This window comes from Mytilus edulis, chromosome 14, assembly GCF_963676685.1.
Source record: "Mytilus edulis chromosome 14, xbMytEdul2.2, whole genome shotgun sequence".
Lineage (NCBI taxonomy): Eukaryota > Metazoa > Mollusca > Bivalvia > Mytilida > Mytilidae > Mytilus > Mytilus edulis.
In genome coordinates, this window is record NC_092357.1 from 782,486 (window position 1) to 854,574 (window position 72,089).

Sequence of the window (72,089 nt, forward strand, 5' to 3'; positions counted from 1 at the left end):
GATTAATTTGTTTAACCTCATCCTTTTTGTTAGTAAATGCTTGTGATTTGTTCCACGTCTTTCTAATTCGTGTTGGTTTACTCCTTGGTTATCTTTAAAGAGCATGGGCTGTATTTATATTACCTCATCCTTTTTGTTGTTGGAAGGTTCTTGTGATTTGTTCCGCTTCTTTCTAATTCGGTTTACTCCCTGGTTATCCTTATAGAACATCGGCTGAATTTGTATTACCTCAACCTTTTTGTTAGTAGGTTCTTGTGATTTGTTTCGCGTCTTTCTAATTCTTTTTGGTGTACTCCCTGGGTATCTTTATATAACATGGGCTGTATTTGTATGACCTCATCCTTTTTGTTCCGCAGCTTTCTTATTCGTGTTGGTTTACTCCCTGGTTATCTTTATAGAACATGGGCTGTATTATATTACCTCATCCTTTTTGTTGGCAGTTGTTGGTGATTTGTTCCGCTCCTTTGTAATTTGTATTGGGTTACTCTCTGGTTATATTGATAAACATGGCTGTATTTGTGTAACCTCACCCTTTTTGTTGGTATGTGTTGGTGATTTGTGACGTGTCTTTCAAATCTGTTTTAGTTTACTCCCTGTTTATCTTTATATAACTTAGGTTGTATTTGTATTAGCTCCTCCTTTTTGATAGTAGGTGTTAGTGATTTGTTCCGCATCCTTTTAATTACTGTTTACTCCTCGGTTATCTTAAGCTTTATAGAACATGGGCTGGCTTATGTTACATAATCCTTTTTGTAGGTAGTTGTTGGTGATTTGTTCAGAGTCTTTCTAACTCTTGTTGATTTACTCCTTGGTTATTTTTAGAACATGTATTTGTAATACCTCATCCTTTTGTTAGTAGGTGCCTGTGATTTGTTCCGCATCTTTCTATATATTGTTGATTTATTCATTGGTAATATTTATAGAACATGGGATGTATTTGTATTAACTCAACCCTTTTGTTGGCAGGTGCTTGTGAATTGTTCTGCGTCTTTCTAATTCTTGTTGATTTACTCCTTGATTGTCTTAATAGAACATATGCTGTATTTGTATTACTTCACCTTCTTGTTTTTTGGTTTTAGTGATTTATTTTGCGTCTTTGCAATTCTAATTCGGTTTACTCTCTGGTCATTTTTATAGAACATGGACTGTATTTGTATTACCTCAACCTTTTGGTTAGCAGGTGCTTGTGATTTGTTCCACGTCTTTGTATTTTGTTACGGTTTACTCCCTAGTTATTTTTATATAAAATGGGCTGTATTTTTATTACCTCATCCGTTTTGTTAGTAGGTGCTTGTGATTTTTTCCGCTTCCTTCTAATGCTTATTGATTTAGTCCTTGGTCATCTTTATGGAACAAGGGCTGTATTTGTATAACCTGGTCCTTTATGCTAGTAGGTGCTTGTGATTTGCTTTGGGTTCTTTTAATTCCTGTTATTTACTCCTTGATTATCTTTATGAAACATGGGCTGTATTTGTATTACCTCACCTTTTTGTTGGTAGGTTTTAGTGATTTGTTCCGCGTCCTTCTAATTCTTGTTGATTTATTTATGTGTTATCTCTATAGAATATGGTCTATATTTGTATTACCTAATCCTTTTTGTTGTTTAAATGTATGCGGCTATATAAAGAATATACACTGGTTCAAAGTTAACTCATATCATCAGTAGACCTGTTTTCGGCAGACATCAAACACCGTCCAGGACCAAGTCCGCTTTTCAAATTAACTAGATTGTGGTCCTAGGACTATTCAGAGCAGTCCTCAATTCTGTCACAGGTTAACTTTAACAGTCAAAAAAGAGGGGCAAAAAATACAAGACGGACAGTCAAACTCAAAGCTTGAAAATAAATTGACAACGCCATGACTAAAAAATAAGAAGACAAACAGACTAATAATAGTACAGAAGACACAACATAGAAAACGAAGACTAAGCAACAAGAACCCCACCACAACCTGGTGTGATCTCATGTGTTCTGGTAGGGGAAGCAGATCCTACTCCACATGTAACACCCGTCGTGTTGCTTATGTTATTCACGTTATTACAAATCCATTTAATAGTCTAAATCGGTGGGTCACATTCGTAAAAAAGGGTAGGGTATTCTAGTTACGATATAAGAAACATATCCGATATCATCCGTGAAACGGTTATTCCATAACGGTCAACAAAATCGTGATGGCGTCCGTAACATTTACGAAGTGATGACGTCACCTCCACTATTTGGAATTATTGTTTAAAAAGCTTTGTCATGAGCAGCAAACCTTTATCAAGGAAATCATGATGGGCAATACAAGCCCAGGAATATCATCTCCATTGGGAGATATAAACTCCGTTTGCAGGCGCTGCTGGATTGTTGCTACATAGAAATGTAAAGTTCACAATATGGAAGCTGCAATCATCTCTTTTGTCGTAAAGTTTTGTTTTCAACTGGCCCTCATTGTCAATTTCTAGATGTAGGTAAAGCTATAAGGCAGACTTAACTGTATGTGTGGTATCCTTTTTCTCTAGTTTGATTGGACAGACTCGTTCAACATAGTCATTAAATTTTGTATTATTTAATGAGAGAACATCATCTATATGAGGAACGTGAAGTCAAAGGATATTGCCAATTTCTTATCTTTTTTTCAAAGACATTCTTGTATGAAGTCAGCCTCATAATAATAAAGAAACAAATCGGCAAGAAGAGTGGTACAATAGGTTCCGATTGGAATTCCGACAGTCTGTTGAAAAACACGTCCTCCAAACGTAATTTGTTGTCAATCAAGAAATCAAGCATTTTGATAATGTCATTTTCGTGGTTTCCAGAAAATTGCCCATGTTCTAAATGGTCAGCAACCTTATCTTTTTTAAAAGCCTTACAAACAGATGAGCACATTTCAACAGGAAGAGCTGCGCAGTGCACATCAGTTTCGCTATGAACCAAAGAAGCCCAAGCATCATCTTTTTTTATGGCGATGTCTCGGAAAGGTACATATTACCCTGTCAATAGTTCCTGTGTACGTTCAAGGTCAACAGATACGTTTTTCAAGATAAGTGACCAAAGTTTGGTATCGTTGGTTCAAAGATGTGGGTAGATTTGTTCTCTAGAACTATCAATAGAGGAGTAGTTATAAGTTTGTTGAATATACCAAGTGAACGAAATCCTGTAATTATTTCTTGGACTTTGATGGATTTCAGAACAACTCTCAACAAACCATTTAACTTTGATACATGTCCTACAGACTTGACTTCTGTCAAAAATTTATGACTGTAATCTCGTAAATGAAAAGCTGTTCCACCATTATGAAAAACGATATTAAAACGGTTTCTGTGAAATGGTTTGATATCTACAGTTTTTATATCATTACGATTCATATAAGTTTTGAATTCAAGAAATGTGCCGCATTTTTCATGAAAGCCTTGCAAATGCATCTTAAAGCTCTAAGAATGTCGTCCTCACCTGCTTTTTCATGACTAAAATCGCTATCAAAATCTTCAATATTTTTGGTTTGCATGAACACTTTGTTAATGATGACATCTGCAATATTTTAAGCTGTTAGATGTATACCGCAGAAAAAGTTGTACATACGCGATAGAATATCTTTTACAACACCAGGCAAAGCATCGTACTTTTCTACATGTTCCTTCAAAAGATTCTCTCGGTAGTCCTTTAAAAGCTGGTTAAAAACTATCTCTGTATCAGCTCTATCAGACATTGTACATTTAATGTTTTTTTGTATATTAAATGATGTGGATGTTTGTAAGTTCTGGTCGACTAGACACTTAATCTTGGTTTTAATGTCATTAAGAATATACAGTTATTTAATTGTGTCTGGGCAGCTTTATTTGACATCTGTTTTAGACCTTGTAGAGGAGTCTTATTCTCAACCGTTGTAATGAAAGAAGAAAATGTTTGTTCAAACTGTCAAGTTTAGTCGGTGTACAATGTCTGATTAGCAGCTTTTGTACAAATTTCGGCAGACTGTATTTGAGATATTGCTAAACACATCATATTACAATTAGAAACAGAATCCTTTTTAGGATATCGGTCATCTTTTGATTTAAATCCGCACATGCATAAAACATTTCTAATTGCGGGTCCAACTTTCTCAAATGAAAGTCCACAGTTAAAAAGGTCCATAACACACTGATATGCCTGACTGTTAAAAGTGTATTGACCATTTTTGGATTCAGTAGTAAGATCAATTGTACGGTCATTTAAATCTGTAAGATAATCAACCTGTTCTGCTTGCTCATTTACTATTTTTGAATATTTTTTAATTTCGTCTTCATTAACCTTTATTTTTTTCTGAGTTCTTGAATCTGTTTCTTGAGTGCTGATTGCTGTTAGCTTTTCGTGACGGGTTTTGTTGACAATATCTTCCCAATATTTTATCTTTCCATTCCGCCTTTTTTCTCCATTCTGCATATAGTTTTAACTGTTTTAATATGCATTTTTTTAAGCAGCAACCTTTTTTCTAAGGATTTAATATTTGTTTTTAGAACTTGTATATTCTTTTTCGCGTCTCTTTTCTTAGTAGATTCATGGTTAATTTTGTTTGCATTGATAGACTATTTCATTATTTTCTCTAGATTTTGTATTATCTTTTCTAGGCTGATATTTTCTATTCTCTGTTTTTGTTACTTTGCTCTGTATTGTTACTTTATTGAAGGCATTTTCTAATTTCGTTTTCTTATTTACATTACTATTTTCTGTTGATTCGTTGCTGTCATTTATTTCATTTGGATAGTTACCGTAAGTTTTATGGAGGAACTCATTTTTTCTGGTGTGGTAAGTCCCGTTTCTTGTTTTGGACATGTTCAATTTTTCTTTGTAAAGTTTACGCAAACCAAAGTTAAGCTTTCGAATATTGTTATCCAAAAGGTCGTCTTTAATTGACAAAAGTTGAAATGACCATGCAAGGAGATAGCGAAGTGACGCTCCATGCTGTCTGCGTAACTGAGCCTGTTCAAACAAAACCCCATTTGTAAATAAGTTGATTTCAATTTGACTAAAATTTATTTCATTCAGTGTTAACGCTTCATGTTTTTCAGTATTACATCCAATGTTCTTAAGCATCCCATATTTTTCTTTCATTTTATTTTCGGCTCTCTGAAATAAATATTTACATATTCTATAAGCATACTTTGTAGATCTATATAGCTTTTATAATTTGTTATTTTTCAATGAAGTATTTCAAATAAAAAAAGTTTCTGGTTTGCTTTTTTTTTATTTTACATATCGTTTTCATTTTACGTTTGCATCAGGATGACGTTAATAGCGAAAACGTTAACCTTTTTAGAGTGACATTCGGTACTTCAAACAAAAATCGCTTTTATCTTTTAAAATTTTATTGCTGTTAAAGACCGGTTTCTAAAAGAAAAACTTTCACACCATCGAATGAACTAAGTATAAGCTACGGAAAGATCAGGGAATATAGCATTGTGTTCGTAATTCTGTAAAAATAGAAAATTTCCGTTAGTTAATGGTTGATTTGATGCTTTATACCTACCTAAAAATCTTAATGAGCTGAAGGACTTTCCTTCTAGTTATCTCTGGTGTATTTCTAATTGCTTGGCTTGAAGCGAGAACAGATGAAATATGTCTAGTGGTGCTAAAAACGATCGTCTTTCCCGAACGTCGCGATAATCGGAATTCCAATGGGGACTAACTGTGCACCACTGATTGCGAACCTGTTTTTGTATTGCTCTGAGTTACAATTTATGAAAAAAATCAGCAAAGACCCATCGAAACAACATCTGATACAAAAATTTTATAATACTAACAATGACCACTACCCTTTCCTCAATCTTGATATCTATATCATTAACGGAAGCTTAATACTAAAAATTATGATAAAAGAGATGATTTTTTCATTTCCTATTATTAATTATCCATTTTTAGATGGTGACGTTCCCTTGTCACCTTCTTACGGTGTTTATATATCTCAACTTGTACGATTCGCTCGTGTATGTAACAACGTTTAAGATTTTAACGAGAGAAATTTCTGTATTACTGAAAAAAATGTTACACCAGGGTTTTCGATATCACAAACTAGTCAAAACATTTACTAAATGTTATCATTGGTACAAGGACAGCATTCGTAAATATAGCTCAACATGCAGACTTCTTATACGTTAGGGTATTTCACATCCAATCGTTTATGGTAATATTCTTTATAAAGCACAAAAATGTCAGTTTTCACCTCAGAAACTTACTAAACCTTTCAATAGACTTATTAAGAAGGGACTAAGTTACGATACTGTTGTAAGGTCATTGAAGAATGCATATTTTGGCTTTAATATTGAACTAAACACATTTATTTCAAAAACCAGTTGTTGGCATGACAGGGGTTATGTTCTTCTGATATATGCCATGATGGTATGATACTAAACCCCTAACGGGAGGGATTATGTCTGATATTCATATGATGAAGACATAATCTTTCAATCATTTTAATTGAAGTCTGGAGCTTGCATGTCAGTTAACTGATAGTAGTCTTTTGTTATTTATGTTTTATTGTCATCTTGTTTATTTTCTTTCGTTACATCTTCTGACATCAGACTCGGGTTTCTCTTGAAGATGTTGAAATGAATGTTTTTGTGCGTATTGTTATGTGTTTACTTTTCTACATTGGCTAGAGGTATAGAGGGAGGAGGGAGGGTTGAGATCTCATAAACAAGTTTAACCCCGCCGTTAGTTCCTTGTGTTTAATTTGGAGTTAAGTATGACGTTCAATATTACTGAACTAGTATATATATTTGTTAAGGGGCTAGCTAAGGGACGCCTCCGGGTGCAGAAATTTCATACTGCATTAAAGACCTATTGGTGACCTTCTGCTGTTGTCTGTTCTATGGTCGGGTTACTGTCTCGTTGACACATTCCCCATTTCCATTCTCAATGCTAGTGTGTGTTTCACTAATGAAAGACTGAATTAGTACCTAGGTATAAACTTGCAATATGAACCTAACCCCGTGAGCTTGTAAAAGGTTTGGCTGGAGTTGATTACCCTTAATTCATAAAAATGATCTTTTTAGTCTGAGATGCATGATTTTTTTATTAGTTGTTAGTGGCTTTGAACTAGCTGTCAGATAACTGCGAGTACTCTCATATCTGTTCATTGTGTCTTTTTGTGTCGGGGTGTATAAGTACCAGACCACGTCCACTTGTATTTTTGTCCATCTGATGAGTTAAGCCTTTTTTTTTTATCGGGGCCTTTTAGAGCTGACTATGCGGTATGGGCTTTACTCATTATTGAAGGCCGAACGGTGACCTATAGTTGTTAATGTCTGTGTCATTTTTGTATGTTGTGGATAGTTGTCTCATTGGCAATCATACCACATCTTCTTTTTTTATATTTTACATAACAAGTGTGCAAAAGAGAGGCGATACATACCAAAGTGGTTTATGTACACAAGTCGAACAAAAATTGTTAGTTGTTAGTGGCTTTGAACTAGCTGTCAGATAACTGCGAGTACTCTCATATCTGTTCGTTGTGTCTTTTTGTGTCGGGGTGTATAAGTACCAGACCACGTCCACTTGTATTTTTGTCCATCTGATGAGTTAAGCCTTTTTCAACTGATTTTTATAGTTCGTTCTTATGATGTGATGTTATGGGGAGGGTTGGGATCCCGCTTACATGTTTAACCCCGCCACATTATTTATGTATGTGCCTGTCCCAAGTAAGGAGCCTGTAATTCAGTTTGTTTATGTGTTACATATTTGTTTTTCGTTCATTTTTTTTTATATAAATAAGGCCGTTAGTTTTCTCGATTTGATTGTTTTACATTGTCTTATCGGGCCTTTTAGAGCTGCCTATGCGGTATGGGCTTTGCTCATTATTGAAGGCCGAACGGTGTCCTATAGTTGTTAATGTCTGTGTCATTTTGGTATGTTGTAGATAGTTGTCTCATTGGCAATCATACCACATCTTCTTTTTTTATATTTTACATAACAAGTGTGCAAAAGAGAGGCGATACATACCAAAGTGGTTTATGTACACAAGTCGAACAAAAATTGGCAATATCACTGCAAAAAAAAAAAAAAAATACGACGAAAAAACAACAATTCATAAACACGAACCTCACCATAAAGTAAAGGGGGATCACAGGTACTCCGGCAGGTTACCAAGATACTGCCCAGCATGTGGCACCCGTCGTGTTGCTCATGTTAGTACAAATTATTGCTTAGTTAATTCGATAATTCCTATCCAAGACAGATTGAATTGTATAAAACACATGACAGTAATATTGGAACATAATGACTACCAAAATGCTGTCCACATCAATGTAGAGTGCCAGCAGGATGTTTCTTTTTTTTATTCGACTTGTTGTATCGTAAAACAATTTCAGTAGTTTTTATTCCAAGGGTTGACTTGTAAGACAACATCATTTGTCCGCATTAACTAACATGTTTTATATTTCTTATTATGTAAATGTTATAGTCGCATAATAAATGAGTAATATTTCTATGTCAGGATTGATTGTGTAATACAAAACACAACAATATTGCAACACCAAAACTACAATTTTTTGTCCCCATCAATTTAGAGTTCTAGCCTGTCCTCTTTTTATCTAAATTATTGAATCATTAAACACATTCAGTAGTTTTAATTCGTAAGGTTGACTCGTAGAACATATTTATAAGACCAAACTGATCCACCAAAACTGATCATATTGGTACGTTATTCATATATAAATATGAAAAGTTCTCTTCTTGGAATAGTTAACTGTTAGTTTATCATGCCGATTGCTTAATTTTGTTTGTAGCTTGACATGTTCAGAACGAGTATTTTTTCACACTGATATCATTTATCATTGGTAAGGAATAGTACATGTATGTGTCAATTGACGAGATGATACATGATTATAACAATCCCCTCTATCAACTTGCGTTTGTAGGATACAAATACAAGCGAGTAATGCTGAGGATAACTTCATATCAACCTTCTTATAAAAAAAACTTTTCCTTTCTTTTATGATACTGCATGCATATCTGTTTACTAACGAAACATGTACACGCGGCCGTAAAGTGCTTTTGATATTGTCATTTGATAAGGGACTTTCCGTTTTGAATTTTCCTCCGAGTTCAGTATTATTTTATCTTACTTTTAGTTTATATAATATTTAGTCTGTACCCAACAGTTATACTATTTTATAACATAACCTTTATACTAGAAAGAAAAATTTCAGCTGCATACAACGTTTTCGCAACATAACCTTAACGCTCGGTATGTAATGTCAATCACGTCTTTGTCGTGCAGTACATATCATTGTTAAGGATGACGACCATGGCACCGGCTTTGCAGATGAATGATAATATGTCAAACGCATTTTTAAATAGCACGGAACTTGTATCGAGTCTAGGTCATCAAAAGCAAAAGGATAATAAACACGACGATCAATTTGATTTAACCAATGAAACATGTGAAATTCATAAAGATAACCAAGCAACAAGTTGACTCACAAGGCCAAAAAAAAAATAGAATTCGGTAAAGAACCAAAACGGAACGGACGAAAAAGAGACGTAAAACGCATATAGCTTTGAATAGGATATGGCTGATCCTATACATTGCGTTACCTATATTATGATTGTTTTGGCATTAGGGATTATATGTGTTAATAGCTTTGTTAATAATTTTGAACTTGTTGCCTTTTGTTGGCTGTTGTTCGTGTGATTCTTTGTCAATTGAGTTCTCCAATTTATTTATATTGTAGTCCTGTGGTGTTGAGTTGTCATTTTAATGTTATATTTCACATGGCTATAAAAGAGGGAGGTTTGGCATGCCACAAAATCAGGTTCAACCCACAATTTTTTCCTTTAAAAATATCCTGTACCAAGTCAGGAATATGGCCATTGTTATATTCGAGTTCGTTACTGTGTCTGTTACATTTTAACGTTGAGTCGTTTGTTTTCTCTTATTTTTGAGTGTAAATTCACATTGCGATAAGACGTGTCACGATACTTGTCTATCCCAAATTCGTGTATTTGGTTTTGATGTAATATTTGTTATTCTCGTGGGATTTTGTCTGATGCTTAGTCCGTTTCTGTGTGTGTTATATTGTAGTGTTGTGTCGTTGTTCTCCTCTTATATTTAATGCGTTTCCCTCAGTTTTAGTTTGGTACCCCGATTTTGTTTTTTGTCCATGGATTTATGAGTTTAAACAGCGGTATACTACTGTTGCCTTCATTTGTAGTCTATGTGTTTTTACAACAGTAAAATATATCTCCAGTTACCGTGTTGCTTATTTTTGGCAGATTCGGACTTGATTACCACTGTTATCATGACAGTGCTAAACTTTTTTTTGTTTACTTTAAAAAGTAATGTTGATGTTTATCCAAACTAGCTGAACTTTATGTTATAAAATGCCGTATAATCTTTTTATATCTGTGAATGTAGCACACACAGGTGGACGGGCATTTCATTAGTTTAATCGGTGGTGTTTTTGATCAGTGAGCAAATACGAAATGATGTGTTTCCGAATGTGTTTGGAAACTTTCAAATCGATGTATTTCGACAAGTGGGTAAATAATATACTGTTATGCAACATAATTCGATATAATGCATCTTGCATATAAAGTGTTCCTAATAAAGGATTTTTCGAAGTGACCAGTTAATCTTGTTTGATAGCGATGTTTATTCGGCAAATATTTGTGTTTGCTTTATCAAACATTTATCTACATATTGATGATGATATGATAGTCTTGGTTCACATAAAAAAAAACCATAAGTCAATGTTTCTGTGAATCTTGTCCTGAAATCATAGTAGAGAGTAAATGTTCAAGAATAAGGAATATTTTGTACTTAACATGTAAACTTAAATCTGTTATAAAAGTACTTTGCTGACTGAATGTATGTTAACAGTGTTTTAGTACATGTTAGATGTGTCGTCCACCATTAAGGATAATTCAACATTGTAAATAATTAGCATCAACGGACAAGGCATTTCTGAAAGACTAAATTACGATACAAACACTCAATAATCCGCGATGGTCGAATTTAAACATGGTAAAACTACACCAATTCAAAAGATGCACCTAAAATCTACAACATGTTCCCTATTTGGATAAACATAAAGTGCTACTGGTTAGTAAACCGTTGCTTTTTACAGTTTCTAAACATGTTAATTAAAGTATCATAGTTATTAAAACCATTACATAACTTCTTATTACTTGACATCTGAAACCAGCTTAAAATGATAAATGTTCAAAGGAAAATAAAGTTAACCTCTCATTTACCCTTCTTCATACTTATTATTTGTAAGTACAGAGTTATTATGTCAGTATTTCTTCCTTTCACAAATCGTATTATTCCCTTATGAAAACAACGTGTTATAGGTTATCACAAGTATGTAACAAGTGTCGCAGTAACAATTCAGTCTTTATTTCATCAATTATGACATCATCGATTGTGACGTATCACCGGTAGTTATTCTAACATAAGCACCTAGTTACAAATACGATTAAATGCTTGCCTTTACGGCTCATCGGATAAACAAATTTCGATGAGGTTTTGTTTTTGTAATTCATTGCTTTTGGACATTTTTTTGATTAAAAACAGTTATTAGCCACTGCAAAAAAATTAATTGCAAAAACAGGGGAACATTGTTAGATACTGTAGATTTATTAATATTTGTTGGATACCAATTTTTGTGGATGTCATGGGAACACGAATTTAAATTTTCTCCGAATTGGAAATTTTTAATTGGCTTGTATGCAGACTTTGGCAAAAGCACGAAACATCCCACAGCCACACGCCCATAAAACACATCACAAAAACATTTGTTAAATAAGCTAAAGGAAAACAAGTTTGATATCAAACCTGCGTATGGTTTGTACGTTAAAAGCAAGCAGCACTATAAAATTGCATAAGGTAGTGATGGAAAGCGTAACTGATTTCAGTCCATAAATAGACGAATGATTAACAGTATATTGTCGGAAATATTCAATAACACATTATGCCTCAATTGATGATGACATTATGTATTTGTTCGATGTTTAATTATCCATGACGTTTAGTAACTTTTCAATTAATTACAATTACCCCATGGAATCGAATAACTGTTTGATATAATATTAGACGTGTGTGTCGTGGCTCATAGGCAAAATTTAGAATTATCTTATCAATAATGAATATAATTGTGATAACTATTATTCAAACACATTACATAACTGTCATCTTCCAAGGAGATATTTATAAATATTTATAAAAATTGAAAAATTTATAAGCAAACACAAATTGTCACAATTAACATTTATACACACGAAGAAAGCGGTTCATATTGAAAGTACATATATATAGTATTTATAGCAGACGAAATCAAAGTATCGATAGCAGTTGAAGAAATCAATAGCAGGATTTCTTATATTTGTTTTCCTTTTCGTGAACATAAGATTTTTTTTTTATCATTTTTCAATATCAATATCGCAACTCCAAATAAATTCTAAAATCACAGTTAGATGTATAGTAATCAAAACTACGCATTTACATTATGTCAATGCAGTTTGTCAATCAGGTTGGTCAGCAAACAACTTCTCAAATTAATATAAACAATGCCATGTCAAAAATAAATTTTATTGATTGATTAAAAAAGGATAGAAATCGTGAGGATCAACTAAACCCCAGTTGGTAAAACCAATTGTTCATACCTCGGAAAATGTAGTAAACCTGAAGCCTTTAAATAGATTATCATTGTCTTCTCAATTTCCCTGTATTGTCAGTATGTGTAACAAGCCGTCACACATTCGGCAGAATAAGAGTGTTCTATCAAAATTTTTGATTTTTCAACCCTGTATACCACCATTCCCTATGTGAAATTGAAAAATCGCCTGAAAGAAATAATCCAAAGTGCCTTAACATAAAAATGGTAGCATACGCTATAAATTTATTACTTTTGGATTTCATAAGGCATATTTCGTTAATAGTGACAAACAAAAAGGTAAAACATGCTGTACAGAGGAACAAGTGGTCAGTATGCTGAAGTTTCTTATCGACAACATATTTGTTGAGTTTGGAGGTAGATTATTTCAACAAATTGTCGGCATTTCATATGGGAACAACCTGTGAGCCTCTTCTTGCCGACCTCTTCTTATTTTCATATGAATCGGAGTTCCTCCAGACACTTATCAAAAACAAGAGGATCAAAGAAGCCAGATTATTTAATTTCACTTTCAGATATATTGATGATGTTCTTTCCATAAACAATCCGAACTTTTCTGAATGGGTTCCATTAATATATCCCTCAGAACTAGAAATTAAAGGAACAACAGACACGGCTTCCTCCGTCTCTTTTTTTGACTTATATTTCGAATTTGACTTACACAGTCATCTTAGTACCAGAATCTATGACAAATGATACGTTTTTAATTTAGAAATTATTTATTTCCCCCACCTTAGTACCAATATACCAACTTCTACTGCATATGGGATATATATTTCCCAACTTATTCGATATTCTCAACTGCTCAATCTGCCGGAGTACATGTGATCTCCCTTTACTGTATAGTGAGGTTCGTGTTTATGAATTGTTGTCTTTTCGTCGAATTTGTTTTGCAGTGACATTGTCAATTTGTGTTCGACTTGTGTACATAAACCACTATGGTATGTATCGCCTCTCTTTTGCACACTTATTATGTAAAATATAAAAAAAGAAGATGTGGTATGATTGCCAATGAGACAACTATCCACAAAAGACCAAAATGACACAGACATTAACAACTATAGGTCACCGTACGGCCTTCAACAATGAGCAAAGCCCATACCGTATAGTCAGTTATAAAAGGCCCCGATAAGACAATGTAAAACATTTCAAACGAGAAAACTAACGGCCTTAATTATATAAAAAAATGAACGAACAACAAATATGTAACACATAAACAAACGACAACCACTGAATTACAGGCTCCTTACTTGGCACAGGCACATACATAAATAATGTGGCGAGGTTAAACATGTTAGCGGGATCCCAACCCTCCCCCTAACCTGGGACAGTGATATAACAGTAACAGTACAACAGAAGAACGAACTATAAAAATCAGTTGAAAAAGGCTTAACTCATCAGATGGACAAAAATACAAGTGAACGTGACCGATTACTTATACATCCCGACACAAAAAGACACAATGAACAGATATGAGAGTACTCGAAGTTATCTGACAGCTAGTTCAAAGCCACTAACAACTAATAAAAAAATCATGCATCTAAGACCAAAAAGAGTAGCGACATTCCAGCAGCATATCCTATCATGATTTTCTTGATATAGGGTTGCTGTTCACAAGGAAGCTATTAAACAAAGAGTTCCAAATGGTGAAGTTAAAATCATCCCTTCGTAAATTTTACGGACGCCATCACGAGTTGGTTGACCGTTATGAAATAACCGTTTCACAAATGCTATCAATGATATCGGATATGTTCCTTACGTCGTAACTATAATCCCCTTTCATGAATGTGACCTACCGAATTAGACTTTTTACCGGATTTATTATAACATAAGCAACATGACGGGTGCCACATGTGGAGCAGGATCTGCTTACCCTTCCGGAGCACCTGAGTCACCCCTATTTTTTGGTGGGGTTCGTGTTGCATATTCTTTAGTTTTCTATGTTTTGTCATGTGTTCTATTGTTTGTCTGTTTGTCTTCTTTCATTTTTAGCCAGGCGTTGTCAGTTTGTTTTCGATTTATGAGTTTGACTGTCCCTTTGGTATCTTTCGTCCCTCTTTGGTAAAATACAACAACATCAAGCTTTTGGTTCTAGTCCATTCTTGAAATTTAACCTCCCCCAGTTTCTATAGTTCTGACCCTAACCCTAACCACATAGAGATGATAGACGTTTTATATTGTCAACATTCCTAACTTTAAGTCTCGATTATCTATGCTTAAACTTATAAAAAAACCAGCATGCAGATTTATAATGGACAAAAAAGGTAAAGCAACAACAACAATTACAAAAAACTCCAAGGGAAATTGTAAATGAAAGTTTTCTTTTAAATGTAAATTTCAAGCGCTCAAAGACATCTTACGAACGGAAAACAATAAACATTCCATCTTAATAAAAAACATTAATATGATTTTGATTAAAGATCAAATGTATCTAAATCATTTCTGTATCCATCATTCCAGGGCTTTTCTCGTTTTTAATGTTTTTAATTACATAAGTCAACTCTTTAAATAGTATGTCTCTTCACATGAACTTTTTATAGTTTAATTAAATATATTCACTGCATAATCCATTTTTGTTTACAGTAACTCTTTGTCTCTGTTTTTGATTTTCAGTAACAATTCCTGCTTTGTCAACCAATTTAGAAATTATTTTTGTTTATATATTTTTTTCTCTGTTAGTTCCGTACCTTCATCTACATCTTAAAGCTTATAAACTAACCCATTAATTTACTATGCCTGATAATGTTTACATCAAGTTTTTTCTATTTTTCAATCAGTTTAAACATTTCTCACGTTTGTGATTTATTTTTATTTTCATGCTAGTCAAAATGCATTTAGAATCTTAGTTTAAAACAAGAAGATCAACTATACCAGATCATTTAATTTTGTATTGTTATGTTTTGACGATAGTATTTCCATTAACAATCCAAACTTTTCTGGAAGGGTTTTATCTGCATGAACTAGAGAGTAAAGAAAACAACAGACACGGCTTCAATTGTGATTGTCCTGTTTATCTGTAGCTTTTCCTTGGCTTTTAAAATAGTTATAATACGGTAGTTAAATGTATTATGGTGTCGCCCTGTACGCATCTATAATCGACAATTACAATGACGGTCTGATTATCAAATTCTGCACTTACCTCCCAGCTTTGTTTTAAAATTAAAGGAATCACTTTTTGAACCATACAATTTAATTAAAGTGACGATAGTGTATTTAACTAATATTTAATCAAAAGCAGTTACCAATTTGGTACTTTGTATTGTGTAAAATTTTATTTTTGAAATTACTTGTTAATATAACTGTCACTCATTTATGTTTTAAGGAATAAAACAAAAAGACAATTCTCTTATCCTTTGATTTTAAATTGAATGCAGAAAAGTGCGTATCTTGAGAAACATATAAGTCACATTTTGTTGCTTCAAGATAACCTAAGTTGAGTCAAGTTCCTAAGTACTTACTTGACACTTGTTAAATTAAATGCGTGGTACTTTTGATAACTATTATTAAAACAACCGTTTTTCTAGATATACAATGACAGAACAACTGACACATAGTCATGGATAGAGTACACAGTATGTTTTCTGTTTTTAGGTTTTAGTATCTGATTCAAACTTAGTTATGTTAACGATCTTCCTGCTATAAATTGATTTACCCTTTTTGTCCAACAGGATAATACACAAACTAATAAAACCTTGAACTGATGTATAAAAGGTCAAATAAAATTGTTTAAAGGACTATATTTAAGATGCCATTTCAAACTCTAAACAATTGCATAATGTATTAGCTGTTTTTTTACTTCTGAACTATATATAGCTAGCTGTTATTAACTGCTAGTTCTCCCAGATCTGTACTTAGTGTCTTTTGTACTGTTAGGGATGAACGATGATAAATACACTGCCACATATGGTCTGTGTTTGTGTTTGTTGTTTTTCTGCGTTGTATCGATCAGATGCGTTAAACCTTTTTTAAACCTGTTTATTCGTATGTTGTGCTGTTACACCACTGTCCCAGGTTATGAGAGGGTTGATCTCATACATAATTAAAGGCCTTACTCTGACCTATAATCATGCTAATGGTTAACTATAACTTTGATGGAAAATTGTCTCATTGACACTCACACCGCATCTTCTTATACCTGTTAACCCCGCAATACTCTAATGTCTCTAGTTATTAGCCCGTAGTTAAAAAAAAATCAGTTTATTCAATTGCATTATTTCATATTTACAAAGTCAAAGTCTTCTATAGCCAAATGTATGGTGTAGGATTTTCCGCAATGGTGAAGGCTTGTACTGGCCTTTAACTGATTGTATCCACTTACTTTGAACATTCATGAATAGTTGGCATTACAATCACAACACATTTTTTTTTATATAATTACAAACTAATTCTTCCTAGAGATATAATGGACTTAGATTAAATGAAAAGGAGCAGTACGCATGGTATACGTTAGAATCAAGTAACTATTTCCCAAAGACATTCATTTCTAAACATAACCTACGATTTACTGCATAAGTAAGTGTATCACGTCTATAGCCATTTCTTTTGAACAATAGTTGTATTGTTTTAGAATTAAATGGCCAAATCTGTCAAATGTTAAATATAGATTGACATAACAGTCAAAATTAGAAATAGCAAGTAACAATGGGTGTGTTACCATTCTGATCACGTCAGCATTTTGCTTCGACCATGAACAATGCGATGTGTCCAACCATGTTACGGACATTAGTCAATAAGTACCCATAATTATTCCGATAATTTGACGGAATATCAAACAAACTGTCAAACAGGAAATGCAAATCCATATTCTTAACTCTTCATGAACAGTACTAATGGTGTTTTTATATTTTTTATGCATGCAATGCTTTGTAAAGAACACATTGGTTAGTAATGCATGAACAATGACACTCGTTACTTTTTTCACTACCGACACGGTTTATGTTTATCTTAACCACTCTGTAATGCCTGACCTGTCTGCAAAAGGTAGAGTGTTTTGACAGTCATTACGTAATTTTTCAGTATATGGGTGACTGCTGTCCAGTTCTGTAATGAAGCTGAAGTCAGCAGAAAGTGTCCTTTATTTCAGTGTAAGTCAGTGTTCTTTAATATTCCGAGTTGGATAACATAATCAAAATTTTTGTAAATATGAGATAAAAAAAAAGTATTCATAATTTGAAATGGATTGTTTTCCGTTATTTAAAAAAGTGATTTTCTAATATTGAATTGATCATCACCTGAGTTGAATTCGCCCTTAAGTATTTATATTTAAGTTTTATGTCCCCCCCCCAAAAAAAAGAAAAAAGAAATGAAATAAATGACAATTGTACAATACATGTACATTTTACGATGTCTATCATACATCCGCTCCAACATTTAGGTATTCTTTATATTGTAAATTAAATCCTTACTTCAAATCATCTGTCAGCGTGTTTCTTTTTCCTTATTATCAACAATTTATCAGATTGTCAGTATTGGTATCTGTTTTCCTTTATAAACTTGTGTCCAATAACTTATTATTTTATTTTATCATATGGTTTAAACACACATTTGAACACTTAAGTGTAATTAACAAGAACCATTTTCAAGGAATGATTGAGATTGACCAAAAGGGATATTTTCAATTAAAGTTCAACAATGAAGACTACTTTTATCAATCATCCTATAGTAAATTTATTACTGGTAAATTATTAAGACAGGGATTGCGTTACCCCAAATTACATAAATCCTTCACTAAATTCTTTGATATATTTAGTTTTGAATTTTGGTATGTGCATGTCCCAAGTTAGGAGGCTCTCTGTTCCTATGTTCTAATTAGAGTTATGGCTTGTTATAAAATTGAGATTGGACCATTTAGCCAATTCGAATCAATTAGAATTTAAAAAAAAGAGTGTGTAGACGCGATTAGCGAATTCGATTTGCATTCGATTCGAATTAAACGTTCGTGTGAACGAGGCATAAGAACATCACGTGCTCCAAATACTTTTATATACGTTTACCATCAACTGTTGCCTTCAATAGAAAGGTAAATCTGGACAAGATAGACTGATTTTATACAAACAAAAAAGGCTGGTGTAGTTACAAACCCGTTTTTGCCTATCTAAACCATATTTCGTAGAAATATATCTCACAATGAACACACAATGAAGAAGAAAATTAGATAGCTCAGATACAAAAAATGTATCTACAGCTCTCAGTTGAATAATCTTTCATAAGAAAATCTGAAAATGAGACTGAACATCTATTAGAAAGCATGGTGTTCATATTCATGTTAGTACAATAACCTATCTCAGATTTATACATGATATTCATATCCTTGTTACTACAATAAGCTAGTACAGATTTATTCATGGTATTCATATCCATGGTATTACAATAAACTAGCTCAGATGTATACATGGTATTCATACCCTTGTTACTACAATAAGATAGCTCAGATATAAACATGGTATTCATATGCATGTTACTACAATGAGATAGCTCAGATGTAAACATGTTAGTCATAACCTTCTTACTACAATAAGATAGCTCAGATATATACAGATCTCAGTAGAAGAATCTTTTGCAAGAAAAGAAAAAAAAAGCAGAAATAGTTCTTCTAATAGGTTCCATTGTCATCATCAAGTTATTGCAAGTGTCAGTATTTGTATGGAGCTTGTTATATCTTAAATCGTCAGACATTCGGTAGAAATAGAGTGTTTGTATTGCATATATGATAATGATAATAATGATAAGGCCTTTTACTTTTAGTAAAGAAATATTATTTTTTTTTTGCATTTTATATGATATGAACTTTGGTGGACAGTTATCTCATTTGCAATCATACCTCATATAAAAAAAATCACGTATCTAAAATCTAAAGTATCCATCAGTACTCATCAAACATCCAATGGATTCAGTATAAAATAGTCATATACAGTCAGAGAAAACATGACCTTTTGCAACACAATTGGTACTTATACAAATACAAACAATATCTGAAGATTTAATGACAGTGTTAAATTAATAACTTTTTAGAAAATGTTTATTTAAAAGATTGAAAAAATTGTCAGTTCTAATAAATTAAGCTGTGTCCAATCTGCTAAAATTCTATAATTCCATAATATACTTATCAACTTTTTACCCTGTTGAATAAATCCCTTATTTCACAAGATAACTTAAATGTTCCATTCCCTAATATGTCACGTGCTTTATGTATAAATCAGTAAAATTTTTAATCAGTTTAGTAAGTTTTCCAAAGAACAAATACAAGTAAAAAAACACCGGACCAGAGTATATTGAAAATAAGCATGACATTATATAGCAATGACATCTGGCTGGAAAATAAATGATGAGGAAGTATTTTCCAGTTTGTACTCAGTACATTTACCAGTAATCAATCGATGATCGCAAGTGATATGCAGTTTAGTACTTTGTGCTTGTATAAAATGGACGTGTCAGTCAAATGATCAGGGGAAAAAAACAGACTTTCTGCATTAATTGATGGCAGGATTATTGTACTATCGTTACCAGAAAAATCGAAACAGATTGACAATTCTTAGTGTATAATCAAAGCTAATGTTAGTAATTTGATATACATGTATGAAGAGTCTATGTGACAAAACTATAACATAAGCTGTTAATATAATTTCTTGTATTACGCACTTAAAACCATTATGTTAACACAGGTTATAAACGAGTGTGATAGAAACTACTACAATATGAAGCATATGATCATACATATTTGGTTTGTGATATAAAATAATATACGATCAATGCAGTTTCTTTATTAGTTGATTAAAACATAAAAATGATGCTAAAAAAAACTTTGAATACTTGTCACATCCTCACATGGACCACAGCATGAAAAAACAGTCTGACGTGGTGCAGGTACATAACCTGGTGCGGATTATTCAGTTGTATGTTTAAACATCTGTCTATGAATATCCTCACCAAACTCCTCCGAGTTTAAGACATCGACCAAAGTTTGGGCAAAACAGTCTGACGTGGTGCAGGCTCACAACCTGGGGCGGAATAACTAGTTGTATATGTGCACACCCTTATGTGCTTAACTAGACCATATGTCGCAAATTATACAAAATACAATGTACATATATCACTCATGTTTACGACAGGTCATACTTTAGGTAAGCAGTGGTAAAATTATCTAGACATTACTTGGATTAAACAAATGAAGCCGTGCCTTTTGTTGACTGTTGACTCAATGAAGACAACAATACAAAACATTTATAAAAGACACTGCTACTAAGAAGCTTAGTTAGAGAAGTCTCAGTTTAAATTTAAGAAGAAACCGCCTGTATTTATGAGTGGTCATTAATTGATTAAACCCATCACACTTCGACTTAAACAGTGTTTTTCTTAATATAAATATTTAATGCACCAGGTCTTTTCCATGTCCAATTGATATTTTATAGTGTATCTTTCAATGTAGTGATGATACATTTGTTTCAGATAAGGATGAAGGTTTGGTACCATTAAAACGGTTAAACCCGCTGCAATTGTTTGCACCTGTTTTAAGTCTGGAATCTGATGTTAAGTAGTTGTCGTTTATTGATGTGGTTCATAAGTGTTTCTCGTTTCTCGTTTTTTTCTCTCCATAGATTAGACCCTTGGTTTTCCCGTTTGTATGGTTTCACACTATGTAATGATCACTTTATGGCTTGCTGGTCGGTGTGAAGTAAGAAAGTCCTTAACATTAATTCATACTTCGATTAGTGGAAGAAAAAACACATTACAAGATACGAATCTTACATGTATAACAGTACAAAGCATATATTCAATAGAACATATAATGGGAAAACAAGTAAGTCGATCAAGCTATAGGTATTGCTCTATACTGAAGACAACGCAGAGTCAGTTTAGACCGTTTATTGTGTTTCCCTCCAATTTCAACAGTATCTATCATTTTATAAATGCACAATTTAGCACACCCTTTTGAGCAAATTCTCAATTATTCTCCTTTTCTAAATGTTCGACCCTGTGTGCATGTATAAACTGTTCTAGATATAAGTTTTTATATTTTTTATTTTAAGATTTAATTCTCACGTTTAGTTGTGCAACTGATCCCAAGATGATAATTGTTACGTTTATATAATCAGTAAAGATTATTATCAAAATATTTCACATATTCAAGGATTTTTATCCTTTTTTTTGTTTTATTTTCGTGAAATTATTGATTGTCGTTTATGTGTTTCGATATACAACGGATGAGTCAGTTCAGTAAACAGGTACATATATATAGCTTACTGAATCAATACATTTATTAATGAAATACAGTGTACTGTCGTTACCAGGAAAACCAGGTCTAGCAAGTCTAGTTGATCATGTTTGGTTTAATTTAATCCAGAGGTAATCTTTTCTAGGACTTTCATAGCATTTTAAAATTGAATGTAATAAAACTAAAGGATAAACTATTGATGAAAATAGAAGTGCATGTATATGTATATGTCGGTGTTTTTCATGCATCACATATGTCCTTGTATCTTATTCTAAAGATAATAATGTAAAAGTTATAAACAGGAAAGATGTATATATATTTTACCTTACAAAACTTTGCAAAACTGTTATTTGCTGAAATGAAACAAAGGTGATAGGAATGCTTTTCTTATATGATCATGGTTCCTACTCCTTTTTTTAACTTGTGCACACCTAAAACCTTAAGGGAAATGACTCTTGTAAAATGCAACAACCTCAAGCTTTTTTGTTATAGTCCGTCGTTGAAAGCTAACCTCACTCAGTGTCTGCAGTTCTGAAAAGTTTATGTTTTGTTATTCACAGAGATGATAGACGTTTTAAATAGTCCACATTCCTAACTTTAAGTCTCGATAGTCTACGATTAAACTTATTAAAAAAACAGCATGCATCGGGCTTTTATTTGATTTATAACTGACAAAAAGGGGACAAAAGGGAAATTTAAAACGGAAAGTCCCCTCTAAAATGTATAATTCAAACGCTCAAAGACAATTTACGAACGAAAAACAATAGACATTCCATTTTAATAAAAACCATACGATTTTGATTAAAGATCAAATTTATCTAATTAGTTATCAAAGGTACCAGGATTATAATTTTGTACGCCAGACGCGTGTTTCGTCTACATAAGACCCATCAGTGACGCTCATATCAAAATATTTATAAAGCCAAACAAGTACAAAGTTGAAGAGCATTGAGGATCCAAAATTCCAAAAAGTTGTGCCAAATACGGCTAAGGTAATCATGCCTGGGATAAGAAATTCCTTAGTTTTTAGAAAAATTTAAAGTTTTGTAAACAGGAAATTTATAAAAAAAAAAAATCATTTCTGTATCAATCACTCAAGAACTTTTCTCATTTTTAATATTTTTAATTACATATATAAGTCAACTCTTTAAATAGTATGTCCCTTCACATAAACTTTCATGTTTTTTTGTTTTTTTATAGTTTAATTAAATACATTCACTGCATAATACATTTTTGTTTACAGTAACTTTTTATCTCTGTTTTTGATTTTCAGTAACAATTCCTGCTTTGTCAACCAATTTAGAAATTATTTTTGTTTATATATTTTTTTCTGTACCTTCATTTAACCGTTGTGTCTTAAAACTTATAAACTAAACCCCTTAATTTCCTCTGCCTGAGAATGTTTATATCAATTTCTATTTTTCAATCTGTTCAAAATATCCCGTTTGTGATTTGTTTTTAATTTTAAAGATAGTCAAAATGCATTCAGACTCTTGTTTTAAACAAGATGATCAGATACATCTGATCATTTGATTTTGTATTGATATGTATTGATGATATTATTTCCATTAACAATCCAAACTTTTCTGGATGGGTTTTATCCGCATAAACTAGAGAGTAAAGAAACAACAGACACGCCCTTAATTGTAATGGTTCTGTATATTTTTAATCTTTCCTTGGTTTTTGAAATAATTATAATACGTTAAATGTATTATGGTGTCGCCCATTACGCATCTATAATCGACTGTTACAATGACGGTCTGATATCACAACTTTCTATATATCAAGCACACCTATATATTCAAAAAGAAAGATTATTACTTGCCTCTGTATTCACACAGCGATCTTAGATCAGTCATTTACAAACACCAATAGACCAATATCAATACAAAAATATACCGTCATAGCAAGGGGTAACTTGCATGATAGAACTAACATCTTTATACAACATCTGTACAAGCAAACAAATATAACTTGCATAGCCCATTGGTAGTCACATTCTATTACAAAGCCTGAACTTAAAAAGCTTAAATTTAGAGAACAAAATGGCCATGGCAGAACAAGATGAAAAATAAGTATCAAAAACATTACGTAGAAGTGAAAGGTCTAAAACTTTATTGCGACTGCCATCGCCAGATAAACATGAAATAGAAGGAAAAAATAAAGGGTATAAACTTAACAGACAAGATGCTCTCTCCAAGAAGATAGACAAATGTAAGTCAAAACAAATAGAAGTAAATCTTAAAGCTGGAAATCTGTATATAGAACTCAGCACAGCAGCATACGAGGTATTCAGAACCAAACTCAAGACATATCTATTTACGACCCCCTGTAATAAAGCATACCATGCAACACGACACCAAACTCATACAGGACGAATAATTCCATCTTAGTTAATGGCTCGGAAATCAATATATATACAGAAAACATACTAGAGCCAATACAAGAGTTCATACAGCAAACACAACCTGCATTATATGAGCTGACTAGAAGTATTGCTGAAACTATGAAACTAACTATAACAGCTGCTTGTAATGTCCCAAATGAAGAAATAGAGAATATAAACCACAAAGACAAAGCAGCACCAAGCAATAAAGAAATTGACAAGAACCCAAAACAACAAGATGATGAATTTGACAAAGGGGAAGACCAACAACAACAGAATGAGAATAGCTACAAATGCCCAATATGCAGAGAAGAATCAGAAAATAACACAATAGCCTGTGAAGAATGTAATGAATGGTTCCACTACACCTGTCTAAAGCTTACAGAAATGGAGATACGTAAGATTGATCCAGACATACCATACATTTGTGATCTGTGTAATGACAAGGCTCTCTTTAGGAGCACAATCACAAAATCTGACAGAGACTCCAATCAACACCAAGCTTCTAACCAACAACCATCCAAATTTGTAAATTTACAACAGCAACCAACAAAGGCTATAGTATTAGAAGATAAGAGTGAAAACAATGAAGCTCGACAAACAACCAATCTGGATTTACCAATTATAGAACTAGACAATGATAAGGGAATTCAGAGTGCCTTGTACAAGGAAGAAGATAATATTATTAGAGAAACAAAACAGAAACATACTCAAATGTATAGTAACAATCTTGAGGGAGAATCAGACATTATAAATAGACAATCTCGGCACCATATGGAGGAGCAAACCTCAGTAAAACAGCCATTAGAAAGTGCTAGTTTAAATGCATATGAGAATAATAGAAATATAGATAAACAGAACCAGAAAAACCGGTTAAAAAAGCAACATGAAAAAGCAACAAAACCAAAAATTTGAACTAGAACAGATAGCCTACATAAGCTCATTAGAACAGCGTATTAAGAATCAAGACAAAACAATAGATTTACTAAAGAAAATCATGGAGATTATGCAAAATAATGGACAGCCAACAGATAACTTCAATAGCATGAATAGGCAACCAAATATAGAACAAGGTAATCCGAATAGAAGCAATATAGATCAAATGAGAGATGAGCTTGAAAAACAGATAAGACAAGAAATGCATGGGCAAATGATGGATATGAGGCTAAAGCAGTTAGAAAGTCAGATGGTCCAATTCATGTGTCTTAACACATCAATCACAACCCAAATGATGATACATACTCAAAAAGACCCCACTCATTCACATAGATGAGAAAGACAAACTGATAATTACAACCAGTTACAACATCAGCATGCCATGGAACAATCGAAAATATATCACGAATTGAGGCCAAGTCAATTTCATCAAAATGACCCAAGTTGGTATAACTCAGTGCAAAGTGATCCAAGATGGTATGACTCTGGACAAAACCATCAGCAAACAGATCCACAAGGGTATAACTCTAGACAAACTCAACATCAAACTGATCCCAGAGTGTATAACTATGGACACAGCCAACATCAAACTGACCCAAGAGGGTATATCTCTGGACAAATTCTTCATCAAAATGACCAAAGAAGATATAACTCTGGACATTTTCAACATCAAACAGATCCAAGTGGGTATAACTCGGGACAAATCCAATACCAAACTGAACCAAGAGGGGATATCTCTGGACGAATCCTACATCAAAATGACCAAAGAAGGTATATCTCTAGACAAAATCAGCATCAAATGAATCCAAGAGGGTATAACTCTGGACAAATCCAACATCAAGCAGAGCCAAGAGGGTATAACTCTGGACAAAATCAAAAACAATATCAAAATGATCCAAGAGGGTATACATTTTACTCAGGGCAAAGTCAAATTCACCAAAATTATCCGAGAAGATTTAACTCTGGACCACATCTGCAACAACAAAAAGACCAAAGAGGGTATAACTACGAACAAAATCAACATCTTCAAAAGAGTCCAAGAGGGTATAACTCTAGACAAACTCAACATCAAACTGATCCCAGAGTGTATAACTATGGACACAGCCAACATCAAACTGACCCAAGAGGGTATATCTCTGGACAAATTCTTCATCAAAATGACCAAAGAAGATATAACTCTGGACATTTTCAACATCAAACAGATCCAAGTGGGCATAACTCGGGACAAATCCAATACCAAACTGAACCAAGAGGGGATATCTCTGGACGAATCCTACATCAAAATGACCAAAGAAGGTATATCTCTAGACAAAATCAGCATCAAATGAATCCAAGAGGGTATAACTCTGGACAAATCCAACATCAAGCAGAGCCAAGAGGGTATAACTCTGGACAAAATCAAAAACAATATCAAAATGATCCAAGAGGGTATACATTTTACTCAGGGCAAAGTCAAATTCACCAAAATTATCCGAGAAGATTTAACTCTGGACCACATCTGCAACAACAAAAAGACCAAAGAGGGTATAACTACGAACAAAATCAACATCTTCAAAAGAGTCCAAGAGGGTATAACTCTGAACAACATCACCAAAATGTCACAATAGGGTATAACTCTGGAAAAGTCGACATCAAAATGATACCTATACTAATGGGCAAGATCAATCTTACTTAAACGGTCAACTCAAATCTCATTCAAGACTAGACCAAGTGAGTCAAATTGATCTAAAACACTACAATCCAGTGCATCAAAATGATCTACTAAGGCAAGAAATGCCGAGAGCTCCATCACCACCCTATCAACAAAATAGTCATCTCTACTATCATAATAGAATATCAATGTGAACACAATGATAATGGGCAAAGAAAAGAAAAGTCCAACTCTGAAGTTAGCTCAAGTCCGCTAAGGCATGCCGAAATAAAAATTAAACTGACCCAAGCAATTGATCAACTTACAAATCCAGAATCTCTGCTAAATGAAGAACAAAACCCAAAAGCAACACAAACAATTACTGCAACTCCTGACAATGAAATACCAGTTCCTAATAATCAACATGTTGAACACCCTTCAATGAACCTTCCTCAACATCCAACAGAAGAAGAAAAGCAAAAACAACAGCATTTTTAGGGAAAATATGCCAACCAAAGGAACCATCAGACATCCAAAAACGTGGACAGGAGACCGAAATACTACTGAGACAATGCTAGATATTGTCTCAATGAACATTGAGGGAATCAAAGGCAACAAGGTATATCTGAAAGAACTTTTAAAAACAAACTCAATTCTATGCTTACAAGAACATTGGTTACACGGATATGAATCCGTAGCACTAAAAGAAATTCTGCCAGACTGCGACTATCATATCTCGAGCTTTGATGATAATCTAATTGATTTAGAAATACAAGGAAGAAGGGGGAAAGGGGGAGTAATAACCATATGGCCTCAAACAATCTCGCATTAGGTCAGGAAGCTAGAAAAAGAAGAAAGAATAATAGTCATTAAATTCAATCTGAACCAGTTAAAATCATACTAGTTAACAGCTATATGCCAACAATGGCAACAGGATCAGACAAAGAGTACAGAGAAAATCTTGATAAAATTACGTCAATGATTGATAAATATGAGCAAACACACAATGTCTTCATAGAGGGGGATTTGAATGGAACACTTATGCCAAGTAGAAAAAATAGCCATGACAAACTGCTTAAGAACTTCTGCAGTCAGCATCAGCTAAAGCATACAGTTAGAAATGCTCGCAAACCTACGTTTTATCACCATAATGGAAATTCAATTTCGCAGATAGATTACATCCTAGAAAACATCAGAGGCAATAATCTTTTGGATTCAACGATTATGGACCAAAATCCACTAAACAGTTCATCACATGTACCAGTAAAGGCAAAAACCAACCTGATTGTTAAGGGAAAAAATAAGATGAACAGCACAACAAGCAAAAAGAAAACTATTCTGAAATGGGAGGAAACAAACATTGAAAACTACCAACAAAAAGTAAATCAAGTAAGGAAGAAGAATGAAATGCAAAATGAAACTGATGTTGAACAACAAGCAATTAATATCATAGACATTTTACAGGAAGCAACTGAAATGTCAAGAAAATAGTTGCCCTGAAAGGATCAAAGTGGAAAGCCTCAACAAAAGTAAAGGAATGTATAGAAAAGAACAAAAAAACATTCAATGCATGGAAGCAAAAAAATCGAACAAAGAATGAAGGAAGTACAGAATATCAAGAAATGAAGAAACATAAAAGAGAGCTAAGGAAACAAATAAGAAAAGAAGATCATATTTATAAACAAAACTTTTATAACAAGCTAATGAATAAACCTGATTCAAAAGCCTTTCATAGACTGATCAGGAGAAACAAGCATGAATCCAAAGATGCAAACTCCAAAGTAATTAAGAATGAGAATGAAGAAGAAATCATGAATCCAGAAGAACAATCGCGTATATTTGCAGACTACTATGAAAAGCTAGCAGTTCCAACAAATGAGGAGCACTATGACGAGGAGTACCTAGAGGATAGCAAGCACAGACTGGAGCTAATGAACAACATTATTAAACATCAAATAGATACCTGTAACATTACAACATTTAGTGAGGAGGAAATAATAAAAGCAGTAGGCAAGCTCAACTCAGGAAAAACAGCAGATGAATACTCACTCACCGCAGAACATTTTTATCTATGCAGGTAAAAGCATAAGCCCAAATATAGTGTCTCTATTAAAATATAAATTCTGCATGTTCTGTATAGTAAAATAACAGTTAATATTAATTTTAGTAGTGTACATAGTAATGATAAATCCCAGACCATTAAATAGCAAGCTATATCTTTATTAATCCTTTTATTTTTTCTGTCAAGAAATATATAAATAAACTGTATCCTTTTACCTTTTACTAGTAAAAGAGGGACGAAAGATACCAAAGGGACAGTCAAACTCATAAATCTAAAACAAACTGACAACGCCATGGCTAAAAATGAAAAAGACAAACAGAAAAACAATAGTACACATGACACAACATAGAAAACTAAAGAATAAACAACACGAACCCCACCAAAAACTAGGGGTGATCTCAGGTGCTCCGGAAGGGTAAGCAGATCCTGCTCCACATGCGGCACCCGTCGTGTTGCTTATGTGATTACAAATCCGGTAAATAGTCCAATTCTACTCCACTCCGTTTTAATCTGTGAGTTTTAATATTTTGATTAACATTATTTTATGCTTAATGTACATAAAATAGTAGGTGTAAATATTTTTATGATAGATTTTACATTACTACATGGTTTTAGGACAACAATATTCTTGTAAGGATTGTATATATCTAGTCTGCTCCATGTTTTTAAACAGTATTAAATGAAAATAAGAGATTTTTTTTACCGTGTGACACGGGTGCTCCGTTGCGGAGGAATTTACTTAGAGAAGAAGAAGATATCAAATTCTACAATTACCTTACCAACTTTGTTATTTTAAATTCAAGGAATCACTATTTGAGCCTACAATTTAATTAAAGTGACAATAGTGTATTTAATTGATATGTTATCAAAAGAAGTTACCATTTTGGTACTTAGTAATGTGTAAAATTATCCTCCTCTTTGATTTTAAATTGAATGCAAGTCTTTTTTTCAAGACAAATGCGTATGTTGAGGAACATATAAATCACATTTTGTTGCTTTAAGATAACTGAAGTTGAGTCAAGTTCCTGAGACACCCTGAATAACATTTTTTTTAATTAAAAGTTCTTACTTACTTTGTTAAATTAAAAGCTTTGATAACTATCATTACAAAAAAATGTTATTTAGGAGATGGATAAATACACTGCCACGTATAGTATGAGATTGTGCTTGTTGTTTCTCTGCGTTGTATCGATCAGATACGTTAAACCTGTTTCAACAGATTTTTTTAGTTTATTCGTATGTTGTGCTGTTGCACCACTGTCCAAGGGGAGAGGGTTGATTTTATACAAACTTGAAGGCCGTACTTTGACCTATACTGTATCACTTTGACTTTGATGGAAAGTTGTTTCATAAACACTCACACCACACCTTTTTATACCTATTAAACTCGCAACATTCCCATGTCCCTGTCCCTAGTCATTAGCCCGTAGATCATTTGCCATCGTAATCAATTGCAATATTTCATACTTGTAAAATAAGTGTATTTTATAGCAAATTGTACGGTATACGGTTTTTAGTATACATCTACTTAATTTGAACATTCATGAATAGTTGCCTCATTGTTAATCATAACACATTTTTTTGTATTATCAATAAAAAATATTTCATCTTAAAGATATTATGAATTTAGATTAAATGGAAAGGGGCAGTATACATGTTATTTGTTAGAATCAAGTAACTATTGCACACCGGCAATCATGTCTAAACATCACGTATGCTTTAGTGCATAAGTAAGTGTATCACATCTATAGCCATTTCTTTTGAACAATAGTTGTATTGTTTAGAATTAAATGTACAAGAATGTCAGGTGTTGAATATCGATCGACATAACAGTTAAAACTAGCAATTAACAATGGATGTGTTGCCATTCTAATCACAACATCATTTTGTTTAGACCATGAACAATATGAGGTGTCCAATCATGTTACCGTCATTGGTCAACAAGTACCTATAATTATTTCGATAATTTGACTGAATATTGACATGCCATGACAAACAGATTGTCAAACAGGAAATGCGAAGTCATATTCTTAACTCTTCATGAACAGTAACACTGGTGTTTTTATATTTTGTTTGTATTCAATGTATTGTAGAGAACACATTGAGTAGTAATGCATGAACAATGGCACTCGTTACTTCTTTCACTACTGACATGGTTTATGTTTATTTTAACCACCTGTTAATGCCTGACCTGTCTGCAAAAGGTAGAGACAGTCATTACGTAAATAGTCAGTATACGGGTGACTGCTGTCCAGTTCTGTTATGAAGCTGAAGTCAGCAGAGAGTGTCCTTTATTTCAGTGTAGAGTCAGTTTTCTATAGTATTCCGAGTTAGATAAATTAATCAAAGATTTTGTAAATATTAGATAGAAAAAAGAATGCATTATTTGATATAGATTATTTTCCATTGGTGGAAGTTGATGTTTTAACATTGGTATTTTCTAGTTTTTTTTTTAGCAGTAACGATTTACATTGACAAAAGGGGATTACAATTTACAGTAACGTTACATTGCATGTTATGTTGCTTATTTTTCTTTCTAGTTAGACAAAAATACAAAACATAGCCTTCGTGATATTTTATTTAGGGTTGTTATTAAAAATTGCTTTACTATTTTGTGTAAAAAGGTGTGCATATTACATTTAAGCCTGAACAATCTCGAAAACTGATTTTGCGGAAAGTGATCTTTCAACATTGGTATTTTCTGTTTTTTTTTTCCGCCAGGAAATATAATTAAAGAATACTGTTGATGAGTTTAAATGTCGAACTGTTACATTGTCATTTAAACGGTAATAAATCCGACCAAGCGAGTAGATTATGATATTCATAACACGTTTAAATTTTCTTGTCTTGTTATGCATGTAAAAAAGGGGCGAAAGCTACAAGATAGATCGAAAAAAAAAACTGACAATACAATGGCTTAAAATATAAAAAGACAAACAGACAAATAATAACAAGACACAACATAACAAAACTAAAGACTAAGCAACACAAACCCCACCAAAAATTGGGGGTGTTCTTAGGTTCTCCGGAAGGGTGAGCAGATCGAAAGTATCGTATCAATTGGGAGGTATATACATCGTTTGTAGGCGCTGCTAGGTTGTTGCAACATAAAAATGAAAAGTTCAATATTAATTGGGAAGATGAAACCCTCTCTTTTGTCGTAAAGTTTTGTTTTCAGCCGAATCTTAATGTCAATTTCTAGATGTAAGTCAAGATATGAGACCGACTTAACTTAATGTAATGCATCCTTTATCTATAAGTAAAATGTTCTGCCTCAGCAAGTTATATAAAAAGTTCGGAAAATGTGCAACATGCGTTTTTTTTATGTGCGAGTAACATTCGCTTTCAATTAACGCAAACGAGAAACAAAACGTTTCGATGCTGACAAAAGAAGGACGCATTTTCACTTTTTTCGAATCAGGAATCAAATTATGATCGTGTACTGGTGCAGCGATACGTGTAATATAAATACTGTAAAGAAAAATCCTGTAAAGAACATGGATTGAGATGTCTGTAAATGAGTAAAGAAAAAAATAACTGTTTCCAGTGAAAGATTTGTCATACATTCAATAAGTAGACTAAACATATAAACTAGACAAAAGGAAACAATTTTACCATAAAACACGAGAAAATGTTATCATTAAAAGAGTCCACAGTTTTGTCTACGCATGGCTTTGTTTTACGTTCTAGTTAAATTCAGATCAGATTTAAAACTACAACTCCCTTTCGGTTTCTTAAATGAAGAATAGCAAACCGTTTTTCGTTATTTCACCGTATGGGTATTTTTTAAAGTCTTTGAACTTATGAAGAAATCCATTATATTCCAACATCGTGTTTTTGGTTTCTGACAACGTCAGTTTCGTTGAAATCTCGTTCTGGAGTTATTTCCAAAACATGTGATAGATGTGGAAAATATTTATGAGTTTTAAAAAATATATCATAATCAAACATAACTGCAACCAAGTCAGTCTCCTGACAAGTTTACATCCTTAATATAAAAAAGGAAGATGCTGTTTGATTGCCAATGACATTACTGTCCACAAGACAACGAAATGACACAGAATTTAACAGTTATAGGTCATCGTACGGCCTTCAACGATGAGAAAAGCTTATACAGCATAGTGAGTATACAAGGTCCCGAAATCACAAATGTAAACCAACTAAAACATGAAAACTAACAGCCTTAATTAGTCTGTTTGTTTTGCTCACACGTTGTTATAAATGAAAGAGAATCGTATGCGACTGTCATACACATGAGAAGTTTAGCTTGTTTTAACACACCATTGTTTACATAAGGTCAGGAAGGTATCAAGTCATGAACATTACAGTTGTTTTCCATTCGTTTGATGTGTTTGAGCTTCTATAAGGGGGCTTTCCGTTTTGAATTGTCCTTGGAGTTCAATAATGTTTTGTATTTTACTTGTTAAATGTTACTGAGGAATCCACCTGATGATAAGCACGACAATTCTTCACGATTTGGCAAGCGGGTCGAATTTTCTCGGTTTACCAGCATTCCAAGTTGCTTTGATGATAGAGTTTTATTATTCAACAGATCTGTTCACGCCTCAACATCTAGGTGACGACTGACTAAACCTAATAATTGGCCAACAAGTAAAATTACAAAAATACAGAATACCGAGGAAATTGAAAACGGAAAATCTCTAATTTAATGGCCAAGTGTATCAACTCTAATAGCACGCACTGCGCTCCGTATACTAATTACAAGTTAACATTATTTTTTGAATGATTGTTGTTTAATGTTTAGTGCGAAAGAAGTAATGCATAGTTAGGAAGAGGATATTTTGCAAGGTAAATCCATAAAGACTTATTTGGTATCTCTATACTGAAACTGTTGTTCTATTTTTTTAACAGTTGTTGGTGAATGAGTCCCCAAGTATATATTGTTATAAATTTTATCTTGGAAACATTCAGATTTCACATTTTTGCAGAATATACACGCTGTATGACTCTATGTGAATATCATCCTTTATACGTTGTATCTGTCCTTCCCTCTAAAAAAATGTAATGGTGTGTCCTTCATTTTCATTAAATGATAACAAATATATTTGATTAGAATTGCGAAGTTATTGCTAGCTTGCGAAAAGAGGATGCTGTCAAATGTTTCATTAGATAATACATAAGCCTATGTACTAGAGATTTAAAATGCATTCAAATAAAGCTGCATTCAACATGTTTAATGTATTTCACTGATTATATACCTTCTTTTTCATTGTATGACATTTGCATTTTGCAGTGTATACATACCAATCGTGAATGATCATACTTTTCTGTATAAGCAGAGTTGTGCCCTTTACACAATAAAATGCTATTTCAATGCAACTTGTGTATCCGTTGTTACTCAACGGGATACCCAACCCATTTGGCTCGTTTAGTTTTAATAAAGTTTTAACCTGTTAAAAAAATATGAAAATTTCAAAATATTTCAAAAACACAATTTACATGAATAACTTGGTTGGATATATAGCAGTTTGACTAACACTAATTTTGATCGATAATTTTTTTCTACATGTGATAAAGTACCGTGCACTCGATACTGTTGAACCTTCTTGTTTAAAGTTAACCTGTCTTCACCGAATAAGAAATAAAAACCAAAAAGAAAAGGAAGTACTAGAAGAGGACTCCATTTAAAAAAAAAGATAACTTGCCATTATTTGATAATATAACCAATTCCTATTTATTATCCGCACTGATATATCTAATACATATTTATCATCATTCAAAACAGATGTTATGGGTGCAATCGGGGAAAGTAAAATGCTAATTATAAGTAAACATCAATTTCATCTTTCTTTACAGAAATCTTACAATCAGCATGGAAACAAACAGTAGACACCTTGAGAAGGTAAAATGCATAATATATTTGTTGTTTATCGATTTTCTGATTATTTATGTTAACAGGAAAAATCAATTTAAAATCTTTGGAAATTTTGAAATTTTCACCAAATATAACTCTAAATATCGTTTCTAAATTTGAAAGTTTAGATATTTGATCAAACATAAAATTTATAATACTAACATACAGTTTTGATTATTTTAGCTTTCTTTTATTTTTGATTAGGATATCAAATATAGCAAATGAAACGAAACAAAAAGAAATAAACTGGTAATGTGCTTAAAAGTTAATATATAAAATAAAACCAAATTTCATGATTTTGAAAAGAGGGGGAGTAGTCAGGAAATGACCATTCAATAAAAAAAATAAAGAGTTCTTATTCCTAATTTGCTGAATTTTTTTCTGAATCCATATACATTAAAGTGTTAAATTTTGATTGACAGCGTTGAAAAACTGAATAAAAATGTCTAACTCCGACACCCTCCCTCCCTTGGAAGTTAAATGATTTCTCCCTTAGACAACGTTTGGACTGATGATTGTAAAAAAATATGCATTTATACTATATATGTAGCTCCTTTATGGATACTAAATCCGCTTCAGTTTATAAAAAGCGGTTAAAAGGAAGTTAAATTAAGCGTGTACGGCGGGTAGCATGTTACACGTTTTTCTGCCAATTTATTGCCTAAAGTACACCAGTATATAAACAGAATTAACCCTTAGATACCATACTATTTGACCAACTGCAAGTTGGACAGTTCTCACTATTACTCCTAAATGATGAGCGCTGGGAAAACCAAATAGTTCTGAACTATTTATCTGAAATGTTTGTAAAAAATGTAAATCAACTTGTTTGATGCCGGTTTAAATATTTTTTTTTCTATAGAAGCAAAACCCTTCGAAAAATCAGGATACTGTGATCTCATGTGATGTCCAATTGTTTTAAGAAAAACTGATTTCTTTTACAAATGATTTAGTTTGCAATTAAAAATGATTTGAATTTTTCGTGCTTTTTTATTTATAACTAAGGATGGTTATAATCATAGCCGTGTTTGTTGTTTTGTAATAAATTCTCCGCTTTTGAGAAATATGTATTTTGTTATCCAGTTTTTACCGCTTACAAACGTCTATGGTTTTGTTTTATAAATCAAGTTTTAAGCAACATTAAGTTCATTTTAGATTTATGTCATTTCATTTCGCTCTTATTCCGTTTTGCACTTTGCATGTACCTCTTGTTTAGCTTATTTTCTAATTTTTTGGGGTATCTTAATCAAAAATTACAAAAAAAAACTTTCAAAAAGCGAAATAACCAAAACTGAAAGTTAAATTTAGTATCTATAAAGTTTGATCAAACATATAAATATCAAATTTAAAAACGATATTTAGAATTTAAAAATGTTCATTATTTCGTGAAACTTTCAAAATAAAAAAAAATAAACAAAAGGAAATTTTGATATTTTTAAACTTTGATCAACATTTCAAAAAACTTATATATTTTTTTATTTTAATTTTGAATCGATAAATGTTTCACGGGCCTTTGTTATTCTTACATCTGTAGTAAACGCTTTATAGAACGTCCAGCATCCTCTTACATACTTACAGGAAGATTACTGATCGGATCCTTCATGTACAAGATTAGCAAATCGTTATATATTATTTTTTATTTCCCGATGTTAAGTGTTGTGTTTTAATTTCTTGAATTTGTTTATTTATTATTTCAATTATTTAACATACAAACAGTTGTTTTATGTTATACAGGATCTACTATGGGCTGCTAGTCGGCGTGACAAAAATATAATACAGATATGTTTAAAGGAAGGAGCAAATGTTAACTACCAAGACTCCGTGAGTTACGTGAATAGTATACAAATACTCGCTTCATTTGTTTTGTTTGTTTTGATTTTTCTCTTTGATGTTTCAGTCAGTACATCAAACTTCTTTCATGTACAAATACATAAACCTTAGAACTGACAAGTAAGTGTCGTGTTTTCAGACCTGAAATTCACATATCTTTATAATCTTAAGCATTACATGAAATATATATTTTCCAAATATATTTTGATGTAGATAAGATATCTTTTGGAGTGAAGCTTAGGTTTTTATTTATATTGTCAAACATTCGGAATTGTTTAGTATCCACCTAAGATTCACGTCATCTCTAGAATAGACAGTTTCACAACTTTGAAGCCCGGATTGATTGCTGATAAAATAGATGTTAATAATTTAGAAAGAGATTTCGTGGAGCACTTGGAAAACCAAGCAATATACCATTGTTTGTAAGGACACTTGTGTAGTCAAGGTATCCAATACAGCGATGAAAGAACGAATTCTGTATCTTTGGTTGACATTCCAAAAGAACATACAACATACTTATGATTATCTAGGATTTCATCTTTGTTTAGTGTCGTGAGGGTATATGCTAAGTTTCCAAGTGAATTGTCAATACCTAATTCATTTATCAAGCAGTTTATGTAATGAGATTTACATACAAACACGATGTTGTTTGTGGCTTTATCTGCAGGGACAACAACATATTTGTCATGGAGGTAGGACAAGGGTTTTGCAACATTTGGGTCTTGTATTGATACACCCATTAAGCTTCTTAATTCTGATTTGTATCAGTAACCTCGCAGCCTTAATCCATTCGTAAAGAGTATCTACGTCTTCTTGCTCGAGTTTAGTCCATTGCCTGGCATAATTCTCGACTGAATTCATCTGGGGTCTGTTGTTCAAATAGTGATTAAACTAATCATATTATTAATTTTAAAAAGTTAATCGCATGATTAGTAAATACAATGATTAAATAACGTTGTTCAACTGATTTTAATCATTGTATTTACTAATCACTGTTTAATTTTTAATCATATGATTAAGTTCGGGTGGTAAGCAAGTGTTTCCCACAATGCATTGGAAATGATGGCCTATATGACTTCTCCATCTGCTTTAAATTATAACATTCTTCTTTAAACCAGTTTTTGGGTGCCAATAATTATTGAATAAATATTCTATAACATTTTCATATTTTTGATGGAAACATATTCATATTTTAGATACCTTTACATTTGTTAGTTTATAAATCATGGTATCTGAAATGATGAGGTCTTGCAGTTGGTCGAAAAAAACAACAACCACACATTCAATGAGTAACTTGAAATTGTGTTTCTATTAAAAAAAAAAGTTTCAATCATTCATGAAATAGCTTTATCATGCAGTATATGACTGTTCTAATTCGGAAACACTGTCAGTGATTGTCTTCAGTCCCCTATAAAAATGCGTCATGCATGGCTATTATTTTCATGGAATTTGATGTCCGACGACGACAACAGTGGCAGTGATAGCAATGATAATTTGAAGTCTTTGTTTTAACATATCCACAGCATAATGATTCCTTCAAAAATCTGTAATTTCTGTTGTTACTTTAGTACAACCTTCTACACGCATGCTAAATATATGCTTTTGTTTTATAAATGACGCAACTCATTGGGAATAAAATATCTATTGACGCGTAGCTGAAGAGTGCTTTCTTTCACGTCCGCATTTTATCATGTATGACATGCTTAGTTAATATTTAAGATAATTACTACGGATGGTGTAGATATATAACTGAACATTGATCGATTGTAGTTCATACGGCATAAGACAATACAGTTTGACAATTTTAAATATTTAATTGTGTAAGTGAAATGGCATAATGCACAGTCCGACACAGTGATTTAATTCAGTCAGAGAAGCTTTCAATGATTTTTTGTAAACTGAAATAAGTACTTGTTCGTGATATATATTGACAATATCCTACCACAAATTTGTTTTCCAATAAAACGATAATAAAGATCAAGCAAAGCAATTCGACAAAACTATGCACGTCAATACCAACAAACGACAACTACTGAATTACAGACACACGCAAAAGGCCGATTGTATAAAAAAAGTAGCAGACGCCTGTTTATTGGGTCCCTTTTGTGTGGTCTCTTTTACCATTGGATGAGATTGTACTACAACCGACCAACAAAGACGACTGCTTACTATGAATAAACCAACTATGGATTATGTTTGTTTCTATTTTTTTCGGCAAAAAAGCGCAGCTTCTTGTTTGAAATACATTCCATTAATTGCTCTCTGTTATATATACATGCATAAAGTATTTGCCACTAGACGTTCCGCAAATGCATATCTCCTCTGAAATAACAATACTATAATGATTTTAAACATGATTAAACAACTAATGATATATTCTTGTAAACCCCTTCAGAAGATATACACACCTCTCCTATTTATTCAACATGTTAAATTTCAGAAGAAAAAAAATGAAAAAAAACAACGAATAATGAATATCAAACACATAAGATCACATAATGTTACTACATCAGTCTGTCTAACTGTGTGTTATTTACATAATTAATGTAATACTTTGCCTGTAGAATACAATAATTTAAAACTAAGTTATCGGAATTTAATATTCCAAAAATGACATTGTCTTTATTTAAAAATATTTTTACTCCAAAAACTATGTATGCTCTATAGTTTCTATTGTTTTTACAACTGGCACATTCATTAGTTAATGAAAGTTTATATTTTTCAAGGAAATAATTATGTGAGACTATTCTGTGTAACACTTTATGTTGGAAAGCTTGTAGTTTGCTTTCTAGAGAATATTTAAAAGCTAGTGAATAAATATTGTTCCACTTTTCGTCACTAATTTCTATATTAAAACTTTCTTCCCATCTTTGTTGTGAAATAGGAGAAACTCTTCCCCGATCGATAAAAAGTAAATATACATCTTTAGCGAATAATTTACTGATAGGCATTTTTTTATTCTCATGCTCATAAACGAATCCAAAAGAGTTGCTGTAAGGTGACATGTGTTGTTGTAATAACAAATCTTTCCAGTCACGTGGTATAGCAAGTTTAATAGATTGAATGTCTACAAAAGTAACATTCAGGTTATATTTTTTGTTAATAGCGTAATGAGACAAAAATTCGCCTTTATCATCTACAATATCATTAATGAACCTTATGCCTTTCATGTACCAAGATCTGTAAAAAATACCCGTTCTGTCAACTTTGATAAACGGATTGAACCAAATAAATTCTTTTCTAACATGAAATGCATTTAAGGGGATGAAAATACCCTTGAAACGTTTCCAGGCAGATAACACTTCTATATAAAAAGAGGTGCTTTTAAATTTAAAGACTCAAATTCACATCTGCTCATAAATAAATGCTCTAAATCAAAAAGGGAGAAAAATGCTTTGGAAACATTTTTTTTTATTTGGAGTTATGTTCTTACAAAAAAATGTTTACCCACATAATACGAAAGGATAACAGCTGTACTTTAAAATTTTAATTATTGGTTCCATTTTTTCTATGCATGTATCTAAATTAGAACAAACCATTTCTTCAAAAGCGTTTAGTTTTAAACCTAAGGTTTTAAAACCATCTGTCCATTTAATAGGAAAGGAACCTTCTTTGTTAAATTTTTTTCTTCCAATCTATGTTGCTTAAGTTTTAGAAAAAATGACTTTTAACCCTGAACACTTCTCAAAATCATTAAAGGAATCTAATAAAATTTGAAATTTGCTATTTGGGGAAAAACAATTCGAATGTTGTTGACATATTTTAATTAAAGCTCAAGCCTGATATGAAATCTCTTAAACACGATAATCTTTCATAAACAAACCTGTCCTCAGGTCTGATCAATAGCAGACTTGTCCACAGGTCTTGTCAGAAGCAGACCTGTCCACAGGTATGGTCTGGGGCAGACCTGTCCTTAGGACAGGTCAAAGGCAGACTTGTCCACAGGTCTGGTCTGGGGCAAACCTGTCCTCAGGACTAGTCAAAAGCAGACTTGTCCACATGTCTGGTCTGGAGCAGACCTGTCGATAGGTCTGCAGCGTTTATAAAAAAGCAGACCGTAGGTCTGGTCCACCAACGACGAAGTTAACTTGCTTGTCTGGTTAAAAATTCTCAAGTTAACTTAGAAAGCAGTCAACAAGTCTGCTCTAAGTTAACTTTTGTCAAGGTTAGCACCGCACCCATCTGTACATTTTTCAAAAAACAAGTGGTATCATCAGCCAAAAAGATTTTTTTTTCAGTATCCCCAATTTTTATACCACATATCTGATTGTTCTTACGAATACTTGTTGCCAGCAGTTCAACGGCCAAAATATATAAAAAAGGAGACAAAGTATACCCTTGTCGAACACCTCTCTCAATTTTGAATGGACTAGAACTAAATCAATTATTAACGACAAGACTAGATATATTTGAGTATAAAGTTAAGACTCCTTTCCGGAATTTGCTTCCAAAATTAAAACAAACTAAGGCTTTTTGAATAAATTTCCATTCTAGCGTATCAAACGCCTTTTCGAAATCGACTAGTAATATGAGCCCTGGATAATTCTTTAAAGTAGTAAACAATATAATATCAGCAATAAGTCGTACATTTTCACCAATATATCTACCAGCCACATATCCTGTCTGGTCCGGATCTGTAAGTTTTGGAGGAAATAATTTTATTCTTTCCGCAATAACTTTGGCTAATAATTTGTAATCAAAATTTAAGTGAGAAAGAGGACGCCAGTTTGACAAGACTGTTCTGTCTTTATTTTTCTTTGGAATAGGAGTCAGAATACCCCGTCTTTGGTCTATTGAGAGGGTTCCGGTCTCGAAGGAGTATTCATAGCTTTCTAAAACATATTTTTTTTTTATATCAATCCAGAAAAATTTGTAAAACTCAGCGGAAAGCCCGTCTGTACCAGGGCTTTAATTATTTTTAAATGTTTTTAAAACTTTAACGCATTCAGATTCTGAAATATCTACATCGCATATATCCTTTTCCAGATCTGTAAGCTTAGGGATAAAATTTAAATCCAAATAGTTAGAATTACCTGAGTATTTATCAGGGACAATATTTCAATTTCGTTTACAACTAATTTATTAATACATTTATTTTCATAATTGCGTTTTTCTAATGATAAGAAATATTTTGAATTTCTTTCATTGCTTTCGCAGTGCTCGGCGTGTGGTTGTATAATAGCATCTCTTGTATGATTGTTTACTATTTGCTCTAAATCTTCTTTAACAATATCTAATTCAATCAAACGTGTATTTATATCTTTATCTAAATATGTACTAGAGAAAGTTTTCTGAATTTCGTCTTGTTTTTTTTTTTAAATTGGACTCTTGTTCCCGTAATTTCATTTTTTTATACTTGGAATATTTGACGGTTGCGCCCCTTATTTCACTTTTTATGGTATTCCATTTCAAATTTTTATTTTCTAAATTGCGATATTTATAATCACATTCTAATAAAGTATTTTTGACTATATCCACATAATCTTTATATGTCAATTAACCTGAGTTGAATTTCCAGAAACCGGGACCTCTCTCACTAAAGTTTTCGCCGGACAGTGTCAATTTGATAAGACTATGATCAGATTTTAGAGACGGGACAATGGATGTTTTTGTAACACTGCTTGACAAAATTTTTTATATCAACCAAAAATCTAAGCGACTTTGTATAAGAGGGTTTCTTTGAACCCATGTATATAATCTAGAATCAACATTTTGTGTCCTCCAAATATCACATAACTCAAATTCTTCTATAAAATCTTCTAATTTACTCTTATATTTGACAGGTGTGTTACATTGTGAACCAACCATTTTGTCTAAAGATGGATTTAGTATCGTATTAAAATCTCCACCCGAAACAAGATTTTGATCTAACTTTTCGTTAAATAAAATCTTGATTTTTTCAATATAACCAATTTGTTCATTTTCAAAATTTTTGGTGGGCGCATAATAATTTACGAAAACAAAATCTGTGTTATCAATTTCAACAGTTAGAATGAGATACCTTCCGTTTTCATCTGCTATTTTCTTTACTTTAATATGTAGTCTGTTGAGCTGTTAAACAAAAAAGCAACACCTTTAGAGTTCGTTTCCCCGTGCGAAAAATAGATATCTCCACCCCATTCCCTTTTTCATATAGTTTCATATGATTCAATACTGTGTGTTTCTTGCAAGAAAATGATGTCGCTTTGAAATTTTATCAACAAAAGAAACATGGATTTGCGTTTAAAATCGTTCCCAAAGCCATTTACATTAACAGAGAAGATAAATTGATACACTAATTAGCCATTATCTAGTTTTGGCTTTGCAGTCTTATTATTTTATATGTAATACACTTTACGTAGTTGAACATTATATTTATATAATAGTTCTTGAAAAACTGGTCATTATCGTGATATATGGACTCCATGTATCACGATAATGACCAGTTTTTCAAGAACTATTATGTTTATTTCATTGAGAAACCATGTTTTGGAAAATTCTCATAAATTCAAAACGCCTAAAGCGAACTCGAGTAGTTGTACGATTTCTATAGTAAAGAGTGAAGACCAGTCGTAGTAATACTGCCATTCATTTTAGTGCGATTTTTTAGTATATAAATTCTTAATTAAGTTCTCTTTAATTTTACAATTAACGAAAAAATATAATTAACAATTCAACAACTTAAATGTTATACTAAAAACAGTAACATGTTTTATAAAAGGTACATCTTTCTAATCAGAGAAACCACGCCCCATCGGTCATTAACAGAGAAACCACGCCCCAACAGTCAATATCAAACGGAAACCACGCCCCAACGGTCATTATCAGACGTAAACCACGCCCCAGCGGTCCATATCATGTAAAAGTTCATTAACGACCGGTTTTCTGGTCCGTTTTGTTCTGTTAATGACCGATGGAATTTATTACTGAAGATTAATGAATGTCATGTGACCCCTTTTTATCCAATAAGAAAAATAAAGGCAACAGTAGTATACCGCTATTCAAAACTCATAAATCCATGGACAAAAAACAAAATCGGGGTAACAAACCAAAACCGAGCGAAACGCATTAAATATAAGAGGAGAACAACGACACAACATCGAAACGCAACACACACACAGAAACAGACCAATCATCAGACAAAACACCACGAGAATAACAAATGTAACATGAAAACCAAATACATGAATTTGGGATAGACAAGTACCGTGCCACGTCTTATCTCAATATCTCAAAAATAAGAGAAAACACAAACGACTCAACGTTAAAATGCAACACAAAGAGAAACGAACAATATATAACAATGACCATCTTCCTGACTTGGTACAGGACACTTTTAAAGGGGAATAAAAGTGGTGGGTTGAACCTGGTTTTAAGGCATGCCAAACCTCGCACTTTAATGGCAAAGTTAAATATAACATTGAAATGACAACATAATATTACAGGACTACAATACAAATAAATAGGAGAACATATTAGACACAGAAAAACATGATTAATAGATAACAAAAAGCATCAGGTTTAAAATTCAATACGCCAAAAACGCGCCTTGCCCACACAAGACTCACCAGTGACGCCCAGATATAAAAGATCGAAAGTGAAAAAAGTACAAAGTTGTACAGCACTGAAGATCAAAAGTTGAAAAGGTTTCGCAAAATACGGCATTGTTTTTATGCCCGGGATAAGAACATTCTTATTATATAGAACAATTCATGCTATTGCAAACAGTAAATTTTATCAAATGAATATGAAAGAGATATACACAAAGAAACTAAAGTATTAACTAATTACAGAAAACTAAACCTGAATACATAACGCCTAGATATAAAAGATCGAACGTGAAAAAGGTACAAAGTTGTACAGCACTGAAGATTAAAAGTTGAAAAGGTTTTGACAAATACGGCATTGTTTTTATGCACGGGATAAAAACATCCTTATAATATAGAATACTTAATGCTATTGCAAACAGTAAATGTTAACAAATGAATATGAAAGAGATATACATAATGAAACTGAAATATTAACTAATTACAGAAAACTAAACCCAAGTTTATCACAAAATAGACACACATCCGAATCAGTCCAAGCGTCAACGTAATTAAAAAAATTGTGACGTCACATACGATGGCGAAAAGGCAGAAACGTTATGCCACATTTGAATTTATGAAATTTAGAAACAGCATGACGTCACATATGAAAAACTATCATTCAAAAATGAGATAGAATTAGGATTGATTTAGAACTAAATACTGATAATTCATTTAAACAAAATGCATATTGCAATACTTATTAATAGCAATTAGCTGTAATATATATATGTCCAGTTTGTTATGAATCCAACTTCAAACGTAAATAATCGTACAAAATTTAATATAATTAATAAAGAGGAGGTGGTTAATTTTTCTATACGTCATACCTAAATATATAATAAGAAGACGTCAACACATTTGACAAAATCTGATGAGAATTACAAATATAACATTAAACATGTAAACTAAATACATGAATTTGGGATAAACAAGTACAGAAACACGTCTTATAGTAATGCGAATTCACATTCAGCAAAACGGTCACAATCGGGAATAAGTCACGTTTGGTAATTAAAAGATTAGACGACATAATGACAAACCACAATCTACCATGTGGTAAAAATGTCCTTAGCTAGTTTGGTTAAAGAGACATTATATGGATCAACCAATTCGTGATGGTGTCCATAAAATTTACGGAGTGTCAATTTTAATCTGTCCTCCTCATAACTTTGTTGGAGCAGTTTCTGCGTAAGGAGCACACTCCTGTATATGAAGTCCGTATAGTGTGAACAAGCACACAAAATCTTATTCTCAACCGATATGAAATAAAACTAAGTAGAAAACATTTATAGAAAAACATATCAAAAATACAATACAATACGGAAAGAGAGAATTCTCTTTGTTCAGTCTGCCTGACCTAAAGCATATAATTTTAATGTTAATGTTTGTAATATTCATTGTTCATTCTCAATAAAACACATGTAACTTACATTCATTAATGACAACAATACACTATAGGATAAAACCAGTTACGGTTTAAAGTAAATGTAACGTTCATTCACACATAACAGCAATACAGTTTACAACCTTTACTATAGATGACCCTATTACGGTTTAAAGTACACGTTTACAGGTACACAGACATTATTGACGTGGATTTTGTTTACTTTTACTTGTCGACGTATAAATATGGGACACAGTTATGTAATGGCAAATGTGTATTTTTAATGGAACTGTGGAATGCATTTTTACTGGATTCATGTTTATTTTGCATATACATACGGTTGGATTTATAATATTTGCATTGGGTGCAGAAAATAAATGTAAATATAGTGTCAACAACACAAAATGTGGGATTTTTTTTCCGGGATTATATTAATACACAATGACCAGACAAAAACCAGAGCATGCTAGTTTGTTATAAATATTAATGCTGCTTTGTATAAGACCGACCTGATGAACCGGATTTTTAACATGCTACTTCACAAGATAACCGGACAGGGGCGTAGCTGACGTTAGGTACTTTAGGCACGTGCCTACACATAATTTTTTCACAACTTTTTTTTATTGCAAAAATAATAAACAACGTTATCTGTAGATGAACGCCAGTGAAGTTGTCAAAACTCTTTGATTATTGAATGTCATGTGTACACTAGTCTCTCGTTCTTTGTGAATGAAATATTGGATAGAATTGAATGTTTTTTTATAATTTTACCTTATATAGAAAGTATAAACTAGAACTTTGGTTCAGATCAGTTCACTTCTATCAACAAAAGCTTGAATGAACCTCAACTTAGAAACATGAGTTTTTTTAATAAGTTGTTGTTAGTGTTCAACTAGTTTTCCGTTTTGTCTTCACCGGACTTGCCAATGTTGGTCGTGCGTTTGGCTGTGCAGGATGTATAAATACGCAGTCACGTATAGTCAGACTGGAGACATTAAATCCGATGTCTCATTGTAGAGGGGATGCAACTCTTTGATGAGTTTGTAATTGGCTACTGAAAGGCGAAATTTCTGCTCCTATCCAATAATCCCTCATTTTCCAATGCATTTTCAAATTTCCAGACCTTCGTTCTGGACGACACCTATTACAGGACCTAGCTCCCTGTTGTATTTATTGTAACATTTTTTTTGTCCTGAACTTGCATAAATATTTGACACTGAATGTTTAAAATTCAATCAATCAACTAGCTTCCAGTAATTTTGAGTACTCTCAGATCTGCGTGCAATGACCACAATTATTTAGCAGGTATAAACAGGATATAAAGAAATACGAATTACTTGAATTTTGTTACGATAGTATGAACAGAACAGAACTTTTGCATTAGGCATCGACTATGTGTGTATGTGTGGCTAGGGTGAAGGTTTAAGAATCAAAAGATTGATGGTTTTTGTCTAGCCAAAAGGATAGTTATATTATATAGTAATACCAGTGTTTACATACCTATTTTTTTAATGAAGGATCGTCACAATTTTACATATATAGCTTGTTGTTCGGTGTGAGCTAAGGCTCCGTGTTGAAGGCCGTACATTTAACTATAATGCTTTGCTTTTATAAATTGTTATTTGGATGGAGAGTTGTCTCATTGGGACTCACACCACATCTTCCTGTATCTATATCAATCAGAACGGTATAGATATGAAAATACCAAACAGGGTGTACTGCTTAATTAAAGGGATACGCTTATTTACAGTTAGGCAATGCATATTGTAAGTATTTATTTTCTTCATATTTCCGATTGTACTGAGCGTTATCTAATTCACCAGTCAGATGTTATAGTGAATTATTAATAATTTTTCGAACTTTTCATCATGTGTATATATATATACTTATTATGATTAAATAACCAGTAAATTTAATATTTTTGTACATAACCAGACCCCCCTGCCGATTGGTGCCTAAAGTTGACAGAATACCTAGCTACGCCCCTGAATCTGACAAGGTAAAATTGTTTATCAGGTCAATATCTATCTGCCCTGAATGATGAATTGGACATGCCGCTGTTAAGTTGCTCCCCTTAATTGGTAATTTTATGGACATTTTACTGTTTTTGGTTATTATCTTGAATATTATTATAGATAGAGATAAACTGTAAACAGAAATAATGTTCAGTAAAGTAAGATTTACAAATAAGTCAAATGACTGAAATGGTCAGTTGACCCCTTTAGGAGTTATTGCCCTTTATAGTCAATTTTTAACCATTTTTTCGTTAATCTTAGTAATCTTTTACAAAAATCGTCTCCTCTGAAACTACATGGCAAAATTAATCAAAACTTGGCCACAATCATCTTTGGAGTATCTAGTTTAAAAAATGTGTCCGGTGACCCGGTTATCAAACTAAGATGGCCACCACTGCTAAAAATAGAACATAGGGGTAAAATGCAGTTTTTGGCTTAAAAATCAAAAACCAAAGCATTTAGAGCAAATCTGACATATGGTTGGAACAACCCTTTTATCTTAGGCATCGTTGGAACCCCCAAAAGTGGCTTGATCCGCCCATGATTTTAAATCCTCGTCAAGCTCACATATTTTGCTAAAGGGGGGAAAAATATATGATGTTTAAAAACTCTGTTTAAAGATGAAAAAATGTAAGGTCCGAACTATCTGGGGGACGAATTTTTCCATTATAATTTACCTACGTAAACAGTTAGGTCAAGGGCGCTACTGAATGTGCTAATATGTGAACTAGGAAAAAATGGGAAATTAGCAAAGACTTGCTTTGGAAATCACTTATGGCCATGGCCTGTACATTAATGCTATGGTAACATTTATTATTTATGAAAGCTGTTCGTCATAATTTGTTGTTGAATGATACCTCACTAATATGGCCCGTCTTTACATTTAGTCTTTGCAATCGACACTGTTACTGAGCGGTAAGATAGGAACGGAAAAAAGGGATCAGGAAAAACTGCCGAAATGTGCAATTTCTTTCTGTTATTAAATGACCATTGTATGTATGCGTCCGATCCTTCGCCCCATCTTGTCAAACCTCTTTTCAATTTATGTTTCAACTCAACTCTTAGCAAATATATTGTGTTTATTTCAAATCTTAAGCTCTTTCATTGCTGGTCATGGCTAAAATCTCTTTCCAGGAGATAAATATCTCTTAAACGTCTCATATTTCGAGCAAAAGTCAATGTTTGCATCGGTACAGCAGCCATCTTTGATGTTTAATCGTATGATTAAAATATAATACACCTCAAAGAGGTGGATTAAGTTTAACGACAGTTGAAGCATTTTTAACGACTTGAAAAAATTAACGACAAGTTGAGCAATACACTAATTATATGGTTATTATTGATGGAATGATTGAGAATTTAACGATTCGTTAGTACTTACTACAAGTTGAACAACAGACCCCTGTATCTTGAAGTTTCCAATTGATGGATTTAGGCTCACGATATTTCGAACGTTTGGATAACACATTTCGCAGGGAAGTGTTTTTAGAACTAGCGTAGATGCAATCAGTAGGTTTAGACTTGACATATTGAGATCCTGCAAAACGTATTTGTAATTGAAAATTTGAAATAAGGAGGTATTGTCGAATTTAAATGTAAAGACAGTTGCTGTGTCAAACATATCCAGAAATAAACGCCACTTTGCTCATTTGAATATTATACTAAAGAAATCGGATGCGGGAAAGTTATATTAAAATGATAGGGAATTTTGAAATAATGTCTGTGTTAATTTTAATTTAAGTTTTAGACAGGTTGCCGGGGCAGAAAACAAATTAACACAACAATATACACCATTTAAACGAAACATAATGACTGTTGTTGCAAAAACCAAGGTTCTTGAGCTATTTTAAAAACCGAAGCGAGAGGCTTTTAACATTGCAGTGTAAAATACAGGCTGAAATGGCTGAAACGTCAAATTTGCAAACTTTGTGCTGAAAGTTGGCTGACAAGGTCATTAAAAAAACAGGTTGCCGGGGTCAAATTTTAAACTTGAATGTCCAAAGAATAAGCAAGTCCAAACCTTGTATGTGTAGTCGTTGAACTGTAGGTTCCCACGTAAAGTTGGAATGCCCCTATTTCAAGAAGAATACACTCACGAAAACATGAAAAATTCAATAAATTCGCGTTCATTGTTTTGATCTTGACCGCCTGACAACTTTACGGAAATATCAAAAAGATTGTAAACAAGAACTCTTTGATTGGCAACTTATAAAATCCGTGTTTTAAAGATTTTAGTGATATCAAGCCAGTCCAGTACACACTATTATCACGTGGTGCAATTCTCATTTACATATTATGAATGTTAATTAGCAAAAGCACTACTAATTTCTGGCTATGACCTACCTAGTATTCATAAAAAAATACCGAATCTCATTTCCAACGCTAGAAAACCAAGTTCGTCGTAAACAAAAAGATGTGAAACCTGCTTGAGGTAAGATTTTTACCGAGAAAACCAAATTTCCAAACCAAGTACCTATTTCTATGTAATTGCTTGACTGTACAGTTTTTAATTAGTTTGTGATCTAGAAATCATTGGCTTGAGGATTTACTAGTGATACATAAACGCGTTCATTGCGATAGGATACTGTAGACACATTGACAAAGAGTTAAAGTATATTAGATTGAACCAAAAAGTACGCCAGCGTATAAATAAAATGAGTTTACATTGTATATATTCAACGTTTGTGCCGTTGGTGCATATACACAGTACGTTGACGTGATTCCTGATTGTTCCGTTAAGAAATATTAATCATCAAGAAAACAATATGGTTAAAATTTTCAAACTTTTAATTTTTTTAGACGGATCTTTAATGAGTTTGACCTTAATTGTATTGGAGACTATTGCCAAAACGCAAATGTGTGTTGTCAATGAGAATATGCAAAGCGTTTATGATCTTTTCTCACTTATAGTAGGTATATTTAGCATGCATTCCTTTTTCATCTTCAATTTGATGTTCAACAGTGTCAAGCTGCAGATACATTATTGAGTTAACTGACGAAAGTTGTTTTTGGCGTATGAATAAATATTAAACTTCTCAATTTTTATCTATATTTTTATATTTGAAAACCTTAATGGTTCTATGTTAATAAAAGGAAGATATTAAGGTCATCAAATATACTAAATGAGATGACACATGAATTCCTTATTAGCATATTTAATATCAAGGAAATAACATGTATGATCTTCAAGACTTCCTTATAATAAGAATTAACTTTTGGGGCTTACAACGTTTCAGTGCACGTCGAACTGTAAGTAACGAAATGTATTCTAGATAAATTTACGTATATATCAGCTTAAACGAAAACTGTTGCCTTTATTCCCAAAATGTAAAACATAATAAAGATATAAATTACGGTAAACGAGTTTAATCATTCTACAAGATGAGAATTTGAATTTCATGTCAATAACGTTCGCATACAACGAAGAGGTCATCGTACTTACAACGTTAGGCTTTACTATTTTAGTGATCAGTTAGCTGTCAACAATCCGTCGTCAATCAGTTAATTGCACGTCAAGTTTACGTCATTTATTTATCAGACTTATTAAACAAGTCTGTGTCTGCTTAGACGGATCGGACAAAATAATTTATGTTGACATTATCAACGTAACATTATTATCTCTTAAGTCATGAAGTTGTAGTCATTTATATGATTAAAACGGCTCCATCGAAAGTAACTATGGCCTACATTTTTTTAAATATGTAGCATAATGTTCAAAACTTAACATTTTACTTTTTTCAGGGAAGTGAATAACGTATTTGTATTTTGCATGTTACTACAGATGCTTTTTGTTCAGGCCATGACCACATCAGATATATGCAGCAACGGCTTACAATTTCCATCACTGCAGTTAATTCGTATGATCTATATTCGTTGTATGAATATTTTAAAATTATCAAACAATACGTGTCAAGCAAATAGCCAGTGCCTTTCAGTATAAAACCAAATTAATGCAATTTAACATTGTTTTGAAAAAAAAAACCACAACGGACAACCATATCTAGTGTCATTTTGATTGTAGGGATTATAGCTTCGACAGTTGGCGCCAGTAAAGCTTCTAAAACATAACACGTTTGAATGTCAGACTTTACATTTAAAATACAAAAACTATTACCTTGTGATAACTCCGTTCCTATCATAAATAAGTTATTCTCATATCTGTAATGTGTGTAATTTTTGTTATTAGGGACAAAGGATGTATAAATATCACGGTCTATATTTTTATTTGATGTTTAATTGCTTTGTACCGATCTAATAAGTTAAGCTTTTTGTTAACTGAGTTGTATAGTATGATCCTATTGTGTGCTGTTAAACCACTGTTCCAGGTTGAGAGCTGACTTATATGTTTAACACCGCCACATTCTTTATAGTTTGTTTTCATTGTTAAAAGTCGTACGATTGCTTTTAAATGAAAATCAAACCAAATCTTCTTTTAATACTGTACTAAAAAATAACGACATCAATATCATATATCGGGTACCAGTGTGATGTTATGCTTAGTGCGAGTCTATGCTGTTTTACTTCCCTTTTCACAAAAATTCACAAATCTCCAAACTGCCTGTAATCAGAATTCATTTTAACTGAGGTAAAAGCTCTTTAAATTGATAAACATCAACTTCAATGATACATGATGATGAAAAAGGAGCTAAATTGTCCAGTTAATATTCCACAGTCTCTCAACATAACAACACTAAATTCCAATTTATTTGGTCTTGAAACAGTCACTGCTTCTGTTTAGTACAAAATATAGAATTGCTGTCTTTTTTTCTACTTTTCATGGACATATATTTGGTGGCTTTCTAAACAAATTTTGACCAGATCTTCCGTTATGACCATGATAAGTTATGAGTAACTTTATGCTGCTGTCTCACTGCAGTTCATAATCCCTGAAATATGGAAATGCAAATATAATATATATTAAATGATGAAATTTTCAACGTGCGAAAAGTAATCAAAAGTCAGTGCAAACATATTTCTTCAAGAAGTTACTGTTAAAATGCTAACAAAATAATTCCCCTGTCCTTATTTAATAATGTCGTCATTCAACATTTGAACAAGAATTTAATTTTCCACACACCTTTTAATAAGGTTGACTACTTTTATAAAACTTTAAAACTAAATGAAAAACCCAGATGTGCCTATAATTTATATTTTGTAATAAACTTGTATTTAAATTTATGTATTATGTTTAACTACATTGTCATGCTTGTCATTGTTTTGTATCTCCTTTTTCCAAATTTATCCTACAAAATGTATGACAAGAATACTTCAATATCTATAGCATTAATCCACAAGACGTTTTAGCTAGCAAGTTCAGTATATTATTGTATAATAATTAATATCTGTCATGTATGTGTAAATAAATTTTATTGCTGGTACAGATACTTCATTAAATTAAGAAACTATCATGATTATTGGGTACATTTAATATTGCAGTTTTCGAAGAATGGAAAGAAAAGTGAGATTAATAATTGCGATTACAGAAAAATCTGCATATTTGTACAGTTATATGTATATATTTTAGAATGTGAGTTCCTATTATTGCGATACTCAAAGTTGCCTTATAAAAACATTGCAATAATTTCTGAATTTACATCATTCAATATTTTCAAAATATAATGTACAGAAATTTGATTGTACAAATTATAAAACAGGAAAAAAAGCCATGCTCGCTAATATGTTTAACCATGCCACATTCTGTATGTATGTGCCTGTAATTCCGTGGTTGTCGTTTGTTGCTGTGTTAACGTTACATATTTGTTTTTTTATTCAATTTGTATGTCCCACCTACGATAGTAAAGGGGCATTATGTTTTCTGGTCTGTGCGTCCGTTCGATCGTTCGTTTGTCTGTCCCGCTTCAGGTTAAATTTTTTGGTCAAGGTAGTTTTTGATGAAGCTGAAGTCCCACTTGAAACATATGTTCCTCATTATATGATCTTTCTAATTTAAAAGGCAAATAAGACTTTTGACCCCAATTTCATGGTCCACTGAACATAGAAAATGATAGTGTGAGTTCCAGGTTAAAGTTTTTGGTCAAGGTAGTTTTTGATGAAGTTGAAGTCCAATCAACTTGAAACTGAGTACACATGTTCCCTATGGTAATATCTTTCTAATTGTAATGCCAAATTAGATTTGTTTACCCAATTTCACGGTCCATTGAACATGGAAAATGATAGTGCGAGTGGGACATCCGTGTACTTTGGACACATTCTTTTTTTTTTACATCAATTAGACCATTAGTTTTCTCCTTTGAATTGTGTTATCAAAACCAAGGACATCTGATCATAACACATAACGATCCAAACACACAATTTGTCCAAATATAAAATACACCTATGAATTATTGTAAATACTGTATTATATTTTTTATTTGTTTGTCTATTTTTGTTTTTAGTCAAGAAAAAAAAAATAAAAAAAAATAAGTCAGAGTGTGATATAATTTCAGATTATATACACCTTGAAAATAGTATTACAAGAAATATAAAGGATAAGATATATATATGTAATAAATTGTGTATAAGACATATTGTAAAAAGAGTTGGATTTCAAATGACCCCTTTGCTGAATATCACAAAATCAATATATAAATGTCTCTATTCTGAATATGCTATTCACCAAATAACATATTGGAACAAGTCAAGTTGTGATGAAATTACCACAAAAATAATATTTGCAGGTATAAATAAATATATACGGAAAGCTGTTTTGATAATAAAATTTATTATGATGCTTTTTACTTGTATAAACATAATAAAGAATCATATAAACATGATAAATGAAATAAACACAATAATAACACATATACTTGAACTGTGTAAAAGGAAAACACTAGCTGCTCGAAGTAGAAATAAAGATAAAATGAATAAGAGAAATCCAACAAAATTAAAGTTCATAAAGAAAATATCTTTGATAAATACCAATTCATTAAATCACATCAGTCTAAAATCACTTTTTCTGTTGATTTTTATAGTTAACAGCTATAAACTCTCCATGATATATGCTTGCTCTATAACAAAGTATCCATCAGTTTTAATTCACATATTAGAATTCATACTTTGTCCTTTTCCATTTCACATTAAAAAGATTTGGATATCTTATTTAATCCACATATTAGGAATACTTCAAAAGTCAAATTTTAATCCACATGAAAAAATCCATCCATCCATCCTTTGCAAGTCCCAGATTATCAGCAAATATGTTCCTTCATAGATTATGTAGATATACACAAGTACCGATTTTGCTAAATATAAACATTCCGATTGCTTCTAAATTGATTGTAAATTTCCACACTATGTACATGGTCCAAAAAATTCATACATTTACTTCTGCCAAAACATCAGATCTAAAAATAAATAACCATAAAATTAAAACACATGTTATGAATAAAATATATCTGTTTTTTCAGTGTATATATATCATGTATATAGTCTCAAAATATGTTGAAGTAGCAAAAGAAAAATCTAATGTATATATTGAACAAGTAAATAAAAATATATGTTCAACTACATGCATGCATGCTTATATCTGTTTGTGTTATGTTTTATTTACATTCATGTACACTGTCAAGTTTGTGTTTATATTCTATTTATTATATGCACTTATCTCACACATAATTGTGTACCATTGTTTTTATAGTAATCATAAAATCAAACTAATGAAAATATGTTGTAAAGATCAGATGAAACAAATATATCTTTTTTCAGCATTTATGCTAACAAAACATCTAAACTCAAAATTTAACAATGGGTGAAAATCTACATATAATATCACTAAACTGTCAAGGTTTAGGCCAAAAACAGAAAAGAGAAAGATTACAATTATGGACAAAAAATCAAAAATGTAATATTCTTTTCATGCAAGAGTCACATTTTATAGAAAAAAAATGAAAAAACTATAAATAATGAGTTTGATGGCAAAATGTTCCATAGTTATGGTAACACACAATCAAAAGGGGTATCAATCTATGTGAAAAATAATTTAAAATGTAAGACAATAAATGAGATAAAAGATACAGAAGGCAGAATAATTTTGATTACCATAGAAATAAATGAAAACATTTTTACTTTAATAAATGTATATGCTCCAAATCAACACAAAAACAGAAACAAATTTTTCAAAAAGGTCCAAAATATAATTGAAAAAAATCGCTTGGGTATTCTTATAATTGGAGGTGACATGAACGAAACCCTATCAATTAATGATAAAAAAACTAATAATATCTCTCGAAACTACAAACCAGTGAATAGTTTAAAAAAATTAATAAAGAAAAATAATTTAACAGATATATGGAGAGAACTTCATCCAAATACAAGTCAATTCACATGGAGAAGGAAAAATGATACAAAAATAGCCAGTAGAATTGACTTCTTTCTAATAAGTCCTGATATAAGACCGCATGTTATGAAAGCAGATATTCGACCAGCAATGATATCATATACTGATCACCAAGCCATTTCTTTACAAGTAAGACAAAATTCGGAAGAAAGAGGCAGGGGATTCTTTAAAATAAATAATAGTATACTTAAAGAGCAAAAATATATTGATCTCATAAATAAATTAATCGAAAACTATAAAAAACAAATACTCACCAAAAATTTGAAAACACTTTGGGATATGTTTAAATCAGAGGTAAGAACCGCAACTCTTACTTATTGCAAACAAAGATCATATGAAAATAAAAATGATATAAAAAATTTAGAAACAAAATTAAGAAAATTAAATGAAAAAACAAATGTAAGCCCAACTATGGGAAAAGAAATTAAAACCATGGAAGAAAAACTTGAAAACCTCTACTTAAATAAAGTTAAAGGTGCACAAATAAGATCCCGAGTACAATGGTTAGAAGAAGGATAGAAAAACACTAAATTCTTCCTGGGCCTTGAAAAATCAAGACAAACCAAAAAGAGTATCACAGCGCTTAAAACTAAAGATGGGAAAATAGTTACAGAACACTCAGAAATTCTAAACATAGAAAGATCATACTATGAAAATCTATATAAAAGCACTTCTCCAAATTTAAAAGATATAAAAAATTACATAAATGAAACCAACATTGATCACAAACTATCAGAAATAGAAAGTGAATCCTTGGGGGCCCTTTAACAGTAGAAGAATGCACTAAGGCAATATTTCAAATGAAATTAAATAAATCTCCAGGAATAGATGGGCTAAGTGTAGAATTTTATCGCACTTTTTGGAATAATCTAAAAGAATTTACTGTTGAAGTTTTAACAAATGCTATGAAGAAGGAGAACTAACAACCATACGAAAAATAGGTATAATATCCTTAATTTACAAAAAAAAAGACCCTTTGTCACTGGATAACTATAGACCAATTACACTATTAAATGTAGATACTAAACTCATTGCATATGCAATAGCTCAACGTTTAAAACCAATACTGTTAAAAATAATTCATGGGGATCAAAATGGTTATATCAAAAATAGATATATTGGTTTTAATATACGCCAAATCCAAGACATTATTGATTATGCTGAAACCTTTCAAATTGATGGTGCATTACTTTTTATTGATTTTTCAAAAGCTTTTGATTCATTAGAATGGGACTTTATGTATGAAGCCCTAACAAAATTTGGTCTCCCAAACTCATTCATTAAATGGGTTAAAACATTATATAAAAATATTAAAGGCTGTATGCTAAATAATGGTTGGATTTCAGAAACCTACAATGTATATCGTGGGATACGACAAGGGTGTCCATGCAGTTCTCTAATTTTCACAATAGCAGTAGAAATTCTCGCATGTAGAATAAGACAAGATACTGGTATTAAGGGATTTCAAATTAAATTAGACTCCAAAACACATAGTCTGAAAATTTCACAACTAGCAGATGATACTACTCTCTTTTTAAAATGTAAGCAGGAAATAAGCTATGCTTTAAACTTGATTGAAATATTTGGAACACTCTCAGGTCTTAAACTTAACCGATCTAAAACAGAGGGCATATGGTTAGGCCAATTGAAAAGCTTCAAAGATAAATATGAAAATATAAACTGGAATAAAGAACCTATTAAAAGTCTAGGGGTATATTTTGGAATTAACAAAGATGAATGCGACAGATTAAATACAGAAAGAATTTTAAGAAAGTCTCAAGATGCAATCAATAGCTGGAACAGAAGAAATCTTACAATGATAGGTAAAATAACAGTAATTAAATCTCTTATCCTACCAAATTTAACTTTCTTGGTATCAGTGACAACTATATCCAAAAACTTTCTGAATGAATTCAAAACACTAATTTACAACTTCATTTGGGGAAATAAAAAAGAAAAAGTTAAACGGATAACTTTATGTAAAGATTATTTGGAAGGAGGCCTAAAAATGATTAATATTGACAATTTTTTATCAGCTATACAATTATCCTGGGTCAAACGTTTAACATCAAACACTTTGCGAACTGGAAAGTTATTCCCTTTTTCTTTTTTAATATATTTGGAGAAAACTTCTCTTTATTCAACATGAATCCAGGTAGCATAAAAGCAATCCCAAACCTTAGTAAAACACTCCCTCTTTTTTACTTAGAAATAATTAAAAGTTAGTTTAAAATAAAAAATATCTCAAACAAAAACAATACAACTTTTATTAACATAAGACAACAATATATTTGGGGCAATAAGCATATAAAATTTCAAAACAAACTTAATATTTTCAAATTGGATAACAAATGGAATACTATTAATTAATGATATAATCGACAAAGAAGGAAACATTTCACAAAAGATTGTATTAGATAAACTAACAATTAAATCAAATTGGATGTCAGAACTATCGAGAATAAAAAACGCAATACCAGAAAAGTGGCAAATGGAAATGAAATCAGATAAATCATGCTGTACTCAAGTTAAAACAAATAAAAAACTATACTTAAAAACACAAAACAACACAAAATTGATCTGCATTGAACACCTTCCATCAAAAGAAATATATAAAAGCATTAATTCATGTAATATAGAGGAAAAAACACCAATTGGATTTCTAAAATGGAAAACACAATTTAAATTAGAATCGTCAAGCTACTTGTACAAAATGCTTAACTTTATATTTTACAGCTTACAAGTTAACAAGTTAAAAATATTCAGGTGGAAACTACTTCACTATATCATTCCTTGTAAACAGCTATTGCACATCTGGCAACTGAAAAGTGATGACCAATGCCATATTTGCAACCAATTAGAAAACTATGAACACTTTTTCATCACATGCCAATACTTTCAAACTTTTTGGAAAAAAGTCAAATTACTGCTTGACAAAATAAAAATGGGGACACATATAATCTCTTTCAAAAATCTAATACTTGGGTATAAAATATATGATATAAACTACTATGACATCAATCTGTTTCTGACTGTATTAATGTTCTCTATTCATAAATCTACATATGCATCAGAGTATAAACAAAAAAATGTTGATGTTTACAGAATTTTTAAGTTAGAATTTCAACAATACTTTGATAGTATGAAAACACTTGATAAAAAAACAAGTAGGTTTTTGTGTGATGTTTATAAAAATATATAATAACTATGTTTATATTATAAATCATAAAATGTATTTTTATTTAATATCATTATACATATATATCATGTAGAATGACTCATAGGCAATGTAAACAAATTTCATGTGTGTGTTTAAATGTGACAAATGATCAAGGTTTACCTGTACACAAATCAGCATGCTTACTGAACATTGACCTTGTACTATCTAATGTCAGAATAGAAATTCTTTGATACTTTAAAATAAATCATGATGCTTTCAATAAATTATCATAAAACAATTGAAATATTTCCAAAACTCACCATTATAGACACTTAAATTAGATGAGAGCCTTCTGCTCATCATCAATACACGTGGCATTCTTTAATTATCCGATCATCTCAACTTTCACGTGATCTTGTTTTGATCAAAGGTAAGGTTAACGATAAACCTAAAATCAATAGCGGACAATATATAGTACAAATTCCGTAATCACGTAATATGAGGAAACTGCAAAAGACAAATTGTCAAAATCAATGTATTTATATATTATTATTGTATAACTAATCATAATTAATAGCTAATATTTTTACTGTATAATCTCCCTGGTTAAACAGTAAATAATTTACAGGGATACTAGACTGAATGCTGTGAGTCGAGTAAGTTGTAAACAGCAGAGAAATGTGCAATAAAGGATTTGTTTTAATTAAAAAAAAAAAAAGAATTGTTTTATTTTTGTGATTTAGGGTCCTTTCAGCAGACTATAGGGAATGGGCTTAGCTTATTGTTGAAAGCCATAAGGCGACCTATACTTGTTAATTTCTGTGTCATTTAGACTCTAGAGGATAGTTGTTTCCTTGTACAATAGTTAGCTGATTGCATTATAAAACATTGTACTGTCTATACTAATTCAGCTCTCCAAATTCAAACCATTAATTTATATTTCATCAAAGCTAGAATGGCATACTGTATCTTTTTAATTGACAGGTGAGCTAAAAATAAAAGAAATAAATACAAATACATGATTTTGTTTTAAATAAGGAGCATAAACATGTATATAATGATTCATATAATTTTAAAAATAAAGAAATCATGTTTGCCACAAAACCCTAATTTGGTCTTTGTAACTTTTTTGGATTAGAGCGTCACTGATGAGTCTTTTGAAGACGAAATGCGCGTCTGGCGTAAACACAAAATTCAATCCTGGTATGTATGATGAATTTATTGATATGAGGATTTGCTTCATAGGTACATGTAAACAGGTAGTGCCTTTTCTTGGATTTCTACAATTGCTACAAAATAAAGAGCTGTGCCTTTAATGTAATGGGTTGCTTCCTGTTTTATTTCATATTATGTTAATATAGTTATTTTTCTTTTTATACAGATTGATGGAACTGCACTCCACATTGCTGTAAGGAAAGGATACACAGAAATTGTCAGATTGCTGATTGATTGTGGCATTGATCTCAATATAAATCAATGGGTCAGTGGATCATAAGTTAAACTTACAATGATATTGAATTATTTACAATAACAAATCGTAAATCAACTAAATCAAACTAGACAAATTAAGCTTTCTATTGGGTGTGTGGATACTATTTAGTAAAGTATCATTTAAGGTTGCAACATTAGTGATAAGTGACAAATTGAAAACTTTCATAACAAACATTGTAGAAAACACAAACCCTCTATTTTTTCTTCAAATGTCCTGCACCAACTCATGAATATTGCAGTAGTTATCACATAGTTCGTAGTGTGATGAACATGGTTTACCTGTTTTATTTTATGTTGGTTCAACTTATTATTAATCGTATGAAGTTAAAACTCGCTTAGTTTGAAAATTGAACAGTTGTCTACTTTCGGTTTTGTTTTGTTTACATTGCTATGGAAATTTTAATATTTAAAATCAGTAACGGACAGGTTGTGGTTAACAAACCCGGAAATATTCCGATCGGTAGTCGTAAACATAAGGGCCGTCATTCAAACGTTTCAGCATTAAGGGTTAGGTATTCTATAAACACTCATATGAATAAGACATATGGTATCGTCCAAATTAAATGGTATGGTCCAAAACCTTAGTATATAAGACCATTAATTTATATTTCATCGAAGCTAGAATGGCATACTGTATCTTTTTAATTGACAGGTGAGCTAAAAATAAAAGAAATAAATACAAATACATGAATGTTTTTTAAATAAGGAGCATAAACATGTATATAATGATTCATATAATTTTAAAAATAAAGAAATCATGTTTGCCACAAAACCCTAATTTGGCCTTTGTAACTTTTTTGGATTAGAGCGTCACTGATGAGTCTTTTGAAGACGAAATGTGTGTCTGGCGTAAACACAAAATTCAATCCTGGTATGTATGATGAGTTTATTGATATGAGGATTTGCTTCATAGGTACATGTATACAGGTAATGCCTTTTCTTGGATTTCTACAATTGCTACAAAATAAAGAGCTGTGCCTTTAATGTAATGGTTGCTTCCTGTTTTATTTCATATTATGTTAATATAGTTATTTTTCTTTTTATACAGTATGATGGAACTGCACTCCACATTGCTGTAAGGAAAGGATACACAGAAATTGTCAGATTACTGATTGATTGTGGCATTGATCTCAATATAAATCCATGGGTCAGTGGATCATAAGTTAAACTTACAATGATATTGAATTATTTACAATAACAAATCGTAAATCAACTAAATCAAACTAGACAAATTAAGCTTTCTATTGGGTGTGTGGATACTATTTAGTAAAGTATCATTTAAGGTTGCAACATTAGTGATAAGTGACAAATTGAAAACTTTCATAACAAACATTGTAGAAAACACAAACCCTCTATTTTTTCTTCAAATGTCCTGCACCAACTCATGAATATTGCAGTAGTTATCACATAGTTCGTAGTGTGATGAACATGGAATACCTGTTTTATTTTATGTTGGTTCAACTTATTAGTAATCGTATGAAGTTAAAACTCGCTTAGTTTGAAAATTGAACAGTTGTCTACTTTCGGTTTTGTTTTGTTTACATTGCTATGGAAATTTTAATATTTAAAATCAGTAACGGACAGGTTGTGGTTAACAAACCCGGAAATATTCCGATCGGTAATCGTAAACATAAGGGCCGTCATACAAACGTTTCAGCATTAAGGGTTAGGTATTCTATAAACACTCATATGAATAAGACATATGGTATCGTCCAAATTAAATGGTATGGTCCAAAACCTTAGTATATAAGATGATGCGCTGTCAGACCAAGGGTCGCTTAATGAATAACAAAGACGTCTAGAAGAGGCAAGAATGTAACTACAGTCGACTCTCGTTATGTCGAAGTCAGCCGGACCAGAGAAATATTTCGAGATACACGTAGTTCGACTCAAACGAACACCGGAAGTTCGACAATCTAAGGGACACAACTCTTGCTTAGCTTGGTAAAGCTAAAATAAATCCGGGTGAATATGACAAGGGGATCGATATTCTAGTATCAGATCGATGTATTTGTATGTCACAGTCTTTTATTATTATAATGACTGTTATTTTTACTTATTCAATTGTTTCAATTAAAAAAAAATCCTATGGCTTTTCCAAGAGAGTAATTTCCAATCGACAGTTTCGTAATTCAGGTCGCTAATAGCTGACAAAATTGTTTATTCTCGGATACAAGAGATTTAAGAAAATTTTGATCTCTATTCATTTTGTTTTATCTCACTCTTTGTTTTCAAAAGAACATATAATAAGATTAAAGACGCCGTTTGAGTAGTTTTTAGGTGATCATCAACGGAAGCCATACTCCTCATTTTATATACACACCCAAACTCATTAGTGTAAATCACAAATTGATTGTTTTGTAAACAATTAAAATACTTTTTCATGAACATTAACAATTTATCACTAATTATTTATAAAAATTCTACAAAAGATAATCTTAGGAAAACACTCATGGAAATAGCATGTCATAAATCAATACAGTGGTCAGTGACCGGAAATTTAATTACACGTGTATTGTCAGATTAACTCTTCAATCGATTTAAATCCCGGAGGTCATGTTTTGACATATGTGTATTAGTTCGAGATAAAAAATGATTTTTGAATGCTTTTGTTAACCTTGGGACCGTAAATTTAGTTCGACTCAACCGAAATTTCGACTCATCCAATTTCGACTCATCAGGAGTCGAATTACATACTTTTGTATGGAATAAAGGTCGGGACCACGTGAAAACTTCGACTCATCCGAAATTTCGAGTCAACCGAGTTCGAGACAACGAGAGTTAACTGTATTTCATTTATAAAGGATTAAATAGATTCTGAAAAAGAATCTATCTGCGTACCTGAATAGGGTTGCAGGAGGATATATAAGTGGAACATACGCACTGGGTAATAGGTGCCTAGGCGACTGTGCAGTTATAGTGTTTAGGTAAATACATGCACTGGTAAACCTTAAAACAGAGAGTGCACTAGATAAACAGTGCACAGGATAACAGTACATAGCTAGAATACAGAAAAGGTTGGGATTGTGCACAGGTTAGCACTGGTTGTTGCTGGACAGATAAAGTCTGTAAAAAGACAGCAACACGTCCCACATATTACTAGTGGTTGACAGAGGCCAAGTTAAGAAGTTAAAGATAAATATATAAGAAACAGTGCATCTTCCAATATCCAGGGTTACACTTTGGTACGATACCCATAAGTCACTACACCGAGTACGTGACATAATTTTTGTGGCAGCGGTGGGATAATGGCAAGTGCACCGATACTTAATGAAATATAGACGATCTACAACAGCATATAAGTACGTTAGAGGAAGATGTAAAGCAAAAGTTGAGACAAACTCAAAATCTTAGGCTTTTGACACCACAACACTCTACCGCAAAAGAGCAACCTAGAAACCTGACAGAATCTTGTATTGTGCAGTCGAGGCGCACGGATTTCGGCGGTGTCACAGAGCGCACAGTCCAAACACAGCTACAACGAGCAGATGATGCTCCGACATTGTTTGGACCTTACGCAAGTGAGCACGAACAGGGAGCCCGTTCTAAGTAATTACCATACAAAACAACTAGCGCCGCTCCCGGCACCAGTAGCAGAGGTTCAGAAGAGATTTCTCCTATCTTAAGATATAACCGCAGGAATGCTAGATGCAGGTTGTCAATAACCAAGAAAAAAGAACACGCGCCTGGAGAGAATACCAGGAGAGAAATCAAACTGGCTAATTATGATGGGTCTGGCAAATGGGTTGATTTTAAATCTCACTTTTAAGCATGTGCTATCATCAATAACTGGGACGAATATGAAAAGGGCTTTAGCTTGCCGATGCCCTTCGCGGGCACGCACAGAGTGTTTTCAGCGATTTACCAACTAATAAGAAAATGAATTATGAGATCTTAGTGAAATCATCAGAAGAGCGTTTTGCTCCGCCAAATCAGAACGAATTATACATAGTTCAATTAAAGGAGAGACGCCAGCGCGCAAGTGAAACCTTGCCAGAACTAGAAAAAACCATACGGCGATTAGTAAACCAAGCATACCCACTAGCACCCACTGAAATAAAAGAAACATTATCAAAGGATTATTTCGTAGATGCATTGCAAGATAGTGAGATGAGGATAAAATTAAACAATCCAGACCGCAAAACTTAACCAAGCAATCTGTTTAGCTGTCGAACTTTAAGAGTTCTACAAAGCAGAGAAAAGACAAGATTTTGTAAAACCTCAGATGCGGGCTACGCATGCAGATACAAGTGCACGAGAAATATGTAAGGACGATAAGTTCAGAGTAAGTTAGAATCACTTCGAATGGAGTCAAATGAATTCAAAAAGAGTGGACAAAGAAACCCTGTCGATCCGGAATGGAAAAGGAATAAACAATGTTACAACTATGGTAAATATGGACATTTTAAGAAAGAATGTAGGCTTCGAAAGCAAGGCGACAATAGGAACGGTCAACTCAGGAACAATGAGAATGACTCTGCAAGGTCAGTGCATTCTCGAACAAGAAGACAGCGGAGTAAACAAATCAAGCTGAATGTTCAAAATAACTCTACGAAAGAAGCAGGGGCCTATATAGACGTAGCTATAGGAAATGTAAAGGCCAGTGTTCTCGTAGACAAAGGCGCCACTGTCACTCGTATATCAAATAAACTTTTCAAAAGTTTGAGAAAGAAAGAGATGCAAAACCTCAATCAAGTGGTTTAAACTATTATGTCAGCAAACGGCACTGAACTAAACGTTGCAGGAAAAGGTGAATTTCACATCTGGATTGATCAAAACGTATATCGCAAATGTATTTAGCAGAGGCAGTAGTAGCGAATATTGCTTTAGATGGTATAATTGGTTTAGGTTTTCCCAAGAAAAATAGATGTTTGATTAATTTACAAGAAGAACATACGGTTTGCAATAACCAGGTGATACCACTGAACTTCACTGGACAGCTTGGTTGCTATAGAGTGTCAGTAGTTGAAGATACATGCATACAGCCAGGTACAGAAGCTTTGATCCGGGGTCACATTAACAAATATCCGTCAACAAAGAATGAAGTAGGCTTAGGAATCATTGAACCCTGTGAAAAATATATGGCAAAGGACAGTGTCTTAATGGCAAGAACTTTAGTGAAAGCCTCAGAAACCGTACCACTGCGCTTTATGAATGTTTCAAATGTAGTAACGATATCTAGAGCTGGGACAATTGTGGGAAATATAAGACCTGTGAAGAACGTGATAAGCGACGACAAAAATATTACTGATATACAAAAGGATAGTTCTACGCGCTTCTGCGTTGATTATCGCAAGGTTAACGATTTAACAGTAAAACACGCATATCCATTACCCCGCATCGACGACTCATTGGAGCAATTGTCCGGAAATAAATGGTTCTCTACTTTAGACCTTTGTTCGGGATAGTGGTAGGTGGAAATGGAAGAGAAAGATCGCCCGAAAACTGCATTTGCAAACTGACGAGGACTGTTTCAATTTCGACAGATGCCATTCGGTCTTGCCTGTGCACCAGCAACCTTCGAAAGATTAATGGAGAGAGTATTGGCGGGACTACAGTGGAGTATATGTCTAGTGTATCTGGACGATATAATTGTGGTTGGAAAGTCATTTGAGGAAATGCTCGAAAATCTGCGATCGGTTTTTGATCGGCTAAAGGGGGCTGGCCTCAAGCTCAAACCCAAAAGGTGCACACTATTTTCAAAGAAAGTTAACTTTCTGGGGCATGTCGTCTCCGCGGAAGGGGTAGCCACGGATCTAGAAATGATAAAGAGGCAAAGGATTGGCCCATTCCAGTTGATGCGAGCGAATTACGTTCATTCTTGGGTAACTGTGGATATTACCGGAGGTAAATAGAACATCGCCAAATGTCTCCATCAATAGGAAAACTAACTAAAGCACCAATTTTTGCGCATCCAGATTTATCTAGACATCTATATTAGACACTGACGCGAGTAATAACGCAATCGGAGCTTTGCTATCTCAGGAAATTGATGGTAAAGAGAGAGTTATTGCATTTGGAAGCAGAACATTATCAAAAACAGAACGGAAATATTCATCGTTCGAACCGACCACAGCTCATTACAATGGTTGTTAAACTTCAAAAACGCCGGGGGGCAATTAGCAAGATGGCTTGAGGTGTTGAGTACATGTGACATGAAAATAAAACACAAGCCAGGAAGTCAGCACCAGAACGCAGATGCGTTAAGTAGGATACCTTGTAGACAGTGTGGATATAGCTCTGATTGGAAGGCACAACAACTTGTACAGACAGTGTCATCAAAGCCCGATAAATGTGAAAGAGACACAGAGGACGACATAGAAATATCCCTCAAACATCTTCAAGGTAATGACCAAAATTTGCAAAATGTAAGACATTGGGTACAAGAAGGGCAAAAGCCTAACTTGAAGAATCTAGGAGAGTACAATTATGTTATTAAAAGCCTATGGTCGCAGTTTGGTGACCTGAAGATTCAGGATGAGTGCATAGAAACAATAACAAAAGTAGAGTGATAGTGCCCCTCGCAGAAAGACGTCGAATACTTAAGCAGTGCCATGATAACAAGACGTCAGGCCACCTTGAATTGGCATCAAGAAAACACTATCGAGAATCAAAGATAGGTTCTACTGGCCTGGTGTACGACAGGACATAGTAGCATATATAGCTGGTTGTGAAGTCTGTGCCAAGAGAAAAGGTCCGAATAAACGACAAAGAGCTCCTATGCAGTTGCAGAAATCGGGTTACCCAATGGGAAGGATTGCTATGGATAATTGGGAGAACTACCCGAAACCGAGAGAGGACAAAAGTATATCCTAGTCATTAGCGATTATTACAGCAAATGGACTGAAAGCTTTCCAATGCCTAACATGCTTGCGTCAACTGTAGCCAATATATTAGTAGCAGAAGTTATTACGCGTTTCGACGTGCCTACTGTAGTTCACCCTGACCAAGGTGCGCAATTTGAAAGCGAATTATTTCAAGAAATGTGTCAGTTACTACAGATAGAAAAGACAAGAACCACGCCCTACCATCCGCAGTGTGACGGAATGGTAGAGAGATTTAATGGCACATTGGCAAAAAAGTTGACGGCTTATGTTGATGAACACCATTCGAATTGGGATTGCTTACTGCCCTACGTTATGATGGCATATAGATCAGCTCAACATGGAACTGGCACAAGTTTAGGAATGGCGACCAGGTATATGTATTCTTTCCAATTCAAAAAGCTGGCCATTCTCCTAAAATCACATCCTACATGTACTGGCGTGGTCCTTTTCAAGTACTCAACGAATACTCGGATGTGAATTATCTAATTAACTGTAGAAGGCGTGGTCGACCACAGGTTATATATGTTGACAGAATGAGGTTGTGCAAGGGCCAACATCTGAGAGGAGAAACAGAGATGAATGAAAATCAAGATGATACTTATGTGCCGGAAAGTGTGTTGCCCGAAATTTTCAATGAGGAGCTTGATAGTGCTGACAACATTGTTGATCAAAATGATGAAAGGGATGAGTCAGACTACACATGTCGTCCACGCAGGGTTACCAAGCAGCCGGCATGGCTGCATGATTTCGTTAGATAATGTGGATCTCATTGTTGTAAATATATTCTTATCATGTATATAAATATATAAAGAACAATCAGTAATAAACAGTGAAGGAATCACTATTTAAATAATATTTTGTAGTATATTTTGATATGTATGTCTGTCGTATGGGGAGGTTAAAATCCGAGGCCCCGTGTTCAATGAAAACCACGCGTTGGGCACGTTAAAGATCCCTCTCAACAAGCTCTTTGAGTGGTCCATGAGTGGCCGGTTGTTAGGCAAAATTATTTCATACCGGATTTGGCTTTGTGATGTTTTCAGTGGTTTTCAAATGTTCTCTTTGGTCTGTTGGTTTTTATGGTTAAAAATGGGTTGCTCAAATATCTGTCAGCATGCATATTTGAATTGAAGATGTAAAGAGGGACCAAAGATACCAGAGGGACAGTCAAACTCATAAATCGAAAATAAACTGACAACGCCATGGCTAAAAATGAAAAAGACAAACAGACAAACAATAGTACACATGACACAACATAGAAAACTAAATAATAAGCAACACGAACCCCATCAAAAACTATGGGTGATCACAGGTTCTCCGGAAGGGTAAGCAGATCCTGCACCTGTCGTGTTGCGCTCTCCTCATTGTGAAGTAGAGATCATGGTACGTAGGTAGGTTAAGGCACTTTTAAATGTAAATAGGGGCAAAATATGATATTTCAAGAATACAATTGTTTTAACAACAATTCATGAATCTTAGTTGTTAAATTTATATATTGATGTAGTAAGGATTCAGTAACACCGAAATTTTGGTCATTATCGCCTAGATCACGTGACTTCAACAGCGGTAAAATGCCTTAACCAAATTGGCAAAAAACGGGTTACTACACTGAATAAAAATCAACAAACTTTTTTTTAAACGAATCCTTGTGCTTTCCCGTTGCTTAAAAGTGCTGCGCGATTTTCCAGAAGTGAACATATAAAATAAAAATAATATTTTTATTTTACCCGGCAGCATATAACGTTAAATTTGTACACAGTTTCGTTCTTAATTTGATTACAGTTTCGTATTCATTAAGCGCGCAGCACTTTTCTATTAGGTTAAAACTATAGCTTTCCATTTCAGTTGATTTTTTTGAGAAATATCGTTTCTAGTAACCCGCTTTTTGTGAATTTAGATTTCGTGACTATGGTTTCGATAAATTGTCTATGTCATTCAAGCGCACTGTCGACCCCAACAATCATCAAAGAACCGCAAATCTGTTGTCACAGTTGACGATGCTGGAGTATTTACATTATTAAACCTCAACATAGATTGATTTTATTGACAATATCCTTTGAAATCGTTTGATCTTTTGTAGTAACCGACGATAGTAAAACAAGTTGTGCGTGTTTGACGCACTTCTTGAGTTTTCAACTGTATGTAGAATGTCGAATTTTCTCGGAAAAAAAGACTGACAAAATATGTGCAGTTCCACCTTCATAAATATTTGTAATACCAATCTCTATGCATATTTGGTCGCTTAAACTTTGAAGAGTAGTTTTATGGTGTATATGTTGGTTATCTGAGTTCTATATATATGTGATAGGATGTCCGTGGTCCTGTTAATCAACCAACAATTTCCTCCAGCCCCAGGTGGTTTATGACTATGTCTGACTATTTTGTGTATAGCTAGATCTTGCTATATAAATCACTGATCTTTTGCTAAATAAATCCTTGATCTCAACATATTTAAATCCTTTCTATTAAATATGGATTTGTAAATTTATGCTTAGAGTATGCATAAAATTTTATTTAAAAGAAAACAAGCAGTTCTGACATAATATTCAGTTGCAAAATATGTTTGAAAATAAGTAAGACAAATTCAATCAGAAATCTTGAAAAGTATAGAGAAACACTTAATTTTAAATGGAAGATAATTTGATATTCAGGGTGGGGCAACTTCAAAGTTTTCTATCATCTGTTGCTATACAAACATATTTTTTCTGGGGGTTGCTCACTTGCTGTGTGAAAAATTATTTTCACTTTTTCCCTCCATTTTGTGTTTTTCCTATTCTTACTAGGCAAGGATATTCATTTCCAAAATTGATGTCCCAGTCAGTACTCCCATACCATTACATTTCATCTATCATGTATTTTGTGATTATATCAAACATCACATTTCATTTTGTGACCAAACACAAATATTTTGTGTTGGTGTTTTACACTTTTAAAGGGACAGAGGCTTGCTTTAATTTGGTTCATGTCTGTCGACATATCTGGTTTTTTTTATACATTAGGCTGTTAAGTTTCTCAATTGATTTTTTTCTTATGAACAAACCATATTTAGCCCACTAATCAGTATGAATTTTCTCATTGTCAAAAGAGGTATTTGCCTATAGTGTAATTACTTAAGTATATAGTTATTTCATTAGAACTTACAATTGGTGGATAATTGTCTCAATGGCGATCATACTACATCTCCTTGTTTGATATAAAAACAGAAAAATCGCATTAAAGTCTTTGTGTGACCATGTATTGCTTACATGTTTCTTGATGACCCCTCTTTAAAAAATCTGGATAAACTTAGGAATTATATAACCAACGCTAACCAAATAAGATTTCACATATATATACATATGTCAATTTTCAACTTTATATTATTGAAAAATGATTCATTATTAAAAATATAATCAGTTTATAAAACTTGTGAAATCAGGATACCCAGCAATTTTTTTTATTAACTGTAACAACTGAAAGTTTTGCATGCATTTATTATACTATTTCCAGTATATGATAATTTATTATTGCAATTATTCAAGAATGAATGCCTTAGCTGTTATCTGCTCTTTGGTTGGGTTGTCTCATTGACATGCATATTCCCCAAATTCCATTCTCGATTTTACTAAAAAGAAATGTTTATTTATTGTGATATCAAATAATTCCTCATAAATGTGTATGTTTCAGTTACAAATGTTTAAGAATGCAAATTCTTATTATTGCGATATTTACCTAGTCACATAATTCGCATTCACTTATTTCTGAATTTACAGTACTGTACATGTATAAAGTTTGAGTGGTTTACAATAGGCAATAGGTGTAATGGAACTTTACGGAAGAAAAATAAATAAGCGAAGACAATGATAGAAGTCTCATCTGTGTCTTATTTTGATAATGGAAATGGCAATACTTTATGATTACATGTATCTGTATATTTAACACGACTGTCCAAATAAAGTCTAATGGAACATGCATGTACTTCATATTTAGTATCAAATTGTTGCTTTTATATATGTTTAACTTCTTTAAATAGTTCGTTATGAGTCCTTGTGCATGTTTTGTGTGTTTTACACCAATCAAATTTGATTGAGCTATTGGTATATTTTTTTCTTTTTTTTTCTGCATTGTCTACAGAGTTTGAACTTCCGTCAATTGCTGGTATTTATTGATATCTACATGTCATGCATGTATACTTAAGCTAGTCACTCATGTTGTCAAAAAAAAAAAAAAAAAAAAAAAACAGTTGTTGGCATGACACGGGTTATGTTCTTCTCATATATTTTATGATAGTATGATACTAAACCCCTAACGGGAGGGATTGTACCTGATATTCATATGATGAAGACATAATCTTTCAATCAGTTTAATTGAGGTCTGGAGCTGGCATGTCAGTTAACTGCTAGTAGTCTGTTGTTATTTATGTATTATTGTCATTTTATTTATTTTCTTTTGTTACATCTTTTGACATCAGACTCGGACTTCTCTTGAACTGAATTTTAATGTGCGTATTGTTATTCTTTTACTTTTCTACATTGGCTAGAGGTATAGGGGGAGGGTTGAGATCTCATAAACATGTTTAACCCCGCCGCAATTTTGCGCCTGTCCCAAGTCAGGAGCCTCTGGCCTTTGTTAGTCTTGTATGATTTTAAATTTTAGTTTCTTGTGTATAATTCGGAGTTTAGTATGACGTCCATTATCACTGTACTATTATGCATATTTTAGGGGCCAGCTGAAGGACACCTACGGGTGCGGGAATTCTCGCTACA

The 72,089-nt window shown here is 32.7% G+C and overlaps 2 protein-coding genes and 1 long non-coding RNA gene across 3 annotated transcripts; 2 read left to right on the top strand and 1 right to left on the bottom strand.

The window, feature by feature from the left end:
• Positions 1-24,351: 24,351 nt before the first annotated feature.
• LOC139503337 (uncharacterized) lies at positions 24,352-25,146 on the top strand. The gene has a single exon (XM_071293110.1). It carries the CDS (start codon positions 24,352-24,354, stop codon positions 25,144-25,146), a length of 795 nt encoding a protein of 264 aa, XP_071149211.1.
• A 403-nt stretch (positions 25,147-25,549) lies between these two features.
• Positions 25,550-26,842, top strand: LOC139503339 (repetin-like). Its single transcript, XM_071293111.1, has one exon. The coding sequence runs from the start codon at positions 25,550-25,552 to the stop codon at positions 26,840-26,842; it is 1,293 nt and encodes a 430-aa protein (XP_071149212.1).
• Positions 26,843-54,233: 27,391 nt separating this feature from the next.
• Positions 54,234-56,211, bottom strand: LOC139502946 (uncharacterized). Its single transcript, XR_011658978.1, has 2 exons — positions 56,121-56,211; positions 54,234-54,874 (listed from the first exon to the last, which is right to left on the bottom strand). It is a non-coding gene; the product is annotated as an uncharacterized lncRNA (long non-coding RNA).
• Between the last annotated feature and the right edge of the window lie 15,878 nt (positions 56,212-72,089).

What these genes read in the sequence shown, in the direction of transcription:
- LOC139503337 (XM_071293110.1), top strand. Translation starts at nt 24,352, where the DNA reads ATGAAACTAACTATAACAGCTGCTTGTAATGTCCCAAATGAAGAAATA.
- LOC139503339 (XM_071293111.1), top strand. Translation starts at nt 25,550, where the DNA reads ATGGAACAATCGAAAATATATCACGAATTGAGGCCAAGTCAATTTCAT.